The 72,089-nt window shown below is 35.4% G+C and overlaps 1 pseudogene; it reads left to right on the forward strand.

Annotated features, from left to right (window-relative positions):
* The first annotated feature begins 42,527 nt into the window (after positions 1-42,527).
* LOC134385699 (L-lactate dehydrogenase B chain-like) lies at positions 42,528-43,541 on the forward strand (annotated as a pseudogene).
* Positions 43,542-72,089: the final 28,548 nt, after the last annotated feature.

The raw sequence follows: 72,089 nt of genomic DNA on the forward strand, positions 1-72,089 counted from the left end.
ATTAGATACTATTCTGTGTACTAGGAATAGAATTGTGAACAAAAGAGTTAAATTTTACATTCTCAAAATCTTTCTGAGGGGGAACATACAATAAATATACATAAGAGCAAATAAATGTAAGAGGATTTAGGTATGGGTAAATGCTATACAAAGAAAATAAATTTGGGTAATATGGGCAGAGTGACCTGCACAGGCAATAGGCCATATTAGACAGATTGAGTAGGAAAAGCCTCACTGATGAGAGGAAATCGCGATGTTTGTGAGTAAGCTAAGCATGGTAAGATCAGGGGCAGGGAAGGCTAGACACAAGACACAGCAAGTGTAAAGGACTTGAAGCAGCAATGAGAATGTGTTTGAGAAATAGAAGAAACTGTGTGGATGGAGCACAGTGAGACAGGGAGAGGGTAACAGAAGATGAGGTCAAGATCAGAGAAAAAGGCAAGGGGTAGGTCATTTGGGGGCCAAAAGGCCAAGGTCATAATTTACTTCTGTCATTGTTGCCCCCTTGAGCTGTTTGGAACCTCAACCAGCAAGATCCCATTGTGTTGCTTTGAACATGTTTTTGCTCACTCTGCTTGGCCCCCACTTCTCAGTCTCTGGGACCCAACTTAGATGCTGGGTCATTTCCATCAGAGATCCATTCCTCACTTCTGAAAGGTGGCTAAGCTCCCTGATAATGCACTCTTGTGACACTCTGCGCACATTATCTCACAGCATCACAGCAATGAATTGCCATGTTGTTTGCTGATTTCTTCCTTCCTTCGTTTGTTTATTTTTAACTGTATTTTTGGATTTATCATGGAAATTAGATTGTGAACTTCTTAAAGGCAGGAATTGTATCTTAGTGACTGTGTATTTCCTAGCACCTAGTACAGCATCTGGCATATAGTGGACATTCAATAAATATTTGATGGAATATAAATAAGCAAAAGATCAAAAGTTTCAGTGCACATGCAAATGAATGAATTGCACTTCAGACTGATGAACATAATTGGTTTTAGCCTGGATTTGCATTCAGTGTTACCAGGAATAAAATATCTCTTGCTTTCCTCATTGCCACCAGTATAAATCCAAATTTCCTTCTTTGACATTCAAGGTTTATCAAAATCTGGTGCCACTGATTTCTGCCCTTTCACAGCATGCCCTTTCATGCCTCTGGTCTTTGTATATATAGTTCATTCTCTTTATAATTTATTTGTTACCTTTGCCTTTTGGGCATCTCCAATTTATATTTCATGACTTAGAGCCAATGTCACTCCTGTGAAATATCCCATGTGTTAGTCAAAAGACTCCCAAGAAGAGTTACTTCTTTTTTCCCCCACTCTGTCCATATCACTATTACAGCACTTGCCATATCACTTTGTACATATCATTATTGTGGTGTATTGTAATTGTTTCTATATATGTCCTTCCACTAAGACTGGCATCATTAGGTGGCTGACCATTTTCCCTTTAGTGCTTAGGCTAGCATGTGCATAAATGTGATACTCAGTAAATGGTTGAATAAAAGAAATTTGAATAAAAACAAATAAGTAATTCTGAATAACTTTTTTATTTTTCAACTCTAAGGTTAGTACTTTCCCTGGCACATTAAGATTGCTCCAAGGGATTTCAATTTTTTTAAAAAAAATTAGTACGTATCTTTAAGCATATCCAGATATGTACCTTTCTCCTTTGGTTACCTCCGCATCTCATCACATGGATGATATTTTTTATGCCTAAGCTTGCTCTGAGGATTAGTCTGCTTTATAATTATAAGCCCTGGAGCAATAATATAAAATTTTCAGTGCAAAGCTAATTTACATATAATTGTGTTCAGCCATACAACACAAAATAATACATAAAGCATAATAATAATTACCTATGATCTGATTTTTCTCCTTTGAAAATCTGTCATAAAGTGTATAATTTTGACTGTCCTAATTTTTCAACTACCCTTTTTTTCTGTTTACTTTTCTGTACATAAGTGGAATAGAGGTTCTCTAAGTCTGGATTAATCTGGGTAACAATGTAATATTTATAGAGTTTTAGAACACAGTTCCAGATATGTGAAGATGTGAAGCTGTTAATAAATCATTAGGTATGGCTTGCTCAAGTTACCTTAAGTAATTTGCCTGAGAGCTGTCTAATTACATATGGATGTTCTGGGACAAAATTCTCCACAGATCTCCTGTGTTTCTGCACAATCCGCCTAGTGCTATTTGTTCCAAACCATCTTTTGAAAGATGTTTATATAGCAATCAAAAATGGAAGAAGGAGATAGCATGTCTCTCTAGATCAAAGATCAGGCATGCTTGCTTCCCATTATAAAGATTTAGGTTCCCTAAGTTCATACTTCCTCTTTGGAACACAACCCCCCATAGGCATCATTTGACCCTCTTTGCATTACCCTGTGGGCACTGGGGCTCCTGGATCTGGAAATAAATAAAATAAAATAGTAAAGTAAAGTAAAGTAAAGTAAAGTAAAGTAAAGTAAAGTAAAGTAAAAAGTAAAGTAAAGTAAAAAGTAAAGTAAAATAAAATAAAATAAAATAAAAAAGTAACTGATACTCTGGCTACTGCTATTGTTGTGTGTAACAAACTATTTTTCATTTGTGACCCAGGAATCTCATGTCTTCTATCGCATCCATGAAACTGTGGCATGCTAACTTGTTAGTTTGTAAATTGGTTAAAATTGCAATCTCAGATCCTTCATAGTTTTTGATGAGTGGCTAGTTGGGCTCCCTTGGGCATATAGCTAAACTGTATTTCACAGCTTGCCTTTCCATTTTGTGTGGCTATGTGACTGAGTTCTGGCCAACAGAACTTTGTATTCTGGCCAGATATAGAGAATCTGGTGGAGGAACTCCAAGGTCTAGATTTCATCAGTAGATGGAAGAGCCTGGATCCCTAAAAGACTACATAAATCAGAGCCCCCTGGTGACCCCCACTGGACTGTGATGAGAGTGTAGGAAAAAAAAATCTTCATTAGATAGCACTTTTCTGATTTTGGATAGTTTATTACAGCAATAAGACTTTCTTGATTAATATTTACACTATGGTAAATTCATCTTTAAAAAATTTTTGAACTATTAAAATAAACATAATAACTATTTAGAGACCTACTATACTAGTGTGATTTTAATTTTGACCTGTCTTTCACAGGGAGTTGGTAGTATTTCTCCAATTAAGACTAACTAGTTTCATGTCTTAATAAGTTTAATAACTTGCCATCTTAGTTTTTCCTCTTTTCTTCATTTCTTTTAACACTTTACACATTGCTTTAGGGGATTTCTCAGTCCTCTAAATCATTGTTTCCAATTATTACATGACTAAGCTCTTCCCATCAAATCTGCAGAGCCCTAAGAGTGTTTTCTCTCTTCCATCCACACATTTTTTTTTTTTAGAAGTTTCTCCCACGTATCTCTACTTTGTTGGAGTTACACACAGTGTTTATACAAATCAGTAATTTTTTTGTTGTTTGGTCGAGTTACTATTTTCTACTGAATCATTTCATGTACTCACTGTATTTGACTCCCTCTTTGCAGAGCATAATCACTTTGTAGCTTTCATTAAACTGATTTTACTTTTACTAAGCTTTCCCTTCATCATTTCTCTAGTTAGGTGTCATGATCTACAGCCCAATGTGTTTATCATTTATACTATGGGGTGCCTACATAGTTCTAAGCACTAGAGTACAAAGTAAATCAAACCAACAAAACATTCTGATGCCCTGGAGCTTACATTCTAGTGGAGGAGGATACAATAAACAAACAGGTAAAATGCATAGAAATTCGGAGGATGATATTTTTTATAGGAAAATAAAACACGAAAGAGATGAGGGAGTTCCGTGGTGATAGGTAAGAGTGATGGTGCTGCAATTATAAATAAGGTGGTCAGGAAAAGTATCACTGAGAAAGAGACATTTGAGTGGAGACCTGAAGGAAGTGAGGGAGTGAGCCATGCCGATATCCAGAAGAAGAGTGTTGTAGTCTCAGAGAACAACAAATGCAAAGACCCTGAACATGATTATCATGGCTGGGGGGCCAATGTGGCTAAAATAGGGAGGAATAATAGGAGATAAACTTCAAAATGTACTGGAGGACCAAACTGGTTAGGACTTTTACTGCCTACTATGATTCTGCCCTTTAATTTGAGACAGTTGGGAAGCCACTGAAAGGTTTTGAGCACAGTAGTGACATTATTTGATTTTTAACAGGACCAGTTTGACTGTTTTGGTAATAGACCATAGCAGGTAAAGGTAGAAGCAATGTGAAATATTGGGAGGTTTTTGCAATCATCTAGGTGTAGGTTGGCAGATAGAGTTAGGAATGAATGTGGTAAGAAGGTGTTGGAGTTGGGGTATATATTGAAGGTATAGCTTACTGGATTTGCTGATGGACTGGCTATAAAGTGTGACGAAAAGAAAAGAGGCAAGGATGACTTTAAATGTTGTACCTTGAGCAATGGGAAGGATGCTGCTGTCATCAACTGAGATTTAGAAGACTGCAAGATGGAGGAGACATAATAAGTTCATTTTTGGCAATGTGAAATTTGGAATGCTCAGCCGACATTTAGGTGGACATGTCAAGTAACGGGGTAGATATGATTCTGAAGTCCAGGGAAGAGATCTTGGCTGAGGAAATACATGTTTGGGAGCTGTCAGTACAAAAGAGTACTTAAAGCATGAGGCTAGAGCCTGACAAGGGAATAGGTACATACTGAGAAGAGAAGGGTACATCTGAGTCCCAGTGCACTCCCACATTAAGAGGACAGGGAGATGAGGGAGATCAAAAAGGTGGCTTAGAAATAGAAGCCAATGTGGTAGGAGAAGATGGTGTTTTCCTAGAAGTCAAATGAAAAAAGTATTTGAAAGAAAAGAAAGGGATCAACTATGTCAAATGCTGTTGATAAAACAAGTAAGATGAAGGCTAAGAATTGACCTTTGGATTAGCAATGTGGAGGTCACTGGTGACACTGACAAGAGCAATTTGAGTAGATTTGGAAAGGGTTTATGAGTATAACGAACAGGAGCAAGAGACTATGAGCATATGTAAGTCAAGGAATTTTGCTGCAAAAGAGGGTAGAAAAACAGGGCAACAGGTAGAGAAGTGTATGAAATTTTAAGAGACTTTTTTTTTTAACTAGGGAGTTTTTACAAAATGTTTGCATGCTTATAGGAATAATTCACTAAGGAGGAAGAAATAGATAATGGAAAAGAGAGGGGAGAGAATTGCTGAGCAATGCATTTACGTAGGTTAGAGGGGGTGAGATCAAACGACACCATTAGAATGTAGAATAATAGTAACACAAACCAAATTTAGAGGCAGCACCAAAGAGGAAGTGATGAAGTAGCTGGAGGTCAAGGAAGGCTTCTTGGGGCAGGATGGTTTAACTGAACTTTGAATGATGAGCAAGGTTTTCCCAGGGAGAAAATTCTAATTAATGATATTGTATGGAGAGAGGAGAACATAGCAGAGTGAAAATAGGAGAGAAATAAGTCTGAAGAGGTGGATAAAGCCAAATGTGATAAACCTTTTGTGCAATGTCAAGGAGTTTAAATTTTATCCTATATGTTATGGAAAGTCTTTGAAGGATCTTAAGCAGGAGAATAATACAGTTTTTTTGATTTTAGCAATATCACTCTAGTCATAGTGTGGAGGTTGGGTCCGAGGGGAATGAGCGCAGGTGGGAGGTGATGACTGAACTAGTAGTGAGGTGTGTAGATGAAGAGGAGGGGTTTGATTTCACTATTGCAGAAGAATGCATTTGATTAAATATAACAAAATAGCAAATTAAGTGGCAAATTAAATACAGAAAGTGATGGACTGAGGCAGGATCTAGGGTAGTTCTTAGATTTCTGGCATGTGTGACAAACAGATGTAGAGAATACAGGTAGAGGAGAGATTTAGGAGGAAGCACGTCTGGGTTAATTTTGTATATATAGTTAGAGGATCCTGTAAGATATGAAGGTGGGAAGGCCAAAAGACAGTCAGAAATGAGGTATAGTATGGAGATAAGGCCTTGGACATCACTGGTTCATTTGTAATGGTTGAGACTTGAAAATAAATAAGATAACAGAATGGAAATAGAAGAAAAAGAGAAGGGGACTAAAAGCTTGAGGTACCACCAAGAACATGCCAATAAAATAAAACTCAGTTATCTAGAAGCCAATTATTTAGCAATGGAGTTAACTAGAATCCCCTTTTTTTGTGTGAGAAAAAATAGTAGATTTTAAGGGAAATAACACTATAAATTAGCATTTATCAGTGATTTAAAAATAACAATCTGTATATCCTTAAATAAGTGCAAATGTGATTTTTTTTTTGTCCTTTACGTAGCACAATGAAAATAAATCCTTTCTAATGATGAATCCAAAGCATTTCAAGATTTCAGTCATCAAAGAATCAGGAAATTCATTCAGTATGTCCCACTTAAGAAAGCAGGATCCTGAGTAGAAAATTTTATAGATTATTACTTAGGGTCATAAAAATATTTTTTCAGTTAATCATAAACCAGTTAGTTAATCAACCAATCAATCTATCTATCAATCTATTGGTTCTTTATCTTTATGGATTTGAGTTAGTCCAGGTTTTAGAGTATATATATATTGAAATACAAATATCTTTTATATCATATCTGACAAAATTATATTTTTAAGGGTATTACATTAGTAAAGGCACTGTCTAATTCTTCTTCTGAGAAAATAACAAAAGAGTACAGTCATTTTCTACTTGTCCGACAGGAACACGGTGGTGGTAGCGCCTCTCAGCACTTTACTAGTCATCTAAAGGTTAAACAGACTTTAAGAAATAGCATTCATTTTGTGCTATTCAACTTTCTACTTTATCACAGTTCTTACCAATTTAATGTCATATCCCTAGATTCTTTAAAATGAAAGAAGTGACGCATTTTCACAGGCAACAAGAAAGCTGAGGTCTGGGAAACCTCTCTACTGCCTTCTTTCAGTTCTCTCCATGGTGACAGGTGCTGTTCTGACACTCTCAGCAGCCAGGATAGGGGATGCTGAAGAAATGCAAAGAGCCTCAAGATTAGTCCTGACATTTAGAACATGAAAACACCGTGCCAGTTTCTCTCTTTTCAGAAAATCCACTTCTTATGGAATGGCCCTAGTTTTGGCCCACTTTGTACAAATAGGATTTTGCTAGACTTTTGTCAGCTGATCCTTGAAAATTGTGGGTTTATATGATGCTAATACAAATAGAGGCTTTGGGTATTTATTCCTGTAAGTGACAAGGAAACAAATGTAGGGCTTAATCTGTCTCTGTATTTTCTGCCTTTGTTGACTCTTCTTCCATCTTTACTCTCTTGCTGTATGCTATGGTTTGAATATGGTTTGTCCCCACCACAACTCATGTTAAGGCTTGATCCCCAATGTGGTGGGGTTGGGAGATGGAACCTTTAAAGGCGCGGCCTAATAGTTCATGGAAGCTCTGCCCTCATAGGTGACTTGGTACAGTTTTCCTAGCAGTAGGACTGGATTAATTCTCCCGGTAATGGATTAGTTCCACAGAGAAATCTATCACAAAGTGAGAGCATCCTTCGTGTTTTGCCCCTTTGTATCTGTTCCCTTCCCCTTTGATCTTCTCCACTGTTAGGACCCAGCAGGAAAGTCCTCACCAGAAGCCAAGCACATGCCAGCACTGTGCTTCTTAAACTCTCCTGCCTCCAGAATCGTGAGCCAATTAACACTTTTTTTCTTTATAAATTACCCAGTCTCAGGTATTTTGTAATAGCAACACAAAATGAACCAAGTCACCAGAGTACGAGCAAGCTGGGAATGTCTTGGGTTGTCATCCAGGAGACTTCAAATCCATGCACAGAGGCCTTTCTGCATTTAGAGTGTACGGCACGTCTCCATCCCGCTGTGGGGAATTCACCCTTTTGGGCTTCTTCTCTTTTTCCTGCTTGCCTTCCCTCTCCCTGTAAATCATTTCTAATATTCTCCAGGTCCTGGCTTCCTTTTGTTCATAGATGTGATTCAGTGTGTAAAACAGGAGCACGGCCTTTTAGAGCTGGCAGGAACGTTAGAGATCATGTGGTCGAGATGCTTCATTTTTAGGTGAAGGAACTGAGGCCCAGAAAATAAGGTTGTTCCTTGAATCACACAGCCTGTTTAGCTGCAGAGTTTGGACCGAAATCCACAACTCCTGATTTTCAGTCTGGTGATCTATATGCAACACCACCTAAACAAAGCCATAATTTTACTTGCTGCATGTTCACTGGTATAAGTTTTCTTTAAATGGCTCTTAGTGACCATTCTTTTCTATCTTCTGACCATCCACCTTTCTGACAAAGGTGAGTGTTAGGCCCCTGAACTGAGAACCTGACATTTAAAAAGTCCCCCACCCCTTCAGTTTCATTTCTGTAAGTTTCCTTTTTCAAGGTCTCTGCTTTCAAGGCTGAGCAGGCTACACCCAGAGTATAATGTTGTAGCGGCTTCCCCAGGCTAACTCAAGGTTTCTGTCTCCCCGAGTCTCAGTTCCCATGAGCAGGCTGTGTCGGGAGTAACAGTCTTCCTAGGCTAGGCCAGATGCCAATCTTATCCCTATAAAAAAGACACCCTGCTTCCTCTTGGGGCTGACACCATTTTTCAGCATAACCCGGCAGGTCTGCTTGCCGCTTGCTAATAAAATCTTCTTTGCTTCCTTTACCTAGCTAGCGTCTCCTTCCTCAATGACCTTACAGTGAGGTGCACTGCATTTCACTTCTTTCCACCCAGGCCTTTCAGGGTGTGTCACTCTGCTCATGAGCAAGCCTTCTCCAAACTAGACATACAGTGGTGGGGAGGAAGGCAGTGGAGGGGAAAGTTAGAGGAATCCTCTGTAAGGCTAGATTTAGGAATAAGAATACATCTCATCTCCCTTCTCAAGAGATAGCAAAATGTGATTTTTTTTTTTTTGTAGAAAATCTTTGAAAAGCAAATAAACAACAAAAAACCTCTTTTAAATATTTCTCTCAACATGAAAAGCACAGTTTGAGTGACCAGATCCCAGTAAATAAAGGAGCACATGATTTTTTTTTGAGCACATGGAGAGACCTGTATACCAACAGGAGCAGACTGCTTTTCTGAAGTAGCAGAAGGCAGAAGCTAGTTCAGATATAAAATTGGTTATAAATTCAGTCATTTGGACATAAATTTATGCATTCAGAAATGTAATTTTGGAAGCATTTCTTTTGGAATTTCTTTCCTAAAAAGCTTACAGCCATCATGTGAGGGACTGTAGACATGGAGTTGTTTACTAAGTTCAGGTGCTGGTTCTGCTTTGAAGTCTGTGAACTTGCACAGGTTGGACAACCCTAATAGCTTATATTCTCATCTAAAAGTTGGCACTGATGCCTGTGCTGCCCGTATTTCAGATCTCTGGTGAGAAAATTGGAGTAATACATGTAAAGACACTGAATTTCAAGAAAGAAAACAACCTACAGCATCATTACTAGTACAAAAGAGATATATTTAAAAGCATCCAGAATAAATTAAAATATCCCAAAACAGAGAATTCATTTCTCTGTACATCAAAGGACCTATTTCCCATTTCCCTGCCTTTCCTCCCCCAAAATCCAATAGTAATATTTTAAAAATCTAACCTGATATCCTGGAAGCAAAGGTGGGTCCAGGTTTTGTGAAGGATGAAACATATTCAATTCAGGGGAATCTCTTTAAAGAAAAAATGCAAAACTTAGTAAAAAAGTAAATACGCATTTAGAATGAGAAAAGTAATTACAGTTTTTTGGCTGCATGCTTTTTGATCACATCCATACAACAACAGTTTTGGGATGTCAATTTCTGTAAAGATAACACTCTCTAGATAGAGGTTTTGCATTAGCATGGTTGATGGCAATTTCTTTTTTATTATTGAAAGTTGGGTTGCAGAAGACATGTGACTTTATACACAGGTGTTCTTGCTGTTTGCAGGACTGCCATGTCTTAATGCCCTGCAAACACAGGAAAGTTGATACATTCTATTTCTTGTGATTTCCATCAAAATAATGTAGCGAGTATGTGTAATCATATATACCGCACTATTGGGTATATTCCTGACAGAAGACAAATTTCATTTTAACTAGCCATCAAAGAAAATTGATGCCTGTAATTATTTTAAGACCAGCTTCAGGCTTTGTACATTTCAAGCCTTTTTCTTCGTTATCTACTAATGTACATCTGATGTCAGAAGTCTCAGGATATGGCCCTATCATAATATTATGTCTGGACCTGCATTTTGAGGTTAACTCAGCAATTCAGTTAGCAAAACTGTCAGTAGAGGATGTTCCTGGAAACCATTCCTACAGCAGAACAGTTAACAATAACTTCAACTTGCAAATAAATAAGAGCCATGTAAATATAACCAAATAAACTCAAATGAAATGTATTCTTACCTCAACTTCCCATCAGTTGAATTCCTAAATTATCTGGGAACCTGCAATACCCTTACAATGAGAAACGGTGTGGAAGAGGAGTTGGAGTAGAAAGAGAAAGCAAACTTAACCACCTGTGATTAAAATATCTTATGTAACTTGTACAAAAACATGTGATTGTATTAACACATTGTTGGTGCCCCTTCCTTGGAGAGGGTTTATATAAGCAAGGATCCTGAAGCTTAAGTGTTTTTAGCTTCTTGATGACTTTTCATCTCTCCAACAGAATCCCTTCCTACAGAGTACCTGCTTGCCTTTCGGGTGTTACATTTCATTACAAACTGCCTGTATTAGTTTCCTAGGGCTGCTGTAGCAAATTTTCACAAACTTGGTGGCTTAAAACAGTAGGTACTTATTCTCCAACAGTTGTGGAGGCCAGAAGTCTAAAATCAAAGTGTAGGCAGGCTCTTGCTCCCTCTGAAGGCTCTAGGTGAGAATCCTTTCTTGTTTCTTTCAGTGTCTGGTGGCTCCAGGCACTCTTCGGCTTGTGGCTTTATAATTCTAATCTCTGCTTCCTTTTTCACAACGTCCTCTTCTTTCTGTGTCTGTCATCTCTTTTGTCTCTTATAAAGACACTTGTCATTGAATTTAGGTCTCACTAGATAATCCAAGATGATATCATTTTACATTCCTTAATTATGTCTGCAAAAACCTTCTTTCCAAATAAGATTATATTCATAGGTTCTGAGGGTTAGGACATGGGCATACCTTTTCAGGGGCCACCATTTAACCCACTGCACTGTAATTAATACATATCATTTGGGAATGGTCTTAACTAACTTACTTGGGACAGAAATTCTATTATTTACACATCATTATATTATCCTCTAGTTTTCTAAAATTTCAAATTCATCTATTTTTTCAGATTTTAAGCCAGAGAGCCTTCCAAAAACAATTACCAAATATTTTTGTGCCCAACTCTCCTAAGCCATTCAAAGTATAAGGAAACTTTGCTTTTATGGCCAAATACGTTGTGTTCTATAGATCAAGGGGATAAAAGGACAACCTAGAAAACCTAGTGTGTATTAGGAATGGCTAATCCAATTACAAAGGCAGTAGGCACGTGGCCAGCCTGTGGCTTTGCAATGTTGTATGTTTTGATTCGACAGGATGTGGTTCCCCTGTGGAAACATTTATTAGTAGGAGATGTAAGTGCAGATGTGTTCTCTAATAGATGCTATGGGGTAGTACCATCTGTCTGGTTCCACAGAATCTGTGACTTAAGGCTACACTAAAATAAGTTTATGAGACCTGCAGGCGAGCTCAGTGGCAAGATTACAGTCAAATCTAGGGATATATGACCAGGATGTGGACACCCATGAAAAATAACAATTGCAGAATAGTGTTAGGATATGCACTGAAACATTCTCTTCTGACACCCTCTGAGCAATTCATCTGCAGCGTGTTTTTCTGGACCAATCTCCACAGCCAGGTAGAAAGGATTATGTGTGGGTAGGAGCAATAAAGTAGCAATAAGTTCCTCACTGCTTGGCTTTCATTAACACTTTACTAATTAGCAACTGTGAATATCTCATTTTCATATAGCAATTATTCACAAACCTCTCCTAGGTTTTCAATTTTTTTTTAAAAGATACTTTGTTAATCTTGGGCAGACTATTTTCTCCATAATGGCCAAGCTTTAAAATGTAAGCATGCTGTGCAATTATTCGTAGATTGTTTGCACAATGAACATAATTTGAATGAAAGATATAGGACTCTTAGAAAAAGTGAAATGGTAAAGTCAATTTCTGTATTTTTTCACCCAGGTTTTGCACCTGTGCTTTATTGTTTAAAAAGATCATCAGGAACATATCAATTTTATTTTGCAATAAGATTTTACTCATATCCTTACTCCTGTTCTTAAGGTTGTATAGAGCTTGAGAGTAAAAACAGTTCTTGGGGAGTTTATATTTCATTTATTTATTCATTCATTTCTTATACAAGTACTAATGGAGCTCATAATACATGCAAGGCATTGTGCAGAATTTCAGTGGAGGAAATACAAGTTTAAAAAAATTTGCATGCCTTGAGTAATGAACTTTTCTGATGTGGAGAAAAAGAAAATAGCAAGATTCATTTGCCATTATTCATTAAATATTTATTAATTGCCCACTGTATACTAGGCACTGTGCTAAAACTACAACCTTACATAAGACAAAATACCTGCCCTTCATTGCTTACTTTCTGTTTGGAGAGAAAGCAAGACAATCAACTTTTATGGTACAGTTTGGTCAGTCTTACCACAGAAGTATGCACAGGGCAATATAAGAGTACAGAAAAGGGCATCAAAATCAGCCTGTGAATCAAAGACGTCTTCTTGGAGGAGGCAGCACTTATGGTGAATTTAGAAGAATTAGTTTGTGTTAGGCCCATGAAAGGGTGGAGACAGGCTGTAGAAGCCACCCAAGTAAAGACATAGAAGGTTGAAAATTTATTACCATGTTGAAAACAGCTAATGCAGAGAATTTCATAATTAACATCTATAGCACTTTTCTATATAAATCTCACAAACTTGGCTTGGTGAGGTCCAGACATGAGATTTTCTGCCAATAGAAATAAAGAGTTGAAGACAGAAAAATAAATAGGAACAACCTGCTACATGATACACTGGGGGTATGGATGAGAATTAGCTCCGAAAGCTATGCACTTTATAAACCTCACAATTTCTCCTTTCGCTCTGTAGCCAGACAGTGATGTTGGAGTCACCGTACAATGAACTTTCAAAAAGATGCACACATCAATGTACATAGCTCAGTAAAATTGACTGCTAAATGGGCAATGTTAGCTGAAAAACAAATAGAATGAATTTTCTTAATGGTGTTTTTTGGAGAAGCAAGTTTTTCTTAGCACCATTTCTGGAAATACATTAGGTAGAGGAGAGAGGAGGATCAAATTGTGTTATGAACCTGAGATTGGAATGTATAAAAAATAATTCTAACATTGGATGTGAGATGCGCAAATATGAGAAAACATAATTATAGGAAGATCATAACAACATTTTTCTGTAATACCTGCCACAGTAGAAAGGAGGAAATGGAAAAATGACAAAACAGAGCTCAGATGAATATAATTATCAGTGTACATTTACATCCAAGTGCTCAACTGGCCAGCATCTGAGAAGATTGTCTAATGACTGCAACAGAGAAGTTCGGAGTATGAGTTCTGCAGCTGTCATTTATGACCACTTACTTCACAGGGATATAGGGAGGTGCAATAAATACAGGAGAAATTTCACCCTGCTATATTAGCCTGGAAAAATTAGGTGCTTTAATAGGTTAAGTGAGTCAGTGCTAAATCAATACAAAGATAGATGATTTGGGTTCATAGGCTGGTCAGCCAAGTTTATTTCCAAGGCATAGATCTCCCTACAAAGAAAGCAATTAATATGCTCACCAAATCAGGAGGGTACTTTCATAGGAAGGAGTGAGCATGAAAATAGATTTCCTGAGCTACAGATTTCATCTGATAGGTACCATTACCTGCACTTAAGGCCAAATGCAATTCACATGATGTTTTGTTCAACACCAAGTAGTTATCTCTGAAACGTGGGAATCATACTGTGCTATATTAAGGCCATTGCAAAATTTCCAGGGAATCATAAAGAAATGCCAGCCCCAATTCTTCAGCCAATAATAGTATTATCTTGGGCTATTAGGACACATCCAATTTTGTAGGTCACAGGTTTTAAAGGATTCTTCTCTACCTTAATTCTCTACCTATATTTTATAATCATCTTCAGACCAATCAAATTGGACCTGACCTAAAAGCCTCAGTACACAGAGAAATGAATGTCTTGTACCTGGAAAATAATGATCAAATAGCTCAGGGTCATATCCCACCTATGCCTCGAACAAAGAAAGTGACACAGAGCTGCTAACCTTTCAGCACAATTATGGAACAAAAGGGGAGAGGGCATTTTAAGAAGAAGGAACAGCATCTGGGAAGACCCTGAGTATGGATGAACTTTAGAGTATGTATGGAGGAGGGGTGGAAGTGAAGGTGGGAAAATGTGCAGCAGCCAGATGCTGAGTGGGTTGCATGCCATGCTAAAGTTTATATTTTATCCTGCAGGTGATGGATTCTTGAAGGACTTTTAGCAGGAGAATGATTATGGAGAATGATTATTTAGATCTATCAGTGTTTGCTACCTCTGGAAAAAACCTAGATCAAGTCTTAATGAAAAAACTCACCCCTGCAAAACATGGACAACCATATACATCAGGGGTTGCATGAAGATCCTAATTGAAATCGCACAGAATTGTATTGAATTAGTTACTGATAAACACGCTCACATATCTTATTTATTCTTCTCAATAAGCCTAAGGAGGTTAGTATAATTGTGATTCCCTTTTTACCAAAGAGGAAATTGAGAATCAAAGTGGTTAACTTTCCTGTGTGACGTGACAGAAGCAGTCAAAGTAACATTGCAGAGACTGGAATTCTGATCCTGCAGAACTAGTTTATGGATTTAATTTACTAATGATAGCTTTGTCCTGATTCTCTGCAGAAGTTCACCAAGCCCTCCAACTAGATACTCCAGGATGTGGAGTGCTCAGGTGTAACCTTATAAGCTGCCTCTTATTATCAGCAGAGGAAAATAGAGTTGCATTAAACATTTTATTTATATTCTGCTTTATGAAGTACCAATGTAGAAAACAAGTATATTAGAAGTTGGACTGATTTTGATAACAGTCCTGTAATAAACTTTTCCTATAAGACAGTGTAGGAGATCATTTCCTAAAGAATTCATATTTAAATGTTTGTATGGAAAAGCAAACTGCAAAGAGCTGAGAAAAGTTTTAAAAAGAATAAGGTTGTGTTCCTAGAAAACTTCAAGCACTTGTAAAGTATATAGAAAATGCTTGGAAATAACAAATGTGAAATTCAGAATTCTTGCACTGCATTTTCCCCTGGGAATTGCTCTTTTTCTGGATATCTGAATAACTCACTCCCTGCCTTTTTCAGGTATCTGCTCAAGTAGGGGGCTTCTCTTATTTAAAATGCTAGCAATTCTACCCCCTGGCACTTCTTATCTTCCTCCCATGATCTTTTTGTTTTGTTTTGTTTTGTTTTAGGTACTACACATCAATTTCTATCTTACTATATAATTGATATTATCTATAATTTGTTATTGTCTGTCTCACCTACTAGAAGCTTAATGAGGGCAGACAGATTTTCTCCTTTTGATTTCTGATGAATTCACAGCTTCTAGGAAGATTCCTGACACATAGCATGTGCAAAATCAATATTTCTTGATCATATGATTGAATGATACTAGGAACCAGGATACCAAGAGAGCAGGACTTATTATCAAGCTACAGAAGTTAAGGCAGTATGTACTTATCCTGAGGATAAAAGCCAGGTACAGGAAACAGAATAGAGAGCTCATAAACAGACCACCTTGGCTTGTGAGCTTATGATGATATGAAGTTACTGTAAAATCAAAGCATTCTGAATGCTGAGCCTGTCACTGGAGGATAGCTACCCTGGAATGACACTGGAACAGCAAACTTTGTGTGAGCAAGTCCTCAACTGTTGTTTGTTAAGCTATTGCAATTTTAGAATAATCAGTTGCTGCAGCATAAGTAGTGTATCTAACTGATCACCTCTATAATCCAGAAATTCTAAGTCTACTTATGTATTCTATGAAAACTCTTTTACATGTGCATAAGGAGAGATGCATAATGAAGTCTTAAATAGTAAATAATTTTAATAGCAAAAATTTAGAAACAACCTAAAAGTCCATCAAAGAAGAAGGGGTGTATTGTGGCATAGGCATACCATGCAATAAAACAGTAAAAATAAATAAATTGGAGTCACATATATTAATAAGGACTAATTTAAAAAGCATAATATGAATCAAAATAAGCAGATTGAGAAGAACATGTATAATATTATCTGTACTATATGTGTTTACACATACATTAAGATTGTGTAAACACATACAAAATAATGCTTCCTATTACTTAGGTACCCATATTTATATTTAAATGGTAAAATATATAGAGGCATTCAAAAGCAAATTTTAAGAAAGTGGCTCTGTTTGGAAAGAACAAAAAGAAATGTGACTGAAGAAGGATTCAGCAAATACTTTATAAATGAGAACATTTTATTTCTAAAGCTGCGTAGAAGATGTATGGGAAGTTGTATTATCTTTAACTTCTGCATATCTTAATACCCTTAATAATAAGAATGCTAACAATTTTTATAAACACAAAATATGCAAGTGATTATAGACTATCTTGCAGAGTCAGCTTTGTACTATGAACTGACAAGAAAAAAGGATGAAACTTCAGGAAATAAATGTATTTCAAGTAAGAAAGGCCCAAATATAGTCAAAGGTGTCCATTGGAAATTTTGTATGAAAAGCATTCCCAAATTCGGTTAATTGGCAGTTTGTGGGAAATGGATATATAAATCAAGAAAGTTTGCAAGACTTTTAGGAGAGTAAGAGGCACCAATTTGCATTCAAATATGTACATCATGCATGTGTATTAATCATGGTAGGCTAGCTGCTATAGAAAATAATTCCCAAAATATTAGTGGTTCAATTCAATAGAAATGTATTTCTTGCTAAAATAGCAATTCAATGTGGTGCATGGCAAATAGACTTCCACCAAGTAATTCAGAGATCAAAGGCTCTTCAATTTTGTGGCTCTAGTCTTGTCTAGGTCCTCCTCAGAGAACTTTTCTTTCAGCCAGGGAATGGTGAAAGCTTGAAGGATAACACAGGGGGATTTTAGAGATCAGCCCTGAAGGTGGCATACATCACTTTCACATTTCAGGGACCTAATATTAGAAATACAGTCACACCTGGCTTTAGAGGGGAGTGAAGTGAATTTGATGAATGCTCAGTCAGCCTTTGCCATACCATATTTAATATCAATGGTGAAACTGGAAATTGGATCATAAACAAAGGGCTGGATTCCGATTATCAGTAATTGATCATCCAACAAGTGGAAGTAATATGTGCTACAATAGTAGTCAATCAGAGCCAATAAAGACATTCTTTCTAAGAATTTGATATTTGATATTGCAAATAAGCCACCAAATAACTCATGATGAGGGAAAAAAAAAAAAACTCTTTGGAAATTTCTTATGCATGTTTTACATATTAGGATAGTTTTAGTTTTAATTATCTTGGAGATACAATCTCAATTTTTTTTTTTTTTTTTTACTGCTTAGGGCCTCTGAAGAAATGCACCCTTACCTTAAACCTCTCTGAGCTGGGTATGTATGAGAAGGGAATGCTAATCAGCTGTGGAATGGAGGGCTGCAGGGGGCATCCAGCATACTAGACAAAGAGAGAGGCAGCAGAGTGAGGGGACAGATAGCAGGGGATATGGGATTTGGCTTTATGAACGTTAGGTTGCATCTTAGTGCTGACATTATAGTCATGGAGTTGTGAGCAACTAATTTCATCTGTCTATATAAAATTTCCTTCACAATACGATGAGGGACATGATTAAATACTTTCTAAGGCTGTTCCCAGCATTAGTAAGGAGTGTGTCTGTCTAAGTTAGACACTCTAACTCTGATCCTTCCCACATTAGAAACAGAAATTTGACAAAAGTGACTGTTTTTGAGCAAAGCCAGTGGACAGCTAGCAGGCCCAAGAGGCTTTGTGGATGGTTGACTCATTTACTTTCCTTTAGGGTATGCAATAAAGAAAGGATAGTAATTTTTCAGTTGCTACTATCTATAGTAGCACATTTCAAAATTTCAGAGATCTTTTTTTCTATTTTACACTCCCTAAACATTTTTTGTGATTTGTTTTTCTCCAACAGCAAAGTATCATCAAGATATTTATTTGGTTTATTTTATGATTGCTCCCAGTAGAGTGTAAGCTCAATGAGGGCAGAGATTTTTGTCTATTTTATCAATGTGGCATTCCAAATGTATAGAACAGTACTTGGCACATAGGAAAATGTTTACGTAAATATTTATTGAACGAATAAATACATTATAAATTTGTGGAAACTTCAAAATCACCAGGAGAGTTTCCAGGAGACAGAGATGACATTTTTGCAGTTTAGATATGAAAATCTATTTGAGAGTAGTAATCTGAGTTTTAAATTGCTTTTCTAACTAACGAGAAGTAAATCAGGACTGGAAAAGAACATATCCTTTTGGGGACAGTTTTTTCTAAGTATGAAAGTTTTATAAACCTCATTTAGCATTTCTTAAGGTTGTCATAAAAGATGGATAACATCTCATGAAATTATTACAATAGGGACTATTCTAACAATATTTAAATAGGAGATTAAGAGAGTTTTGCTCGTAAGTTTAAGGAAGAATTTTCATGAAGATTATCATAAAATTCAAAAGTAGCAAACACAAACAATTCTTAATCTGCTTAGTATAAAATAAGGCAACAGGACCACACACTTCTCCACACCCCCTACTTCACATCAACATCTAATTACCAGTGTTTATATATTATTCTAAGTTCTCATTCATCTAAGTCTAGATCACTATTTAATCATGATGGATTGTGATAGCACCACCATTGTGGTGCAGGCTATGATCTGCTGTGATTCTTCTGCAAAATTATTATGATGAATCACACTTGTCAGTGAGTTTTGAATGAGACAAATCCAAAACTAATTTTCTATCTGCAATCCAGATGTAATTGGCTATGTATCATAAATCTTCCATGAAAATATTCTTTAGTTTTATTTCTGTCAACAAACAAAAGTATTCTTCATAGTTCACTCCTCAAGAAAAACAATAGAGTATAATTAGAAGGAAAGGGAGAAAATGCATAGTTGACTTGCATATTAAAAACAAAATGCCTGGATCGAATTGACTGCACAAATGAAGCTCTATTATCAAAATCATTGTAAATTGCTTCTCTCCATTTTTGGTCCAGGGACTGAATACTTTACGATAGCCATAAAATATTTTACCTTCACGCTAAATTATGGAAATTAAACAATGCTTTTGGAGTGTTCTAGAATTTGAAAATGACTTACATCTTATTTATTTTGGAGTAGATGGAAGGTGAGTTACAAAATATTGAAAGGGAAAAGGTGAAATTTATTATTGCAGTGTGATGAATGCAAAGAAAAATTTTATTCTCTAGAGGGAACCTTGGTCATTAATTAACTATGATACAAATAAAACATAGAATATGGTTTCAAACCACATATAGGTCAGAAAGCATACTAACTACAGCACTGACTCTGGGGAGTGTGTTTGTGTGTGCATGCATGTAATCTGTAAAAGGGGTACACTTGTTTGAAAAGAGAAGAGGGTGAGAAATTCTGCATGAATATAAATTTGTCATCTCTATTTTTAAAGAATGATTTAAAATGCCTTTTTTTTTAGTGGTGGGCCATTTACTTCTTCCTCGTATGTATGAATCACAGCACTCTTCATTATGTAAATTTCTAGTATCGGTATAACACATTCTGAGAATATGAACGAAGGCATTTTAACCAATTGAGTCTCAGAAATATACCCTTTCTCAGAAGAAAACAAAATATTTTCTGAGATAAAGGGTGTCTAATCACAAATCTCATTTCTTTCCCCCATAGTACAGTCCCTTGTGCTGTTCTTCAACTAATCCACACTTCCAAAGTAACTTTTCATAATAACACCATTGATAATACTTAGCACTTATATAGTGCATTACATCTTCAAGATACTGAACAGACATTAAATAATTAATGCACATTGAAAAAAGTCACTGAAAGTATAGAACTTTCAAGTTTTTATGAGAGGTACAAAATATTTATTATTAATTTTTTGATGATGTGGTTTGTATAATGTTTTTTAAAAATATTTTTTACCTTGTCATATAAAAGGAAAAATGCTCATGGTGGGGAAGTCTATGAGCCTATGACTGGCTTTAACAGATGATTAAATGCTTGGGTTGAAGCTGAGGCTTTTGATAACTGCTAGAGCCTTTTTATGACCTCATATACTACTCCGCTTTGGAATATTAGGCCTTAAATAACATCAACCATGTGCTTTTTTTTTTTAGAGGAGAAAGAAAAGTAGAATGACCTTTCAGATGAGGGAACAAAAATGCATGCAGGGAACCCTATGAAGGTATCATAAATACACATGAGTAAAATTATATTTAGTGAAAGTTCTAATAGATTTGGGAGCCAGGGTATCATTTGACACCTGTCTGAGTAGCCTTTGGATAGAAAACTTATGAAGGAATAGCTCTTTTATCTAAGAGCATAAAAAGTGAGTTGGGTTTATAATAGGTCCTGGCATCAGCCACTACGATACAGAGGACTCTACCACTCACACAAAGTGACTTGGAGCTTTCAGTGTTAATTTGCTTGTACCGAACATAGTGTTTCTAAGCGGGCAATTTGCCAAAACCACATCTAAAAATACCATTGGATGGACAATATCATGCAAAGGTTTACATAGTGGGAGGCATCTACTGTGAAAATGTGGCTAGAGAGGTGACAGGGAGCCAAAAAAACAAAACAAAACAAAAAACCACAACATATATCACTTTAAAATATGTCTAGCAGAATGCAAATATTATTGCCTCTCAGGTCGCCACTTAAGATATGTTCATCAGAATCTTAATCTTTGCAATATTTTTCCTGAGCTTTAAGTATCTACTACTGAATGATATTTCTCTGATTAAAAAAAAAAAAAATGCCCAGGAAGAAGAAAATCTACATAAGAATAAGAATGAGCTCACAATAAGTAACATAAATAGCTATGGAATAGAAGCATATTTGTAATAATAACAGTACTAAATTCTCTACGCACATTAGCTTATTTACTCATCCTAACAACCCTACCAAGAAAATTCCTTTATTATTCTTATTTTACAGATGAAGAATCTGAGATGTAAAGACTTTGTAAGCTCCTAAGTGGAAGAACCAAGATCTAAACCATCACCATGGTGACTCAGCCATACGTGTTCCAGTGCCCACATGTGCCTCTCAATGGCAGGCACTTTACATGTATCAATCATTACAAGCTTCTGTTTGCATCATTTCTGCTAACAACTCATTGGCCAAGGTATGACACATGGCTAAGCCCAAGTGAGGGGGATTTATTCATCTCCCTACATCTACCATAAGAAAAAATTGAAAAATTAAATGACAGATTATGTGAATACAAGAAGAAGTAAATTATTAAGTTCATTTGTGTAAGCTAACATAGTCTTCATTATAGCCCAAATCATTCAAGGATCTCTAATACATAAAATTTTCTCACTTCTATTCCACTAACTCCCCTCATTCCAGATATCATCCAGTTACAACAGTCTCACAAATTCCAAAATTTTATAATCTTAAACAGGTTTTGATGTGGGCTCTCTTAATCTAGAGAACTATGAAATAAAATGAAAAATTTTCTGCCCCCAAACACTCTACATGGCAGATTATGTTTTTTAAAATGGCCTCTGTAATATTTCTGGTGGAACCCAGCCACCATGTTGTGAGAAAGCCAAGTCCATAAGGTCACGTGAAGATATCACACCCAATAGATCCTGCTAAGGTCTCCACCAGTATCTGTCATCAGATATCGTAGATATCTGATAATTATAGTCCCTAGACTTCAAGTTCTCTTGCTAAAGTGCTATAGATCTTGGAGTAGAGAGAAGCTATCTCCACTGTTTCCAGTTCAAATTAATGACCCACAAAATTCATGAACATAATAAATGTTTCTTTTATGCCACACATCCAGGGAGAGAATAATTATAATAAATACTTTTTTTTGAGTAAGAAAAAACAGGGGGAATGATGGCAGTCACTAGTCTATCTCAATCCTGAAATCCCTCCAGGAAAAATTTTGCCAAGTTCCCCTACCCTTAAATGGAGTACAGTCCTTGATTGAGCCTTGGTCTTATAAACTGGAAATGGCCCGCCCCCTTTAGACCAAGCTGGTGTTGCTTTTCCAAGTGTGACTTCCTTTTTGTTTGGTTTCTGTTTTTGTTTTTGTTTTCAGTAGATATTTGAAATTTTTTTTTTTTAATTTGGTAAGTGGGACTATCTTAAAAGCTCTGTGGGTTTTCTATGTATCAGATGCAACTCCATTACATGCACCAAGAGCTACACTCCAAGACATGCCTATGTTTCTAAATTTAATTACTGGTATTTTTGACATGTCAGTTTGTTGTGAGAAAACACCATTAAGATTCTAGAAGTCCATTTGTCCAGATGAGAAGGCCTACCAGGAACCTATTTAATTCTTTCATAGGTTTTAACAAGCCATTTTGTCTTAACCTGAGGCAATGCATTACTATAAAAATCTTTTACTTGTTTGAGAGACTGGGGATGAGAATAGTTTTATTTTCCAAGTTAACAATTTATAGAGTATCTGAGCTCTTCATATGCCTGCTAAAAGCTGCTTAGACACTGTCCTGTTCTTTATTCTGCATTTTTCTTCTAAAAACTTAACATGAAGAGCTAAAAGGAATCAATGGATGTTTTTAGTATTATTCTTGGAGATCTCATAAGTCAAGCCCCAAATTTTATTAGGTACATTTTCCAACTTTTGGATCACATGTGAAAGTTTTACTAAATGTGACACAGCTTTATATGGCAGTTTTCTTCTAATTTTCTTAATCTTCTGTAATGGTATCCTTACTACCTGTCTCCTGATCCTGAAATCAATGAATCATATTTTTGTTACAGCAGCATTCAACTTTCAGTACAAACTATTTTATTATCTACCTATAGCCTTAATAGTGATGTGGAACCACAAACAAGACCAAATAGACACTGTTAGTTACTTTAGATTTTGTTTGAGATATCTAAATTATTTCACTTTAGATTTTGCAGTGCTTATAATTTATTTTGTACCTAAAATGCTAATTTAAGAATACTGATTAAAGCGAAAATTTTTTTTGTGAGGAAAGTACACTTTATTGTCTTAGTTAACAGATGAGGAAACCTCAGCAGAGGGTTTAAGATACTTGCTAAATTTCCTTTCCTTCAGAGACAAACAATTAATGGTGTTCAGATTGGTTCTATTTGTCAATTGCAACATTTATTTCTGCAATTAAGCCATACTAAATAGTTGCAAAACTTTATTTTAGTTGGGGAAACTTCCCCCTCTATTTTTTATTTTCTTATGCATTAAGTATTTGAATGAAACTTTCTTAATCAGGACAAAGCCAGACTATATATTTCCAACACCACAAAAACGGTTAGGTATATTTTCATATGTACAATGCATAATTGTATATACGTTGATCAATCAGGATTTTCCTAAAAAATAAACAAACTTGTTGTTAATAACCATTAGGAATAATATAGATGGCCAGAATTATGTTCACTAGTCATCACCAAAGCTGTCATATAATAGACCACAACCCTGACATAAAAGTTCATTTTATTTTCTTTAAACACATAGTAGTTCAATTATACAGGAACCATTTAGCCCTCTGTGGTCCTTTATTTCCCAAAGTGGTTACTAAAGGAAAATTAATTAATATTCAAGGACAAGAATATAATATTTTGGTGACTTTCAACCCCAAGAGCAAAACCCATTAGTAGCTATAGATTTTTCTCTGCAGCAATGAGTTACTGTATAATCAATTTGTGTTAGTCTAACACTGTATGTCATGATGGTAAATTTTGCTGGATCTGTGCTTCTGTTTCCTATCAGAGCTTGTACCAGGCTGTACATTAAATCTGAGAGATGAGGCACAAACTGGAGTATCAATGGTTATAAAAATCCTTTGTGTCTGACCTCAGTCACCTTTTTAACAATCCCTCAGCCATAAACATTTATTTTAATCAATAGCTTCCCTCTAGGTGAAACAACTTAATCATTAAAACTTTTGATACTTTAAATGAATTAATACTATATCTGCTTAATGTTTTGAGTTCTTTCTGCCTGTTTATTACTTTCTTTCTCTTTCTTGATTTCTCTTTCTCTGTTGCTTTTTCTTATTTTTCTCTTCGTTGTATTGTCAAGAATTAGTTTTCCTCGAACTATGGAGAGTTTTTGTTATTGAAAAATGTGGTCTTAAGGCAAAGAAATTAGGCTTCTAGGGTATTTAAACAATGTGGAAATACACAATCTGGAAATACACAATTACAAATCTGTAATTTCAAGTCTGAGAAATTACAAGTCTGTAATTTCACTGATTGAAATGTTTTTTTCTCAAAACAAATTTTTATTGTGTCGTTTTATTTTTTCTGGTTACTAATCCATGAATTTTTTGATATTATGCAAGAAGACAATGTAGTGTGCTGGAAAGTTTTTGCTGCCTTGATGCCAGAACTTCTTGCTCTGTAACCTTGCCCATATCACTTAAGCCTTAGGTTCTTCATTTTTCAAAATTAAATAACAATAACAATTCTCCTTTCTCTACCACAACAATGGTTCATGAGGATAAAATGAGTCAATCATGTGTGAATGTATTCTGTGTACTATTAATCTTTCCACAAATGCAGACATAAGCTATGGAAACCAGAGAAATTTTTCTTATGATTTTCTAAGAAAATCCTATAACAGGATTTTGAAAATTACTCTCTACCCCTCTGTTGAGATTGAATGCACCATACATATCCACTTTCCTTTCTGAGGCCATGGGTTATACCAAACTAGAATTTAAAAATAATGTTTTTTCAGTCCTAGTAATGTGGCATAAACCCTTTCAGCAATAGTATGTGCCAGAATTTTTCTAGAGATGAGAAATACTACAAAAAAAAAAAAAGTTTGTCTGTCTTCTAAGTACATTGAGTCACCCCTCAGGCTAGGCAGAGGTGTGCTTCTCTGTCTCATTTCAGCCTAAGGCTGTAAGAAGCCTCCAACTCCACCAAGCCCACATCTTGTTTCTCACCACCATAAAGGAAGGAAGAATCCAATACACTAGAATAACTTTTTATCTGGGTGTGGGGCTTAGAGAAGAAAAAATGGGACTCCATGAATAAATAGAAGATTAAAAGACTAAGAAAACCAAGATGAGGTGAGAAGAAAAAAAAAAGTTGGAGAGAGTCCTTATGCTTAACACAGGTTGACTCAATATAAACTGAACTGCCACTGGAGGGGAAAACTGAACTCTTTTTTCCTATACTCTGAACTCATATATGTGTTTAATAGTACAATAATAAGACTTTTCAGAAATGGACTCTTCTTTCTTTGCACATACAAAGGCATAACCAGGAGGTTACAATAATTGCACTGAAATAATGCATGTACAAGCCTCTACACCTTTCCTCTTTTTCAGCAGTGTGTCCAATGTAGTACATAGTATGTATTCTAGTCATCCAATTTATTGATATATAGTAAAGCAAACTTATCCTTATCATAATGAAAGTGTTGCTTACCATTTATTGAATGCCAGGTGCCAGGCGATGAACTGGGGAAATAAATTGCAGTTGATATTTTACAGTGTCTTTGGTTAAAGAAACAGTGGAATACAATTTATACACAGTAATTAAAAACAACAAAACAATATATGCTATAATAAGGAACATTTCTATTCTTTTACCCTGACCACCCCCACTGTATGGCATATTTAACCAAACAATTAAGTAGCCTACCTAACAGTAGTTACATACATAACTACTTAGTCAAGTAGTTAAATTTGGGGGAAGTCAAAAGTTATATGCAGATTTTCAACTTTCGAGGAGTCTGTACTCCTAACCCCTATGTTGTTCAAGGATCAACTGTAATAATGAAAGATGATTTGAAAATGCTTCATACTGTGTGATTTCAAATACATAACATTCTGGGAAGGGAAAAACTACAGAGAGTAAACAAGAGCAATGATTGTCAAGAGTTGGGGGAAGGGAGGGATGAATAGGTGGAGCAGAGCATTTTTAGGACAGTGAAACCATTCTACATGATACGATAATGGTGGGCATATGTTATTATATTTTTGTCAAAACCCACAAAATGTACTATGAATAGGTGGAGCAGAGCATTTTTAGGACAGTGAAACCATTCTACATGATACGATAATGGTGGGCATATGTTATTATATTTTTGTCAAAACCCACAAAATGTACAACATTAAGAGTGAACCCTAATTTAAACTATAGACTTTAGGTGATAATGCTGTGTCAGTGTAGATTCATCATTTGTAACAAATGTATCATTCTGGTGGGGAATGCTGATCGTGGGGGAAGCTGTGTTAGTGGGGGAGGAGTGGGGATTTGGGGGTGTAAGAGAAATCTCTGTGCTTTCCATTCTATTTTTTTTTTTTTGTAAACCTAAAACTGCTCTAAAAAATAAAATCTATTTTAAAAAATAGTGACAATGCCGAATGCTGACAAGCATGCAGAGAAACTGGATCTCCCATACATCAGCAGTGAGAATGTATAGTGCTATAGTTACTCTGGGAAATGAGTTGGTAGTTTCTTAAAAAACTAAATATGCACTAACTATACAACTCAATAATCACAGTCCTGGGTATTTATCACAGAGAAATAAAAACTTTTTTTTGGTACAAAAACCTATACAAGAATATTCATGGTAGCTTCATTTGTGGTAGCTGAAAACTGGGAACAACCCAAATTTCCTACAATAAGTGAATGGATAAACAAACTGTGGTACATCCATACCATGGAATACTACTCATCGGTAAAAAGAACAAATGGTTAATACACATAACATCTTGAATGGATCTCAAGGGTATGATGCTGAGTGGAAAAGCCAATCTTAAAGGTCATAAAGTACATGATGTTATTTGTAAAATATTCTTGAAATGGCTATATATATGTATATATACTTGTTTCAAGAATGTGTATGTGTATGATAAATTAGCGTTTGCCAAGATTAGGGATAAGGGGGATAAGTGTGACTATAGAAGGGTAATATGGGGAAGATCTTTGTAGTCATAAAATAGTTCTATATCTTGATTGATGTAGTAGTTACAGAATATCCATTCAAATAAATGGCATGAAACTATACACACACATTGTACTAGAATGTGAATTTCCTGGTTTTGATATTGTATTACAGTCAGGTAAAATGTAACCTTTGGAGGGAACATGGGACCACTCAATATCAACTTTTTGTGAATCTATCATGATTTCAAAATCAAAAGTTAAAAGAATGCATTTTTGCAGACATATCAGTATCCAATTGAGACTTTATTCCTAAAATTATCATCATTGTGAGAATCTTTGAAAAATCCCTGGAAAGTGATCGGAAAATGCTTTAAAGTATTCCATGCAGGGAAACAAATGATACTTATTGTTTATATAAAATGCTACTACTTTCTAGGGTCTATCCCTATGTACAGGGGTTGCAATCATGAAAATTAGTGAGGTTTTTTTTTTTTTTTAATAAGTAAAATGGCAGTGTTGTAATGATAGATTAGTACTAAACAAAAGCACATTAAAGTACAATAAAACCCCAGATGAAAATGTATATTTGTAACATTTTGATTATTTATTGAAATTAAAATTATTTCTTTTCACTGAGATTTTTAAAAAATACTGTTTATTTCCTTGTTCATTTTTTGCTTATAGAAAAGACATGTTGGACCATTAGTTCAGAGAAAAATAGAAAAATGTCTTTACTCAAAGTATGTTTCCATACTGGGTTCTTCCTATTTTAAATTCTCAACAATTCTAATGTTCCAGCAACATGACATTTATATATTAGACATGTGATGATTGTTCTGACAGTCATTGTGTGCCCCGATTTCTTAAACTCAGAGAAGTGAAAAAGACTGTAGATGTTACCTTTCCTTGGGCTTTTGTGTTAAACATCTTGTTTCTTTCGCACATTTGCTGAACAGTTTATGTATTTTCAGAAGGCAGATTCTTCAAAATGATTGAAGGTTAAATTATGATATTAGAGAATCATCACTTTTAATCTTCCTGGGATCTGAGATCCTCATTGAATGCTTGGATTTCTCAGTGGTTCCATTTATATTTCTAGGAGGAAGGACTTTGCATTTGCATTAGTCACGGTTCTTCAGATAAATAGAACCAATAGAACGTGTGTGTGTGTGTGCGTGTGCGTGTGCGTGTGCGTGCGTGTGTATGTGTGTATGTATGTAAGTATGTATATATGCATTTATTTATTTATTGTAAGGAATTGGCTCTGAAGTCCAGACCCAGGACAGCTGATGGTATAGTTCCAGTTTGAGTCTAAGTCCAAAGGCTGGAAAAGACAGATGTTCCAACTTAAGGACAGTCAGGCAGAGAGAAAGAAAGAAATGATTTTTCCTTGCTTAGTCTGTTATTCTATTCAGAACTTCAGAGGATTGGTAAGGCCCACCCACATGGGGGAGGACAATTTGCTTTACTGAGTCTCCTACTTCAAATGTTAATTTCATCCAGAAACACCTTCGCAGACACCCCTAGACATAATATTTAATCAAATATCTGGGCATTCATGGCCTGGTCAAGTTGGCACAAAATTAACTAGTCCAGACTTACTCTGCAATGGTCACAGGGTGTACTTTTTTTCCCACTGGAAATAAAATATGAAGAACATAAAAAATAATCAGAGAGAATCAAAACTACAATGTTGTCTTCTTATTAAAGCACTCCAGACATTTGTCTTTTCTTCTTCTTCTTTTTTTTAAACCAGTCTTATGCACCAAAGTCTTATGTACTTTCTTGAGAAAGTAACTCAGAGAGAAATCACTGTGCTGTCTACAATGTAGTATTTACTGCTTTTTACCCAATTTTATTTTCCTGACAACACTGAGTCAGATATCCATTTCTCCACTTAGCCTCCATAAAGTACAGATCACCATGGTATCTGGTAATTCTAGACAATCCACAGGTAAGTACAGATACGTTAGAAGGTAATGAAAGCTGTTTCTATATTATATAATTAGAGTCATTAGTGGTTAATTTTCTTACTAACCAGTGTAAAATTAGTATCAGAAAAGAGATAATGGCAGGAGTTCTATCTCCAATAAGCAGTAATGTGGAACTTCTCCCTTCAAATAGCAAACTGCATTCATTTAAACATATATTTGTGTCATTTATTCAGCAAGCATTAATAAAACACTGGCTAAATTCAAGGTACTGCAGAGACCTGCAGGGAAATATAAAAATGGATAAAATATTCTGCCTTAGGATTTACCAGGATAGAAATGCAGGAAAACGAATAGCAATAGGGTTTAAACTTAAATACCCCGGTGTCCCATCCAATGTGAAGAATGAGGTGATGGACAGCAGGCTTGAGAAATTGTTGGAAGTCTAGGCAGGCAATGCTAAAAAGATCTGAAAATGGCAATAGAGCTTGGGCCATAGTTATTTGAACCAGGAAAATATGTCCAGTCTCTGACTGGGACTGACAAAAGCAAAGAGAACAATGAAGAAATAGGTCAATTTCTAGAAGTGGAATTTCAGAACAGAACTCTATTGAGAAGAATTGGAGCACATGATGTGAGAAACTAGACATCTGAAATAAGGTCAGAGCCCATTTATCAGACACACATTACTTTATCGGGGTCAGATTAATAACAAGGGCAACCTGATGCTTAGCCAAAAATACTGTCAAGTTTGAAGGATCTTAGATATTACCCGTTTCAGTTCAGATTTGTTCTTAGGTCCTGAATGCCCTTCTGAACCTTCAGGTAGAGGAATAGTGCAGAATAAAGTTAAGCATAAGTCTTATAGAATCAGGGTGCTCAGCTCTGAGAAGCTGAAGTTCTCTGTTTTTCAATCAGAGGTCTTCTTCAGTGGTAGAAGAGAAAAAGTACAGTTTTTATATTTAAATGAGCTAGAATCAACACTTTTTGTTACTAAATGGGTGATATTGTGAGTCCTTTAAGTTTCTAATCATTAGTTTGTTTGTTTTAATCTTTAAATAATTACAGGGTAGACTGAGTGCATTGATGGTCTTAATTTTTTACTCTTCCCACTGGAGGGGAGGCATTTTTCCCCTTTAATTGACTCTGGAAATAGACATGTGATATGACTTGATCAATGGAATATTACCAAACACAATGCACTGTAGTGCTTCAGTTATCTATTACTGTATAAGAACCAGCTCCCCACAAGATTAGTGACTTAAAACAAATATCATTGTATTTTTTTTTATAGTCCAGTGGGTCAGAAATTTGTATTTGGCTCAGATGGGCGGTTCTGTGCTGGTCTTGCCTATGGTGGCTTATGCAGATGCATTCCTCTGGTGGCTTGATTTAGGGACTGGTTTGTCCAGGAGTTCTCAGCTCCCTTGGCTCGTCTTTGGCTGGTGTCCATGTGGTCTTATCCTTCGTAGGCTGTACAGGGGCTTTTCTTGTGTGGTAACATGATGTTCCAAGAGGGTGAAAGCAGAAGCTACAAAGCCTTTTGAGGGCTAGACTCAGAAGTTTAACAGTGTCATTTTGCCACATTCTATAGGATAAAGCAAGTCACAAGGCCACCCCAGATTCAAGAGTTGTGTGAAAAGACATATTGCAAAGAAACACATGTAAAGAGATGGGAGGAATCACTGTGGCCTTCTTTATAAACAATCAGACACACGAAGGTATGAAAAGCACTTACCTATTGGGTCTGGCTCTTTTTTTACTTTGGCTTACCTGCTATCACATGCCCCAGCTATGCTGTTGGAGGGTGAGACACATGGAACAGAGCTACATCACCCATCATTCCTATGCTAGACTAGTCAGCAATCAGCTGACCTCCAGACATGAGGGAGCCCAATCAAGACCAACTAGTTGACACAGAGATGACTGCAGATGCATAAGTAAAACTAATCAAGATCCCCAAATCACCCAACTGACCCCAAAACTCATGGGTGGTAATGAATATTTATTGTTTTAAGCCACTGAGTTTTAGGGTATTTTGATAACTTATACAGGGTATGATAAAGGTAGATTCTCAGAGGAGTTTTTGTGTAGGTGCAGGGGTGTGCGTATGTGTGTAATAGATGCAATAGATGTTATAGAGGATTAGTATAGTCCCCACCATATAGGACAGTTAATAGACAGTCACTGAACGGACAGATACACATGCCAATGAATGTCAGCAGAGAGATCTCAACATTTTATCGAAGAATCTATGGAAGTAGGATATCTTGTAAGTTCTGACTCTGGCTAATTATAGATGCTTTTCTTTCTCTTAAAAGTGAATTTGTTTTGTGAATTACCTATTATTTGAGCTAAGACTGATTGCTCAAATTACTTTACAACATATGTCAGTGGGTTTCTCTGGGGCAGCCAGAAAAGCAGTGCCCTTTATGAAGCTACTCTAACCTAGAGCAATCTACTCAATGTTGTCAAAGTTCTATTTTAAAAGATCAGAAAATAATGGATCAAAAATTATCTGCTTAGTTTGATCACTTTAATAATTAATGCATAAATCTCTGTTCAGTTGAGCAGCCATAGTTACTACCACGTTTTAGACAAGATTTTTTTCAGCTGGAAAATTTGTGTTAAGGCAGCCAAGATTCTACAATACAAGGAGAATATATCAAACACCCTCTTTTGTGAGAAACTACTCTCAAATGGAACATAAAGGACAGAATTTGCTTTTGGTGGATTGAATTCTAGCTAGTGTGTTTGCACATAGAAATTGTCTATATGGCAGCATTCAAGCCCAAGTGAGCATAATTTTACCATGTTAATGCATTATATGTTTAGAGCATTGCTTTTCAAATCTTTTATGCTTTCCACATAGTTTGCAAAAATAAAAATAAAATAAAGAAAACCTTTCTAAGTTTAAAAAAATCTAAATATAAAATAATTAAAGGTCTCATTTTTAAGGCTTTTTGTTCTGAATCTGTTTTTATAATGGCTGGTGTTTGTTTACAATGCTGTAATGTTTGCAAAGAAGCCAAAGAAAGAGAGAGAAAATGGATGAAGTGGGAAGGAGGAAATAGGGGAGCGGAGGGAAGGAGAGAGATAAAAAGGAGAAAAAGACAAAGGAGAAACAGAAAAGGAAAACACTCTCTCTGTTCTCCCCCAGGGCATTTAATCACTTCTGAATGGTACTTCAAGTATTTTTTTCTCTTTTCACAGCAGGCTGCAACTATCAGCCTTGTATTGTGCTGTACAGTTAAGGTTTTGGGCAAAAGAGAAGTCAAGTAGTGGCCCAAAAGCAATAGAGAGTGACTAAATCCAGTCACTACCTGACTGATCTACTGGATGACAGGAGTTTCATCTCTCTTGTGAGGGTAACAAATAGAATGGTGGATCAGCAATTATTGATATTACAGAGCTCTATCTAGGATATTCCATATTCCAAAACAGCACGAAATTTATTTCTGGAAAGTCTTGCATAATAAATAGAAAGTGTTGCTATTATCATTATTGCTAATAAATGTCAAAAATAGAAAAACATGCTTTCAAATAGTGTATCCTAAACAGAATAGCATTTCTATAAGCAAAATATCAGTTTTGCAGATTTGTTGTTCCTGGTTGATGAAAGAAGAATTGAGGCAAGGAGTTGGATGGATTTCCTTCTCAACCTGTTGCCTTTACTACCTAGTCAGTATTTAACCTTGGGCAAGTCCCCAACCTCTCTGAATTGTAGATTTTCCAATCTAACTTACTTGCCCTAACAGGTTGTAAACAGCAATAAACGAGATGACATTTGTATTAAAATAGCTCTACAGAAAGCAGTTATACAGGATGAGGTTTTATTTTTGACACTATTCTTGCAATAATAATTTGGATTTTTGAAACAAGAAGTTAAGAATATACCTCATGAAGTCCTATATAAAAACATATGTTTTCAGTTGATGTACTTCAGATTCTTTAAGTTAAATTGTGTTTTTAATATAAACAATATTGAGAAGTTGAGAGCACATCTGAGGACCAAGGCAGGAGATGCAGGCAGCCCTCACACCCAACAGAAGGCAGGAGCATGCCACAAATACAGCTTCTGTGCAGGTTCTTCTACCACAGCCACTGTCATGGGTACTCCTACTGCAAGGGCAGCTCACTGCCACCTTAGCAGCCACAGTCACCATATAAGCATCCTGCCACCCCCTCAAATACATTGACACAAGGAGAGTCACCAGCAGAGTCCTGAAAAACAGGAGGAAATCTTTCTCCTCAAAGCCCACTCCAGAGTAATAGAAGAAGAAATTGCTCTACTAGATGACCAGACATTAACACAGAGATACTAGAAATAATAATAAAAAAAACCCAACCAAACAAACAAACAGTAAATGAGAAAATATGACACCACCAAAGCATTACAGTAATTCTCAAGTACCAGAACCTATAAAGCAGGAAACAGTTAAGTCATTTGAGATGACTGAAAAGGAATTCCAAGCAATGATCTCCAGGAAACTCAATGAGATACAAGAAGACTCAGTTAGGCAACATAATGAAATGAGAAAAAAAATATTCAGGATACGAAGGAGGAACTTTACTAAGAGATTAATACCTTAAAAAAGAATGGAGCAAAACTCCTGGAACTGAAGTATTCATTCAACAAAATGAAAAACATAATCGAGAACTTAAGCAACAGTTTAAAGCAAGAAGAAGAAAACATTTTTTATCTTGAAGATAGTCTTTTTGAAATAACGTAGGCAAACAAAGAAAAGGAAAAAACTAATAAAAAAAAAAAAAGAAAATCTAAGAGAGCTAAAAGACAACCTTCAGTACACAAACATCCAAATCATGGGTAATTCAGAAGGGGAGGAAAAAGAAAAAGGCATTGAAAACTTATTCAACAAAATAATAATGAAAAACTTCCAAGGTAGAGGGAGAGAAATGGACCTTCATATCCAGGAGGTTCAAAGATCCCCAAACAGATGTAATCCAAAAAGATCCTCTCCAAGACACATGATAGTCAAAATGGCAAAGCTCAAAGACAAATAGAAAATCATAAAAGCAACAGGAGAAAAGCATCAAGTCACCTAAAAGGGACCCCCCATGAGAATAAAGCAGACTGCTTAACAGAAACTGTACAAGCCAGAAGAAAATGGGATAATATATTCAAAATACTAAAAGAAAAAAAATCACCAGCCAAGAATACTATATCCAGCAAGGCTATCCTTCAGAAATGAGGGAGAAATAGTGTATTTCCCAGAAAAACAAAAACTGTGGGTGCTCACCAGCACACGGCCAGCCCTTCAAGAAATGATCAAGGGAGTCTTGCATCTGGAATCCGAAAAATGATTACTATCACAAATATACAAGTGTAGAGCTCTTTTACCTGCCCATAATCCTGCACTGACTATGTCAATTGCAGAGCTAGGGCTGGGCCTGGAGCTCACAGACTCCTCAAGCCTGTTGTCCAGACTGGGTCACAAACTCTTCACATGTGGGTCTATGAGCTAGGTAACCAGAAGAAAGGTCCTTGGAGCCTTGGTTGAAGAAAGAGTAGTCTTTATCTCTGCACAAACATGTCTAGGAGCTAGGCAGTCCAAAGAGAAACTGAGAAACTCAACTGCTATTGGCAAAGTCCAAAGAAGAACTGAGCAGCTGCCAGCAAAGTAAAAATGCTTTTTTTAAGACACAAGCTCTCTGCTGGCCAGTAGTTCAGGGCTGCTGCTCCACACATTCTCTTGCCCACAATAGCAACAAAACTAAAAAGATACATTGGCATGCATGCCTCTAACTCCACCCCCATGCACAACTTATTTACAAAGAATGTGCTGCACCACATCCAACCAGGCCTAAGGCGAGGGGGCCTGATTAAACTATTCTATTTTCCCAACAACAAGAAAGATCAAAACCTGCTGGTGGAACAAAACTGCAAACAAGAAAGAAAAGAAACTAAAACACACCACTTCAAAAAGACAAAGTCCATGATCTTAGAGATCAGGAAAGCCTAGTGATTCTGAACCAAACCTATAATATGAGGTTGTTTAAGCCATACAGTTCCCCCCATATACCCAGGAACTACCATGAAAATGTACTGAAAAGGAGAGTGGAAGACTGAGGCATCTGAGAGACCAAACAGTTTTACTTAAGAGTCTGAATTCAGTCAAAGGAAGTCTTTAATGATTTATTATTTTCCATGTTCTAGTAGGTTCAGGTTTAGAAAAAAAGCCTAGATTAGTAGACAAAAAAAAAAAAAAAAAAAAAAAAATGAAGTATTTTCTATGCATTTGAGTTGTATGGGTTACATTCACAATACTGCTAGACTAAAATGTGAAGAAGATATTACTCCTATTTTCCAGTAAGGGAAAAAAGATTCAGAGTAGTTCAACAACTTGGCCAAGGTAACAGAACAGAAAGAGGATGAGGCAGAACTTGAGCTGGATATTCTGATCTGTAGACCATGCTTTCCCCATAATTACATACAGTAATAGGAAACAGCAAATACCTTGTTTGAATTGATTACAGAAGCATAATTAAGAAATAAATGTGTAGTGTTCTTTCTTGGCCAAACTATGAGGTACCTTTGTTAGAAGTTATGAGAACCAAGAAGCAAACTTGAAGCCCAATCCCAATTTAGGACTGGGTAAAAAGTATAGGAACAGGACATGGTTTTATACACTATTATACAGTATTATGCACCCATTATATCATGATACTCTTTCCATATATAATACATAGTAAAAACAATGTTAAACTGTGAAATAAATATAGTAATGCCCAACTTAGTACTATTTCCTGTGATAACTACTTGAGTATTTAAATACATCAAACCTGTCAAAATATTCTTTCTAGTTTCCATCTTTACTGTTGCTGTAAGCATTTACCATAATATTACACATTCTAAGATATTAAGGTATGAGACTGTCAGTTTCTACACTAAGAATGAAGTTTGGATGCAGATAGGGTAAGATAGAATACATTTTCTAAATCCATTCTTAATATTTAAAGTTTATATAAGTGTGTGTGTGTGTGCATATATATATATATATTTTTTACATTTTCTTAAAGACTACAGGAGATCAGACCTAAAAATGTCACAATATTATTGATTTTATTCATAACATAAAGAAATTAAAACTAAGGAATTCTTTATTTGGAATTCAAATTAATGTTTGTGACATTTGGGTTAAATTTTATAACTAGAGTAATTTTTCAGACATAAAAAATGGGAAATAAACCTATTGAATTCCAAAATAATGTTATTTGTCTATAAAAGAGGTCAGTTTTGGAGTTTTACCACAGCTTCTCTAACAATATATTCTTCATCCTCAATTTACATATGTAAAATTGTGAATTGCAATACTGAGAAATATATTTCCAATATATCTTTTTAAGTTAAATGCAGGTACCAATTGATGAAATGTGGTCATTGTAAAATCTATTGCATATAAGAAGAAATCAAAAGTTGCAAAGTCTTAGTTAATTGATTTTGGGATATTTTCAAATGAATAGAAGTTTTTGATTTAAGGGAAATATTAAAGTATAGGAGAGTGGAGTACTTAAACTTGGAATAGCACATAAAAGGAAAAGAGAACATCCCAGAAGACTTGGGCTCTGAAGGAAATATTAAAGTATAGGAGAGTGGAGTACTTAAACTTGGAATAGCACATAAAAGGAAAAGAGAACATCCCAGAAGACTTGGGCTCTGATGGAGAAATAAAAGGCTCAGTATGTCATTAATGATAGTTAACATGTTTATAAGTTTAAGGACAACCTATTTAACCTTTATTCTCTTTTTCCATCCATATCTGTAATTTCATAGAAGACATGGGTGAAAAAATATTCATAGTAGATGTTTGACATTTACTAGGACTACACTGACAAATTCTTAATTACAATAATTTTGGATCTGTTATACATGCAGCATAAATTCTTTGGGACCTAAAACTGTGACTGGAAAATAGAAGAGTTACAGTAAATATTTATTTAATTACTGAGTATTTCAAAAGAACTATAGTATTTAAAATCATAGGTAGAGACTGGCAATGTAGCTTTAAGAACCAAATGTTGAGTCAGTTAGGCTTAATCCCTAGATAAGTGACTAAAAATTCAAATTTATGTCTCAGTAAAGTTTACAAATTACCACATGTCATAGTTCTTAGTGGCCTCTCAAGTATACTCAATCTACAAAAGTGTCAGCAAGATGGTAGAATAGGAGTTTCTGTGCTTGTTCCCTCAAGAAAACATCAATTTGAACAACCGTTAACTAACAAAAGTACTTTCACAAGAGCTAAGCAATCCAGAAGAGTGACTATAGCAGCTGAGTGGAATACAGAACTAAGAAAAGACACATTGATGAGGGTAGAAAGGAAAGTTTTAAATTACTTGTGTAATCCCTCCCTCAAGCATTCACAGTGTAGCTTTTAGAGATATATCCTCTTCATGGGGAGAGGAGAGTGAAGTGAGAGCCCAACATTGGTATGAAACCCATAGCCATGCTTTCCCCAGTGACAAGCCAGTCTCCATAACCCTGGGCTCCAGGGATGTCCCCATAATGCCAGTCTGCAGTCTGACCCTTGCATACTCAGACTCTGGGCACACTCATGTGTATTCAGGTTCTAGGCAGGCCCCAGTTCCAGACGGATACCAGTGGATCCAGGATTCAGAACTGCCACTGAGTACTCAGGCTCCAGGCCCACCCTACCACCAGGCTGGCCCTCATGGACCCAGAATCTAGGCCCACTTCTGCAGACCCAACCTCCAGGTCCACTGCCATTGTTCTGGTGACATCTGGCCTGTATAGGTCCAGAGTTCATGCCCATCCCTGTACGTCCTGGCACCCAATAAAGTTAAGCTCCAAACCCACTCACATGGACCTAGGATCCCAGACCACCCATGCATGCAAAAGCTCCAGGCCTGCCACAATATATTCGGGGTCCTTGTTCATCTGCTCACTGACCAAGGCACCAGCCCAGCCCACTTCAAGACTCTAGCAGCAAGCCCAGCTATAGGCCCTTCCAGATTGCCCAACTAGGATTTCTGGACAAGCTGAAAGTAAAGTGCTTTTTCTACCAAAGCCATCTGTAAAGACTGGAACAGGTGACTATTTCATCAAAAGTGTAGACACCAATGCAAGGCCACAGGATCACAAGTAACCACAATGATCATCAAAGGAAGAAAAGAACACAGAGATAACATACCCTAGAGAAATGAAAATCTACAAATGCCTAACAAAGAATTTATAATAATTGTAGTAAAGAAACTCAGTGAGTTATGAAAAAATACAGATAGACAACTAAATGAAATCAGGAAAAACAAGAAATGAACAAAATCAGAATTTAAATAAAGAGATAAAAACCACACAAAAGAACCAAACAGACATTCTGAAGCTGAGAACATAATGACTGACTGAAAAATTTTCTAGAGAACTTTAACAATAGACTTGATCAAGCAGAAGAAAGAATCAGTGAGCTCAATGATAGGTCATTTGAAATTATGCAGTCAGATGGCCAAAAGGAAAATCAATGAAAAAGAATGAAAAAATCCTTTGGGGCTTATAGGACACCATCAAGGAAACCAAAATATGTATTGTGGGGTTCCAGAAAGACCAGAGAAAAAGAAAGAGGAACAAAGCTTGTTTAAATAAATAACAACAGAAAACATTTCAAATCTGTAAATAAAAATAAACATCCAGATCTATAAAGTCCAAAGAACCTCAAATAGATTACACATAAATAGACCTACACTAAGACACATTATTACCAAATTCTCAAAAGTTAAAGGCAAAGACCAAATTTTGAAAGCAGCAAGAAAAATGACATTTTTTTTACATACAAGGAAATCTTCCTAATTCCATTAGTGAATTTCTTTGCAGAAAATTTGCAAGACAAAAGGGAGCAGGATAAAATGTACAGAGTGGTCAGAGGAAAACAAACAAACAAACAAAAAAGCCAACAACCCCACCCTCCGACAACCAAGAATAGTATACCTGCCAAACCTGTCCCACAGAAATGGAAAGAGAAATATTTTTCCAGCTAAACAAAGGCTGAGAAAGTTTATCACCACTAAACCTGCCTTATAAGAAATTCTAAAGAAGTTTCTTCAAATTAAAATGAAAGGACATTACCTAACAACATGAAAATATATAACTCACTGTGAAAGTAAGAATATAGTCAAATTTAGAGGACTCCAGTACTATAGTAGTGGTGGGTAAATCTTTTAACTCTGGAATGAAACTTAAAAGACAAAAATACTAAAAGTGACTGTATCTATAATATTTGTAAATGGATACAAAATATAAATAGACATAAATCATGGCATCTATAATGTAAAATTTGGGGAGAGATGTTGAAATGTAGAGTTTTTGTATAGGTCAAAGTTAAGTTGTTATCAGCATAAAATAAACTATTACAACTATAAGATGTTTTAGGTAAGCCTCATGGTAACAACAACAACAAAAACCATAAAAAAAAGTTAAATAGAAAGGAATAATGACATACTACCACTACTTCTACAAAATTATCAAATCACAAAGGAAGACAGTGAGAATCAAATAAAAGAACAAAGGGACTACAAAGCAGTCAGAAAATAATTCAACAAAATGGCAATAGTAAAAACTTACTTCTCCATAATTACTTTGAAAATAAATGGATTAAATTTTCCAATCAAAAGGCAGAGTGGCTAAATGGATAAAACAAAAAATGAAACCCAACTACATGCTGGTTATAGGAGACTTACTTCAGATTTAAGGACACATATATGCTGAAAATGGATGGAGAAAGATATTCCATGTGAGTGGAAAGCAAAACAAAGCAGGGGTAGATATATTAATCAAAATAGACTTAACTCAAAACTGTTATAAGGGACAAATAAGGTGATTATATAATGATAAATGTGCAATTTTTTCAAGAGAATATAACAAATGTAAATATATATGCTCTCAACATTGAAGCACCTAAATATATAAAACAAATTTTAATACAACTGAAGAGAGAAATAGACAGCAAGGCAATAATAGTAGGGGACTTCAATACCCCAGTTTTGACAGTGGATAGATCATTCAGACAGAAAATCAATAAGGGAGCAGTAGATTTTCACAACACTGTATACCAAATGGATCTAATAGACATATATGGAACATTCCATCCAGAAAAAGCTGTATACACATTCCTTTTAAGTGCACATGAATTGTTCTCCAGTTTAGTTAAGCCATAAACAAGTTTTTAAAAATTCAGGAAAATTGAAATTATATTGTCTTTTGCCTACAGCAATGACATAAGAAAAATTGGAGATGCACAAATATATGAAAATCACACAATACACTTCTGAACAATCAATGGGTCAAAGAAGGAATCAAATTCAAAATAAAATAATATCCTGAGATAAGTAAAAATGAAAGCATAATATACCAAAATGTATGGGATGCAGGTAAAACAATTTATTGGCATAAGAAAAAAGAAAAATATCAGATGAACAACCTAACTTTACACCTCAAGGACCTAGAAAAAGAAGAAACAAGACTAAGCCCACAGTTAGTAAAAGAGAGAGAGTGACAAAAATTAGAGTGGAAATTATAGAAACAGACTAGAAAAATAGAAAAGTTCAACAAGAGAGCTTTTTTAAGTGATAGACAAAATTGACAAAACTTTAGCTAGTCTAACCAACAAAGATAAAGAGAAGACTCAAGTAAATAAAATTACAAATGAAAGAGGAAAAATTATAAGTGATATCACAGATACAAGAGGTAATAAGAAATCATTACGAACAATTGCAAATCAAATTGGATAACCTAGTAGAAATGAAAAAAAATTTATATACATGCAACCTACCAAGTGAATTATGAAGAAATAGAAAATCTGAACAGACCAATAATTAGGAGAGATTGAATCCATAACAAAATATCTCCGATCAAAGAAAAGACCAGAATTTGACTTCGCTGATGAATTCTAACAGACATTTGAGAAGAAATAATACCAATTCTTTTCAAACTTATCAAAAAATTAAAGAGAAGGGAAAATATCTGAGCTTATTTTACAGGGCCAGTATTACCCTGATATTCAAGCCAGACAAAGACACTAAAGAAAAGAAAACTATAGGCCAATATTTAAAAAAATCCTCAACAAAACATTAGAAAACAGAATTCAACAGCACATTAAAATGATTATACACTATGATAAAGTATTATTTTTACTTGGAATTTAAGGGTAGTTCATAAGCAAATCAATAAAAGTGATATATCACATTAATAAAATGAAAGATAAAAGCCATAACATTATGGCAATAAATGCATAAACAGCATTTAATAAAATTCAATATCTATTTATGTTAAAAATTCTCAACATTATTAGATATAGGAGGAATGAACCTCAGCAAAATAAAGGCTATATATGACAAGTCTACAGTTAACAACACACTCAATAATGAAAAGTTATGTTTTTCCTCTAAGATCAGGGATAAAAAAAGAATGCCCACTCTGGCAAATTACTAGTTCTATTCAGCATAGTACTAGCAGTCCTAGCCAGAGCAATTAGGCCAAAAAACAAACAAACAAACAAACAAACAAAAAACCCCAGAAAAAAGCATATCCAAATAGAAAGGAAGAAGTAAAGTTATCTCTCTTTTCAGATAATATGATCTTTTATATAGAAAACTCTAAAGACTCTACCAAAAAGCTGTTAGAACTAATAAATGAATTGAGTAAAGTTTCAGGACACTAAATTAACATACAAAGTTAGTTGCATTTCTATACAGTAATAAACTGATGGAGTTTGGATGTATTGTCCTTCCAGAACTCATGGAAATCTGATCTCCAAAGTTGGAGTTTGGGTCATGGGGGTGGATCCCTCATGAATGGATTAATGATCTCCCTAACTGGGGGATTAATGAATGAGTTCTCGCTCTATTAGTTCCCACAAGAGCTGGTTGTTTAAAAGACCCTGGCACCTCCTCTCTCTTTCTTGCTTCCTCTTGCCATGTGGTCTGCTTGTACCTGCCGGCTGCCTGCTGCTTTCTGCTACGAGTAGAAGCAGCCTGAAGCCCATGCCAGATGCAGCTGTCCCAGAATCCTAAGCCAAATAAACCTCTGTTTGTTATAATTTACCCAGTCTCAGGTATTTCTGTTATAGGAACACAGAACAGACTAACACACAAACTATCCTATAAAGAAATTAAGAAAACAACTCCATTTAAAACTGCATCTAAGAATACTTAGGAAAGAACCTAACCAAAAAAGTGAAAGGCCTTTTTACATCAAAAACTATGACATTGATAAAAGAAATTGAAGATGACACAAATAAATGCAAGATATCTCACATTCATGGATAAGATAAATTAGTATTTTTAAAATGTTCATACTACTCAAAGTGATCTATAGCTTGATTATAATCTTTATCAAAATTCTATTGGCATGCAGTAGACATTGTTTCCTCAGGACTGTTATACAGCACTCTTCAGAGCCCTCTCTCTCCTGTGCACAATGGCAACTCTTAAGGAAAAACTCATTGCAGCAGTTGCAGAAGAAGAGGCAACCGTCCCAAACAATAAGATCACTGTAGTGGGTGTTGGACAAGCTGGCATGGCACATGCTATCAGCATTCTGGGAGAGTCTATGGCTGATGAATTTGCTCTCATGGATGTTTTGGAAGATAAGCTCAAAGGAGAAATTATGGATCTGCAGCATTGGAGCTTATTTCTTCAGGCATCTAAAATTGTGGCAGATAAAGATTACTCTGTGACTGCCTATTCTAAAATTGTGGTGGTAATTGCAAGAGTCCATCAGCAAGAGGGGACGAGTTGTCTCAATCTGTTGCAAAGAAATGTTAATGTCTTCAAATTCATTATTCCTCAGATTGTCAAATACAGTCCTGATTGCATTGTAATTGTGGTTTCCAGCCCAGTGGATATCCTTGCATACATTACCTGGAAACTAAGTGGATTACCCAAGTACTGAGTGATTGGAAGTGGGTATAAGCTGGATTCTGCTAGATTTTGCTATTTTATGGTTGAAAAACTTGGCATTCATCCCTGCAGCTGCCATAGATGGATTTTTTGAGAACATGGGAATTCAAGTGTCTCTGTGTGGAGTAGAGGGAACATGGCAGCTGTTTCTCTCCAGGAACTGAATCCAGTAATGGGAGCAGACAGTGATAGTGAGAATTGGAAGGAAGTACATAAAATGGTTGTTGAAAGTGCCTACAAAGTCATCAAACTAAAAGGATACACCAGCTGGACCACTGAATTAAGTGTGGCTGATCTCATTGAATCCGTATTGAAAAATCTACCCAGGATTCATCCAGTGTCAACAGTGGTGAAGGGGATGCATGGCATTGAGAATGAAGTCTTCCTGAGCCTTCCAAGTATCCTCATTGCTCAGGGATTAACCAGTGTTATCAGCCAGAAGCTGAAGAATGATGAGGTTGCTCTTCTCAAGAAAAGTGCAGATACTCTGTTGGACATCAAGAAGGAACTAAAAAAAACCTGTGACCACTGAATTCTAGGCTGGTAGAAATTTAAAAACTACTACGTGATTAAACGTGAGCCTTTAGCTTTCATTCATATACATGGATCAGTTTGGTTTTATCTTCATTAATATGTGAATTTGGTCTCACAGAATTAAAGTCCATGCTTGGTTTAATGCTTGCAAAATGAGCCCTTAAATAAAATTAAGTATTGTAGTGTAAAAAAAAAAAAAAAAAATTCTATTGGCATTTCTCACGGAAGTAGAAACAATAATCCTAAAATTCATATGGAATAAGAAAAGACCCAAATAGCCAAATCAGTCTTGAGGAAAGCTGGAGGCATAAAGCAACCTACTTCCAAAATCTACTACAAAGCTATAGAAATCTAATAAGATGCTATAGTAATCAAAACAGTATTGTACTGGCATAAATATAGACATGAGTATAGACAAATGGAAGAGAATAGAAAACCTGGAAATAAATCCATGCAGTTACAGTAATTGAAATTCAACAATGGAGCAGAAATATAAAATGGAGAAAGGATAGTCTCTTCTATAAATGGTATTGGGAAAACTGGATATCAATATGCAGAAGAATAATATTAGACCTTCATTTCACATCATATACAAAAATCAACTGAAAATGGATTGAAGACTTAAACAAAAGACCTGACACTATAAAACTACTAGAAGAAAACAAGGGGCAAAATCTCCACAACATAGGCTTGGGCAACAGTTTTTTAAGTATGATCCCAAATGAAAAGGCAACCAAAGCAAAAAACAACAAATGGGATTATGTCAAACTAAAAAGCTTCTGCACTGCAAAGGAAACAACAGAGAAAAGAGACAATTTATGGAGTGAGAGAAAATATTTGAGAACCATACATCTCATAAAGGGTTAATATCCAAAATATGTAAGGAATTCAACTCAACAAGAAAATGAATTACCCAATTAAAAAAAAGGAGCAAAAGACCTAAGTAGACATTTCTTAAAAGAAGACATAAAATAGCTAACAGGTATATAAAAAAGTGCTCAATGTCACTAGTCATCAGGAAAATGCAAATCAAAAGCACACTGTGATATCCCTGCAGACCTGTTAGAATGACTATTATCAAAAAGAGAAAAGATAACAAGTGTTGTTGAGGATGTGGAGAAAAGGGACTTAACACTGTTGGTGAGAATGTAAATTGGCACAGCCATATAGAAAATTGTGTGGAGGTTCCTCAAAAAGTTAAAAATAAAGCTACAATGTGGTCCAATAATCACATTTCTGGATATATATTGAAAGGAAATGAAATCAGTATGTGGAAAAGATATCTGCACTCCCATATTTCTTGCATCTTTATTCACAATTGCCAAAATATGGAATCAACCTAAGTATCTAAATGTCCATTGATGAACAAATGGGTAAAGTAAATTGACACACACATGCATACATACACACGGGAATACTATTCAGCCTTATAAAAGAAGGAGTCCTGTCATTTACAACAATATGGATGAACCTGGAGAACATTAAGCTAAGTGAAATAAGCCAGGCACAGAAGGACAAATACTCCATGTTCTCTCTTGCATGTGGAATCTAAGAAACTCACACTCAAAGAAGAGAGTAGAACAGTGGTTGCCGGGGGTGGGGGCTGGTGCAATGAGAAGAATTTGGTTAAAGGTTACAAAGTTTCACTTATGCAAGATAAATAAATTCTGGACACATAATGTATAGCACCATGACTATCGTCAATAACACTTAATTGTATACTTCACATTTGCTACAAGAGTAGATCATAAATGTTCTCACCACAAAATATGAAGTGGTATACTATGTGAGGTAATGGATATGTTAATTAGCCTGATTGTGTTAATCATTTTATCATGTATACTTATACATGGGTACTTCAAAAAAGTGGAAAGATTCATGTTATTTTTTAATTCTACTTTCCACAAACTTTTTGAAGTAGCATTGGATTAAAACATCACATTGTACACCTTAAATATATACATTTTTTTTGTCAATTGTCCTTCAGTATAGCTTAGAAAGAAAGTCAATTCATTCACAAAGAAAATCAGAAAACAAAGTCCCAAAGAAGGTCAAAATAATTTTGTACTAAAAAAAAATTAAGGTAAATGAAGCCCATATTAACCGAAATAAAATTTCAACCTAGAATGTAACTTGTTTTAAATGATAATATTTCTTGGTGTGCCCATAGAAATAAAATATTTTGGAAATGTATAAACTATAAGTGAAGTGATACAACTTATATGGATTTGTTATTTGTAAACAATTAAAAACTGGAGAATTCCTGCTAAAAATATGATCATTTCAGTTCTAGAGTAGTTGACATGTAGCACACTTTTAGGCAGTAATTAGCCAGCAGATTCATTTGACTGTATAAACTGCTTCTAGTTAGAGAAAACAAAATGTATCATACAAAAGTATCATATACTTTCTAAAATAAAAAATAGAATACTTAGAACTATGAAGATAAGGCTGGTTAGAAACCATCATTGTGCTATACTTTAAAAAGATATGTGGATAAGTCAGAATAGTTTTTTGATTTTTGTTTTGTTTTGTTTTTAAGGCTATGAATCTTGAAATCCCAGGTATCTGAATTTGAATTCTAGCTCCACTACTTTCTAGTTGTGTGACTTAGCTGCATTATTTAACCTCTTTAAATATCAAATTGATCATCTGTAAATGAGATACAATAACATATTTTTCAAAAATTGGTTGTGAGAGTTAACACATATGCCCGAATATAGTCAGAGCTCAGTAAATGTCAACTTTGCTCCATTGTCTGCTAATCAAATCTGTTATATCATAAAGTTGTGAATATTTGCATTTATGTACAAGTATAAACTAGTAAACCACCACTCAGATCAAAGTACAGTAGTTGAATATTTCCAACACCCAAAATGCTCTTTCATGCTTCCTCTTGATTGATATACACTTAAGGATAACCGCTATTTTGTTTTATTGATTTATTTATTTTTATATATTTAAAGTATGATATATATTAAACTGACAGATTTTATATATAACGTCAATTGACCTACAGGACGCAATATTTGTTGTTTCTATAAATGAAATCATTTCGATGTGTTTAAACTGGTTATCCACATGATGATAAGTGCCATTTTAATCTCTATCATCATAGATTGATTTTGCCTACTTTGGACTTCATATTATTATAGTGTTTTTTCCTGTTTCTGGCTTCCTTAACTCAGTCTCATGTATCTGAGATGTATCCATGTTTTTGTCCTGTATCAATAGTTTTTATTTTTTTTATTGTTGACGATTTGCATTTGTACATTCTACTACTATTGAATATTTGGGGTTTTTTCAGCTTTTGATTTTTTGTAAATGACACTGCCACGAATATTCTTAGCAGTCTGGTACACACTTTTTGATGTTCAAAAGCACTCATTTCTTAAATACGTACACATTTACAGTCATAGGATGTGTGTGTGTGTGTGTGTGTGTGTGCATGTGATTGTAATAGATACTGTCAAGCTGTTTTCCAAAATGTATGTAACAGTTTACAATCCCATCAGAAATGTAGAGCTCCACTTTCTCTATATCCTCATCAATAATTGATATCAATCAGTGTTGGTACTGTGAATAAAATAAAGATATGTCTATGTATAATTTAGCCATTCTAGTGGGAATGTAGTGTCTCATAATTTTAATTTGCATTTCTGTGCTAACTAATAATAATTAGTATATGTTCACTTGTTTATTAGCCATTTGCTTATCATTTTTGATGATGTTCCTTTTCAAATATTTTGCTCATTTTGAAAACTAGGGTTTTAGTTTTTCATTGATTTATAGAATTCTGAGCTGTCTTTTGTTGTACATTTAAATTGGGAATGTCTTCTCCCAATCTGTATTGTTCCTGTCATCCATTTATAGATGTATTTTTCATGGCAGAACTTTTCACTTTATCATTTTTTTTGGTTAATAGTGAATGTGCTTGTGTCTTGTTTCAGAAATTTTGCCTATTCAAGATCAAGAAGATACTGTTCTCATGTTTCCTTCTGGAAGTTTTTGTTTTGGTTTTGCATTTAGGACTATGATCTATCTCAAATTACTTTTGTGCATGGTGTGAGGTAAAGGTCAATTTCATGATTTTTTTCTTATGGGTATCTAATAGACCAGCACCGTCTGTTGAAAGATTGCCCTTTCAGTCTGAATTTCAGTGGTACTTTGTCATGAATTGTGTTACCTTATATGTGTGAGTATATTTCTGGATGCTACATTTATGTTCTATTAATCTCTTTGTGCACAAATTTTTATTATAATTTTGTTCAATTTGGTGTCAATTGTGTTTGTGATCTTAAGATTTTTTCAATAAAATAAGTACAGATATAATTTTGGAACTACTGGGTGATAAAATTGTTCTTTTTCTGAAGAACACAATGGTCGCTTATTGTCAAAGTCTGCTTAATTTCCTAAAGAATCACAAATTCAGAATCAAAAGGGATTTTTCTGCAGTGGTTTCATGTATTGATCTGTCAGTATCTATTTTAGTAGACTTCAATTTCAAGCCAGTCTCTATTTTTATTTGTTTATTTATGCATTCATTCACTGTTTGAGAACTACTGTGAGTGTCTTCCATATATTAATCCAGATACTGAAACATGACATGTACATGCATATACTATTGATTTGGACCAAACTGAAGCAGAACCCAAGGGACAAGGACCATACAAATAGAAGTAGGAATGGGTTAGGTTGAGGAGCAAGGAATGGATTCTGGGGGTGGGATCTATGGCCCACAAGAGAGACTAAAATTTGCATCATAAGTCATTCTTGGCTATGGAAATACTGATAAATAATGGATACAGGTTTCTGATTCTGGGGATTTTTTTTCTTCTGAGAAAGACCCCTTAATATAGACTGACTGACTTAATGAGCCATGTTATCCCATTTAAATTCAATTATTAAATAATATTATTTAGACAGAAGATTGTTGTTTTAGAACATGTCTGACATTACAGTATTCCCACAGGGGGGAAAAAATAGTCAAATCTACTCAAAATACTATTAAAAATGAACTATAAGTAAGAGTTGTTTTTCATTTTTTAAAAAGAAAATGCAGGTTATTTAATAATGGATTCTGTCAGCTTTGGGTAGTCTTTTATCACAGGATTCAAAGGAAGATTTTTTTTGAAACACAGCTTTGTTGGGACATAAAAACACAAGTTGGCTAAAGCCAACAAGTTTGCTACAGTGGCTTAGTTCAGAATATAGAAAGAAATAGGAGGCTTTCTCCATTGCAATGAACAGCTACCAAAGCCTGCCTCCTCCTTTTTAGTGTAGTGTGTGTTGAGCATTACATTTCTTTCCGCCAAGATAGCGTTAACTGTATTTTTTTTTTTATTAAATTCAAAGACTTTGTTTTCTACAGTGTCATGTTTAGTCCTTGTATTAGTCTGTTTATGTTGTTTGTAACAAAATACCTGGAACTGAGTAATTTCTAAGAAAATGAAATTTATTGCTTACAGTTTCAGAGGCCAGGAAGTCCAAAGTCCAGGGAACACATCTGGTGAAGATTTTCTTTGGCGGTGACCTCAATGATGGCAAGTTATCACATTGTGGAAATGGCGGAGCAGAGAGAGCAAGAGACTAAGATCTTCATTCTCTCTCTTTTTAAAGCCCTCCCGGCCATACCCATAGCCACCATTTTTAATCCATTCACTACAGCAGGTTTCTACAGTTTAATCACCTCTTCAAGGCTCTACCTTTCAATTACGGTAGTAGGATTTCCCGCCCTCTTTACACTGTCACAGTGGGTACTAAGTTTGAGGGAGAGAGTAAACTGGGAGGTTAAATGTGAATAATAAAACTATTTCTCAGTAAAAGGATTGGATATGTGGCAAAGGCAATGGCCAATAAGAATGGTGGTCATGAACTCTGTATAATATTCTGAAGGTTTCTTTTTCACATTTTCCTTTCCCCAAATCAATCAAACAAATAGACAAATGAACAAACAGGATTTTAGTATTTTGAATCAGTTGTTTAAGTTCTTAAGAAACAATACTCAACAGAATAGTTCAGCCTTCATAAAATAGATCGTTAGCATTGTCCTAAAGCAGCATAGGAATGAAAGAACCAAAAATATATCAGTTGGCCAATTAACTGATGGCTGTTTTCTTGGTATAAAATAATCTAACAGGTTTTTAAAGATATAAATTAGACTATTTCCTGTTATCATTCCAAGTGGATTGGAATGATACTGAATTTTGACACCTTTGTAATTATGTTATTTCTACCAATTTATTCTATTTCAGCATATTGCAGATAGAATCTTGATGCAACTAGTTTGCTATAAAAATAGCAACTTCCCAAATATTTAGCACCTTTGCTATTAAACATAATGCCCAGAATACCACTACCCATAATGCGTCTGTTCTCAGGAAATATATCTTCTTCTTCAAAACTTTTTTGCTCCGTAATTAACACTGCTGGTCAAAGAAACATATTTTACAGCAGCATCTGGTGGAGTCTTGACTTTAAAAAATTTTTTTTCTATTGCCCCACAAGTCAGTTTTAATATGCATTAGGGAGTCACAAAAGACATTTATACACCATACACTTAGTCAGTCAGGTTGCTGGCAGAAAACAGAAGGCACACTTGGGGTTAACTGAAAATTCAAGGGTTAACTGATAACAGTTAAAAAGAAGGGACTGGTTAAATAGAAGTAGTCGGAGTTTTTTATTTTTAGGCAATTATTCTTTTTTAAAAAGCAATTTTTAAAAACAGTTTAAAAAATTTTCATTGAAACATAATTGATTGTACATATATGTGGGGTATGGCATTGAATATCAATACCTGTGTACAATATGTGATGCTCAAGTCAGAATAATTAGTATATTCTACATTATACATTGTAATCTTTTTTTGTGGCCCTTTACCAATTTCTTGCTTCTCTTAACTCTGCCTACAATTAGTGAGAAATTTTAGGCAGAGTTAAGAGAAGCAAGAAGGGATGGTGAAGCATTCAGAGCCCCCCAACAATGGAAAGTCATTACTGTTCCAAAATTGGGTAAGAGTAGAAAGTGGTAGGATCAGAACCCAGTGGTAGCTGTAGCAGTGGAAAATGGGTTGCCCAATAGTAACTGTGGAGATACAGAGAGGAACAGCTACTGTCAAAACCATGGCTTGGGACAGTTGAAGATGAGGTGTGGTGGCAGTCAGTACCTGATAACTTTGTCTCTTAACCCTGCTTTCCTGGTAGTACTTTCTTTTGGTGGAAACCAACAAGATGCCAGAGGGCAAGAGATTCCAAGTGATATAGTTCTGGGGCAAAGATCAGGGCACAAAATTTATTCAGAGTGATAAAAGTAAATTGTGAACAAACAGTATAGTCCACTGTTTTTTTTTTTTTTTTCAATTAGCCTTCTTTCCTGTTCTTTATTTAAATGGAAAAATCTGAAACACAAGGGAAAAAAAAATGCCCAAACACAGGGGGAACACAGAGTCTTATTACCCACCTCGTTACCTTGGGGAGATGTCAATAAAGCTAGAATTTCACTAGGAACCTTAATTATAACATTATTGAGCATCAGTGACTTTCATGTAAAGGACCAAGTATTGGGATGGATGGAAAGGAGAAAAATAACAATTAATATAAAACATAGTGGATCATAGCGCCCACTTCTGCAGTGGATTCTAAGGCTTGAGTTATAAGGCTTGTTAAAAATTCTAGCTTTATTCTTTGATCACCAGTTTTACTTTCTGCTGACTTCAGTTGGTGAGTATTTTTTCTTGATGGGGGGACACAAGTCTTCACTCCTATAGAAGCAAGTCCCTAGGTGTCCTGTCTTGATTATGTTTCTTGTATATCTAGTAATAGAATGGCTATACTAACCTGACAGAGTGAGTTACCTGGATTTCAAAGTTCTCAAAGCATACATCATCCTGATACCAAAACCAGGTAAAGATACAACCAAAAAAGAAAACTACAGGTCGATTTCCTTGATGAATATAGATGCAAAAATCCTCACTAAAATACTAGCAAACAGAATACAGCAACACATACGTAAAATTATTCACCACGATCAAGTGGGATTCATCCCAGGAATGTAAGGTTGGTTCAACATATGCAAATCAATAAATATGATACACCATATTAATAAAATCAAACACAAGGACCATATGGACATCTCTATAGATGCTGAAAAAGCATTTGATAAAGTTCAACATTCATTCATGACAAAACCCTCTATAAGTTAGGTATAGGTGGAAAGTATCTCAACATAATTAAGGCCATATATGATAAACCCACTACCAATATCATCCTGAATGGGGAAAAGCTGAAAGCGTTTCCTCTAAGAACAGGAACTAGACAAGGATGCCCACTCTCACCACTCTTATTCAACATAGTGTTGGAAGTACTAGCCAGAGCAGTCAGAGAAGAGAAGGAAATAAAGGGCATCCAGATTGGAAAAGATGAAGTCAAACTGTCCCTGTTTGCAGATGACATGATCCTATATATTCAACAGCCTAAAGCCTCTACAAAAAAACTCTTGGAGTTGATAAATGATTTCAGCAAAGTAGCAGGTTACAAAATCAACACACAAAAATCAGTAGCATTTCTTTTCTCCAATAGTGAACATGCAGAAAGAGAAATCAAGAAAGCTTGCCTATTTACAATAGCCACCAAAAAATAAAATACTTAGGAATTGAGTTAACCAAGGATGTGAAAAATCTCTATAATGAGAACTACAAACCACTGCTGAGAGAAATTAGAGAGGATATAAGAAGATGGAAAGATATCCCATGCCCTTGGATTGGAAAAATTAACATAGTGAAAATATCCATACTACCCAAAGTGATATACAAATTCAATGCAATCCCCATCAAAATTCCAATGACATTTTTCTCAGAAATGGAAAGAACTATGAAGACATTTATCTGGAATAACAAAAGATGATGCATAGCCAAAGCAACACTGAGCAATAAAAATAAAGCTGGAGGCATAACACTACCTGACTTTAAACTATACTACAAAGCTATAATAACCAAAACAGTATGATACTGGCATAAAAACAGACACACTGATCAATGGGATAGAATAGAGTATGCAGAAATCAACCCACACACCTACAGCTATCTGATCTTTAACAAAGGCACCAAGCCTATACACTGGGGAAGAGACTGCCTCTTCAGCAATTGTGCTGGGAGAACTGGATATCAATATGCAGGAGAATGAAACTAGATCCATACCTCTCACCATACACTAAAGTCAACTCAGAATGGATTAAAGAATTAAATATACACCCTGAAACAATAAAACTTCTTAAAGAAAACATAGGAGAAACACTTCAGGAAGCAGGACTGGACACAGACTTCATGAATATGACCCCAAAAGCATGTGCAACCAAAGGAAAAATAAACAAATGGGATTATATCAAACTAAAAAGCTTCTGGAGAGCAAAAGAAACAATTAACAGAGTTAAAAGACAATCAACAGAGTGGGAGAAAATATTTGCAAAATATACATCTGACAACGGATTAATATCCAGAATATATAAGGAACTCAAACAACTTTACAAGAAGAAAACAAGCAACCCAATTAAAAAATGGGCAAAAGAGCTAAATAGGCATTTCTCTAAGGAAGATATACAAATGGCCAACAGACATATGAAAAAATGCTCAACATCACTCAGCATTCGGGAAATGCAAATCAAAACCACACTGAGATACCATCCAACCCCAGTTAGGATGGCTAAAATCCAAAAGACTCTGAACGATAAATGCTGGCCAGGTTGCGGAGAAAAAGGAACTCTCATACATTGTTGGTGGGACTGCAAAATGGTGCAGCCTCTATGGAAAATGGTATGGAGGTTCCTCAAACAATTGCAGATAGATCTACCATATGACCCAGCTATCCCACTGTTGGGAATATACCCAGAGGAATGGAAATCATCAAGTCGAAGGTATACCTGTTCCCCAATGTTCATCGCAGCACTCTTTACAATAGCCAAGAGTTGGAACCAGCCCAAATGTCCATCATCAGATGAGTGGATACGGAAAATGTGGTACATCTACACAATGGAATACTACTCAGCTATAAAAAAGAATGAAATACTGCCATTTGCAGCAACATGGATGGACCTAGAGAGAATTATATTAAGTGAAACACGTCAAGCAGAGAAAGAGAAATACCACATGTTCTCACTTATTGGTGGGAGCTAAAAATAAATAAATAAATTCACACACACACACACACACACACACACACACACACACACAAAACTGGGGGGTGGGGGGAAGAGACATAGCAATTGCTATTCCTTGAAGTTGCTACAACAAGCAAACAGAAAGGACATTGCTGGGAGGGAGGAGGGAGGGAGGTTTCTGTAATGAGCCACAATAATCAACCACATTGTATATCGACAAAATAAAATAAAATATAAAAAATAAAAACCCCAAAGAAAAGTCTCTTTCCCCACCTGTCAGAAGAAACCAAATGATTCTTGGTAATTGAATTAATTAGTCAAACCAGTACACTGACTCCTTTCTTTGCCTTTTGGTTTATCAAAGTGAGAAACCCAAGTTAGCCCAAGGTCAGTCTCAACTTGTACTTCTTTGGAATCATGATTGTGTTTCCTGGCGGAAGCATTCATTCCTTTGTGTACTCACTTTCCAAACACACTGAGGCTACTTCTAGTTGCTGTTAGTGTAATAATAAGAGGAGTTATTCCTGCATACCCTCCTTGTTTCCTAGACCCATGCATTCTATCTACAGGGGATATGACATTATTTATTGTCTACTGACTTCAGTCATATTCTGTATTCTGTAGAATAGCACCACAAATTCACAAGATGTCTTCACTTATTTAGTGGCATTACTGAGCCTTTGGCAGCCAATTCACCACTTTGTCACTGCTGTCTAGGGAATATGGTAAGACCAAGGAACACGTTGAGTGAAGCCAATTGCTACTTTTCCTTTGTCGTAAAATGTGTCCCCTCAGCAAAGGTGATTTCTTAATTTTTTTCTTTTTCTTTCTTTCTTTCTTTTTTTTAAGGATACTAAGATGATTAATAAGGTATTTTGTTAGTCTCTGTATAGCAATACTGATAGAGTTTGAAGACGTAAAGGCAAATCTGTGTCTGGAAAATGAGTCTTTTCTCGTAAGAACAATCTTTGTGATAAAAGGGGCCTAAAATAATCATCTTTCACCTGGTGGATGACTGGCTCCCCAGGAAATCATCTGTTTCATGGAGAGCCAGTCATTCACCATACTGGGGGCTTAGGGTTCATTTCTGCTGTTGGCATTTTGGACACAGAAATCATTGTGACCAGATCAGTCTTTATTAAGGAAAATCTACCTTATTAAGCCCATGCATGCCCTCCATCCCTGTCATTATGGACACTTGTCAGTGGGCCACTAAGCAAGCAATTGACTGGCTGAGAATAAAAGCCAATTTATGTCCCTGTAAGAGATAATTTTGTTCACTTCATTGGTGAGAGCCTTTACTTTACTGGAGAACATTTATGTGGTCCATGAATATTTTTACACTCTGCCCATTCTGAGATGTTTATTCACACTCTTCTGTCCTAGACTTCCTTGCCACTCATATTCCAATCTTGTTACTTCCAATATCATGGCTAGCCTGTTATCTACTGACTATGAATGTGGCTTTTACATCAGGTTATTCACCTCTCCTTCTGGGTGTCCACCAAAAGCGGGAAAACAGATGTACTGACCAAGACTCCCCAACCCAATTTTTAAGATTCTACTTCTTTGTAATTAATGGTCTTAAATTCAGCATGAGATTTGAAGAAACTGTACTTTTAATTGGCATTGCTTCTCTATCACATGTACAATCAGGTTTTGTACCTGACCCACAGTCATGTATGCACACCCACTACATGAGAAAAGCAGCACAGAAGCTTTCTGCACCTTGAAAATGAATTGCAGAAATTGGGTTTATTTGTATATGTGTTTGAGTGTCAGTCAGATGCAACAAACTATTTCAGTTTTTTAAATCAACAATGTCAACATAGTGACTAAGTACCATGGCAAATTGATCTCCCAAAGCCTCTTTCCACTGCACTCTATCCCATGCCAGCTATGATAATTTTAGTAACTGTTGTGCCACTACCAGTGTCCCATTGCCTCCTATCAAAGAGGTTATCTGTGTGTTTGTCAAATATGTGAGACATTGATCCTGAAATCCAAATTTGAGGGTCTGGTTTTCCAGCAACATTCTTGGAAAAATTTTTGTATCAGCTGTGGTTCTGGCTAGAAATCATTGACATATTTAAAAAGATCATTAAAGAGAGTATAAAAAGGGGATTATTTACAAAGTGAGGGCAGGGTTAAAGGCAACAACAAGAAAGTATAAAGCTTCCATGAGCTAGCAACAGTTACTATGGAATGGTTAGCAGCTACCAGGAACTATGTGTTACCATGTCTAGTCTTAAACAGGTTGGAAAAAAGAGAGAGCAATGTTATTGGACCACATTCAACCCATAATAGATCTTAGTGCCTCATGCAATGTATGTCTCAGAGTAGGCACTCAATAAATGTCTTTGAATAAATGTATGAGTAGAAGAAGAGTGGATCAGAACCCAGAACCCTTTTATTTATTTATTTTTTCATTTTTAGGGTGCACAGTAATATCCTTTGCATTAATCTACTTCCAATTCTCCTGAAAACTATCAATTTAAGTTAAGAAACTTGAACTAGTATCAGACAAAACCTTCTATTTGCCACTAATGGTTAATAAGTGATATAAGAACTATGTTCCACATTGGGTGATAAATTCTTCTAGTCAAGTTGTATCTCTGGTGGTGCCCATTCAGGCAGTTTCAAGACAGATAGAAATCTCTCAAGCCTATAAATGTCATTCTGACCCCTGAACAACAAGTTTACTTCCTGCATTATGAGGTTTGATTAAAAAATTATTGACTGAGCTGGTTTCTTGCAAGTGCTTTTGAAGCTCATAAAATAATCCAATCACTTTAAAATCTAATTTTGATGTTTATCCCAATGATAACCTGTGAATAAGAGTAATTAAGATAATTTTTGCCAACACCCTTTGAGTTACTTATCCAAATTAATTTCATTTGCCATCCTGCTTTCTGTCCTGCTACCTCCTGCATTTAAATCCAACTTTTTTCCTAAAATCCACAGGCAGCTTTTTCTTTCCCAGTAAATACTGTCCAACATTTTTGAAAACAGCGATTCTGGTATTTTCAGTTTCTCCATCTAATTTTCTCCTGCCAAATCTTGAATAGCAATAATATGTTTATAAGCTTTTCTGCAGGAGCCTACAGTACCTTATAATGCGATTCTGTGGACAGAGCCCTGGTTGGAACCCAATTCTTGAGTTAGGAACTGAGTTAGGAATTTATGTATTAAATAAGATAAGGCTGTATATCACTATATGTAAGAAAGTATTTAGTGTTATTTTTTGTAATTGGTTGGCTATTATATGATCCTTTCATCTTCTCTACAATCTTATTATCAAGTCCATTTAACAGATAAAGACATTTTTGGAAAAAATAATTAATCTACTCGAAGATATGGCTAGGCAGTTGTGGCAGAGTTAGATTGAGAATTACAGCTGTCTGCCTTCAGAGCCTGCTAAAATTTACAACATCACCTGCTGCTTAAGAGCAATTCAATAGAGTAGGCAGTTTGGACCCTCCTCAAACCACATGCTGCTTTCTCTGCCTTGAACTCTCTCTGCTCAGATAACTAGATAACTCTTACTCACCCTTTGGGATTCTGCTTTGACATCAATTATGCAGAGATCCCTTCCTTGCTGCACTGTCATTTCTCCTTGGTGCAATTTATTTCACTCATAATTTCTAGTTTAATATCTGTCTTCCTCATGAGATGATAAACTCTGTTAGAGCACGGGTGTATTTGACATGTTTACCACCCAGTCTCCAGCACAAAGTACAGTTCCTGACTGTACTTTGTACATGTTTCTTGATACATAGATGAGAAAGAACACACATATCACTGTGTTTGTCTTACAAAGGGCCTAGAAGACAGAGAAACAGCCCTACAAGCCTTAAACTCAGTAAATCCCAAGAACAATTCAGATATAAGAGTTTGTAAAGGAAGTGCCCCTCTCCTTTCTCTTCAAATATTCTGAAAATTTATGCAAGAGATAATAACACAATGCCTGTTTTAGAGGCTATTAAGACTCCATGAAATGCTACAAAAACACATACACATACATAACACACAATACCCTTCTACTATGCTATAAAAAATAGATGCATTTGATTAAAATAAGAATTATTACTCCAAAAGTCAATAGTGTAGGTAATATTTTCCATTTTAATTGGGATTCTTATTGTTCACAGCATATGTTTATACAAACATTGAACCTATGTTTTGCATCTCCCACTTTAGAGACCATAGTTTACTTATTAGCTCAAACCTGCTTAAAATTCACCTTAATAAGATTTTAATGCAAGTATAAATCTCAAATAAGAAATAAAATGGTTTTTATTTAAGCATATCAAATAATTTATTCACATTAGAATGATTAAACATCATATATTAATGCTGGATGCCTACTACTATGGAAAAACCCCTAGATACTGGCCCTGCAAAATTCAGTCCAATAACCTCCAGTCAATTAGTTCTTATACCTTGCCGAATATCAGAATTGTATGGGGGAGCAGTGAAGGATAGTCCCCAAACAGCATCTCATTCCTTGAGATTCTTAGTATGTTTAGGTTGGGGTCCTGAAATCTGGATTTTTGAAGAATTTTTCAGTGATTAAGATTTTCATATAGGTTTGATAATCAACAAACTCATATGTAATGAGAGAGCAAATCTGACTGCTCCATACATGTCACTTCTTAATGATATGTTAGTAACTTGGGGAGATGAATTAATTATTTCAGACAGTAGTTACTCAAACTTTCACCATTCTTTGCCCACCCAAATTACAGGGGCAGGGAAGTTTTATTCATTCTCTATTTAAATAAAATGGGATGTAAGAATAGGCAGTAATCTTGAGGCTGAAATAAATATAATGGCACTTAGGTGCAATTATTTTATGTACTTATTTCTGCACTAGAGACTATATTTCAAAGTATAGTAGGAGGCCACATAAAACTCAATTTGCCTCTTTTATACATCTCTCCTCAACATGTGCTTTTCTTTTAAAAGCAGAATAAAGATTCATGACCAGAAAATTGAGCTAAAAATGTATATTACGTGTATGCAATTTTCAAATCTTAATTTTACTACTTTTTAACTTAAATCCCAAATTATTTTCAAAAGCCTCCATTACGCCTGTATTATGTAATGTTTCATTTAACGGGCCAAGTTTTGGAAGAAAATGTAGGAGAACTTTACTTAGAGCTATTATGCAAAAATATCAGGACTACCTTAGCCAAACTTCACAGAATTGATGTACAAAGAGATGGAGGTGGGGTGGGAGTGAGCTTTTATTTCATATGAATGCCTTTTTTCTTTTGAAATGCTATATTTAACTATGAAACCATTTTCCAAGTCCCAACTGCATTTATGTAAGCTACAAACTCAATAAATGTTTTTCTACAGCAATCTTCTAAGTGTCTGGTAGAAGTGTTGACAGTGACAGTAAAGGCAGCTTAGAGTGGTGTTTCCACAATAGAGTGACATTACAATCATAGCCAACTTGAATGAAGCAACATGTAGATCCCATATTATATTTGACTTGAGGACAGAGGATTCTTTTCTGTTGAACAAGAATTACAAAATCTGATTGAGTGCCAAGATGGGTAATTGCTAAATATCTCCATGTATCAATTTTTCTCTCCTAAAAATCTACAATTGATAGGTTTGATCTAGTTTGGGAGATGGGGGAGGTGGCACTCAATCAGATTTTGTAATTCTTGTTCAGCAGAAAATGATCTTCTGTCTTCAAGCAGAATCTTCTGTCCTATAATATGTGATCTACGTGTTACTTCACCCAGATTGGCCATGACTGTTATGTCACTCTATTAAGGAAATACCACTCGAAGCAACCTTTTCCATCACTGTAATTTTTGGGCGGCACCATGAACCATGCTCATATAAGGTGGCAAACTTAATTGATAAATATTGTGTGTGTTCTGACTGCTCCACCTATCTAGTTGTTCCCAATCTCTCCCCCTCTCCTTGGGCTTCTCTGTACCCTGAGATGCAACACTATTGAAATTATTAACCCTACAATGGCCTGTAAGTGTTCAAGTGAAAGGAAGAATCACACATCTCTCACATTAAATCAAGGGCTAGAAATGATTAAGCTTAGTGAGGAGGGCATGTCAGAAGTTGAGATCGGCTGAAAGTTACCTCCTGCACCAAACATCCAAGTTGTGAATGCAAAGGAAAAGTTCTTGAAGGAAAAGTGTTACCCCACCAGTGAATACACAAATGATAAGAAAGCAAGACAGCCTTATTGTTAATATAGAGAAAGTTTTAGTGGTCTGGATAGAACATCAAACCAGCCACAACACTGCCTTAAGCCAATGCCTAATCCAGATCAAGGCCCTAACTCTCTTCAATTTTGTGAAATCTGAGAGAGGTGAGTAAGCTGCAGAAAAGAATTTTGAAGCTAGCAGAGGTTGGTTCATGAGATTTAAAAAAGAAGCTGTTTCCATAACATAAAAATACAAGGTAAAGCAGCAAGTGCTGAGGTATGATCTGTAGCAAGTTATCCAGAAGATCTAGCTGAAATAGTTGGTGAAGGTGACTACACTAAACTACAAATTTTTAAGTAGCTAAAGCAGCCTTATTCTGGAAGACGATATCGTCTAGAACTTCATATCAAGAGAGAGAAGCTAGTGCCTAGTTTCAAAGAACAGGCTGTCTGTCTTGTTAGGGGCTAATGTGTCTAGTAACTCTAAGTTGAAACCAATGCACATTTACTATTCTGAAAATCCGTGGGCCCTCAGGAATTATGCAAAATCTACTCTCTCTGTGTTCTATAAATAGAATGACAAAGCCTGGATGTTTATATCTGTTTATAGCATGGTTTACTGTATATTTTTAGTCCACGGTTGAGACCTACTTTTCAGGGAAAAAAAAGACTCTTTTTAAAATATTGCTGCTCATTGACAATGCACCTGGTAACCCAAGAGCTCTGATAGATATGTACAAGGAGATGAATGCTGTTTTCATGCTGCTAACACAACATCCATTCTGCAGCCCAGGGATCAAGGATTAATTTTGACTTTCAAATCTTATTATTTAAGAAATACATTTTGTAAGGCTACAGATGCAACAGATAATGACTACTCTGACAGATCTAGGCAAAGTAAATCGAAAACTTCCGGAAGTAAACCACCATTATAGATGCCATAAAGAATATTTGTGATTCATGGAAGGAAGTCAAAATAGAAACATTAGCAGGAGTTTGGAAGAACTTGATTTCAACCCTTATCAATGGCTTTGGGGGGGCGGGTTCAAGACCTCAGAGGTGAAAGTAATTGCAGATGTGGTGAAAATAGCAAGACAATTAGAAATGGAGACTGAAGCTATGACTAAATAGCTGTAATTTCATAATAAAACTAATGAATGAGGAGTTGCTTCTTATGGATGAGCAAAGAAAGTGGTTTCTTGAGATGGAATCTACTGCTGATAAAGATGCTGTGAATATTTATTGAAATGACAACAAACGATTTAGATTATTCCATAAACTTAGTTTGCTAAAGCAGTAGCAGCATTTGAGAGGACTGACTTCAATTTAGAAAAAGGTTCTGCTCTGGGTAAAATACCATCAAACAGCATCACATGCTACAGGGAAATCTTTCATGAAAGGAAGAATCAACCCATGTGGCAAACTTTATTGTTGTCTCTTTTTAAGAAATTGCCCCATCCATCCCAACCTTCAGCAACCACCACCCTGATCAGCCAGCAGCCATCAATACGGAGGCAAGATTCTCCAGTAGCAAAAAGATTATGATTCGCTGAAGGCTCAGATGATTGTTAGCATTTTTTAATAATAAAATATTCTTAAATTAAGGCATATACATTGTTTTTTAGAGGTAATGCTATTGCACAATTAATGGACTACAGTATAGTGTAAATATAACTTTTATATGCACTAGGAAACCCCCAAATTCACGTGGCTGGCTTTATTGCAATATTTGCTTTTTGTGGTGGTCTGGAGCTGAATCCACAATGTCTCTCTTGTATGCCTGTATTGAGAACACCTACTTTTGCTTGAAAATAGGGTTTGAGAAAAAGCTGGGAGACTGTATCATCTATTTCCACATTTGTGAAGGAATCAAGATTTATTATCTCTTGAATGTCAAGATTTATCTCTCAAATGTCAAATGTCTCAGGTAGAACTCTACTTTGGTAGAATGAAATTTATTATTCTTTTTTATGAAAGCTGTCACTGAATTTCAGAGTGCTTCCAGTTCAAGTTTAAAGTTGGGGGGAGTAACTTAACCCTTATTATCCTCAATTTCTCTGCATTGCAGAATGGTAAATGTTAATAATATTCTTCGTAGGGTCAAATTTCCTAGGCAACTCTTTCTCCCTTTGTCTCTCTCAGTGATTAAAAACTCAGCTGCAAAGAGGTTTTATTAGAAGTCATAGCTACTAAACACACACACAGACACACACAAGTTCTGAATTTTTACAGAATTTATGGGTTTTGTAAGGAAGACTTTGAAGGATGAGAGGCTATGTATTGAAATATGCATTTATGTTGTTCTAGCTGGAAGAAATAGAAGATGAGAATTTATGTTCATGTCAAAATCACAAAAAAGTAAAAAGTAAAGAAGTTGCTCTGAAGAGGAACAATCCAGAGGAGTATGTTACAATGGTGCAGCGGGGAAGAGGGCTGAGTTTTGAAGCCAGAATCTGGATAAGGTAGAGGAATAATATTTCTAAGAGTGAGTGATAAGCAAATATCATCGGTCTTAATGGAGACATCTAATTGAAAAGCATATGTATTTGGAAATAAGTTTGAAATAAAAAGTACATATAAGAGTCAGAAATAATTAATTCTAGTGAAAATCTTACAGAGCTATAACAAAACTTATGCAAATAAATAGCACATTAGCCTCTCAAACTTTTGGAAATGTTTCCCCTTTCCACCAATTTTCTAGACAACTAAAAACATAAATAAATGAAAATAAAATTCAAATGAATCAGCATAAAATTTTATCATCTTTGAAATAATTAGCCATTCATTTTTTTCTTCATTAAATTTTATATATAATTTTTAATGGCTGTAAAGATTTTCATCCTATGAATGTGCTATTAATTTAACAAATTCTGTCCGGCAGTATTAGGCTTCCTGGTGTTTTACATTTATAAACAATACAGTGATAAACATCCTTCATTATTTCCTCAGTTTGTATTCCTACAAAGGGTGATGCACTCATTTAAGACTTTTTATATTTGCTACCAGAAAATTTGTAAGGAGACACTTGTTCTGAAAATGCAGTTGACAAGGACAAACAAGTCTGAAAACAACTGATCTACTATGAGCCTATCAGTATGTACAAGATGTCCTGTTTTCAATGGTTAATTAGCCTTTCAAAACACCAATTTTGGAGAATTACTGACAGATTAGAAGAAAGAGAACTGAGAAAGAAGTGTAAAAAAATTCCTTTGCAAAGAGTGACAAAGTTAAAATAATAATAGTAATATAATAGTAGCAGTAATAACAGAAAATCTGTCAAAGAAAAAGATTAGGGCAGAACAAAATGACAGAAATTTAATACATGTGTGTGATTGTCTTAAACAGTTTTTTTTTTTGTATAATTTACAAAAGATATTCTTAAGTAGTCAAGAAAATTTGCCACATAATTTTTATTACTGATCTGAGAAGCTAAAAGGTGAATTTGCAGAATGAACAGAATAATTGAAAAGATTTAGAGGCAACTGAAGGAGACAGAAAGATGATAAACAATAACAATAAAGCAATTGGCTAAATAAAGTTGCAGATATTGAAAAGGGGATCATTGGAAAGTGGTAAGTGCCTTATCAAGTATAATTAAACAAAGTTACATTTCCCCTAGGACTATGCATCAGGATATTTATAGATTCAAAGCAAGTCCAAACAAAGCCAAGAGATACAGAAAAGCCTACAGAAATTATGAACAGGAAATGCAAGAAGGTTATACGAGTTTGTGCAAAGGAGGCTAATAGATAATAGCAATGATGCGCAAAGGAAAAAAGTAAGTTAGCACATTTTGGACATGAAACACAGAATGCTCCTGAATCTGGAACAATTCTGACCAGTGAAGCAAGTTGAGATGGAGAAAGTCAGTTGAATAACCTCATCGTTCTGGACTTCACCAAGAATATTCTGCAGAACAATTATCTAGTTGTTTTACAGTACTGACTAAACTGTTAAATGTCGAGCAACTTCTTTTGGACTTCTTGTGTTGCCTATGGCCCAACACTTGGTTTAGGAGAGTTTTAGGCAAGAATGATAAACAGACAGCAGGGTCTCTGAGCTACTCACTTCCCACCGTTCTCTTCAGTGGTGATCTGCCTCCTGGTATTTCTAGGGCTCTGCTAACTTAGTGTCAGCTGTTAGACACTAATGATATCTTTCTCATCTTCATCGCGGGAGAGGAATAGAGAACATGAAAGCAGAAAAAAAAGAAAAAAGAAAAAAAAAGAAACATCCAAACTTTAACAAAGACTGTTTTTAGGGTTTTGATCAAATATATCCTTGTACCTACGTCTTGAGGCTTTTGTTGGGTAATTAACTTACATGAATCAAATTCTTTCCTTTCTATCCTCTATCATACCTACATTTTAATAAATTACAATCCCTGAAAATATAACATCGAGGGATATGGAAATATAAGAAGCTATATAACTATAGTCGTGGCATAACAGCTAATTTAAATTAATTTCATCCTTGTCCTTATGTGTAAGTATATGCAGTTTTAACTTGAGCGTAATCATAATGTAGATCACTAACGCTGTTTCTTTCACATGCTTTGTAGTAATCACGGTAAAATTCTGTAAAATGTGAAAATGATTGCTCTTTAATGGTTGCTCAATATTTTATTGAGTATTATGAAATACTCAAAATAATTAATTTGGGGGAAGTAAAGTTAAAAGTACATGGAGATACCTCTATATTCCAACTAGAATAACATTAAGGACATTGACAATACTAAGCTTTATATACTGAGGAATAATTGTAATGTTTACACGTTGCTAAAGGGAATGCAAAATGCCAGAGGCATGTTAAAAAAAACCCCCCAAAACAAGTAGATTATAGAATTTATAGTATACTTTACTAGAAGACCCAGGAATCCTACCTCCAGGTATTTGCCCATGAAAAATAATCACATGTCTATACAAAATCTTTTATATTTGTAAACGTATAACAAAGACTGAAAACATCCCAAATGCCCATCAATAGAAAAGTGGGTGAACAAATTTTGATGTAGCTGTACAACAGAAGGCTACTCAGCAATAAAAAGGAACAAACTACTGATAAATGCAACGACATGGATGAATCTCTAAAGCATTATGGCAAGCAAAAATAGTCGAACAGAAAACTATGTAATATCCCATTTATATGGAATTTATAATTTGCATTGCTATTTTATTTCAAATCTCAACTGTTAGATGCTAAAAAATATAAATGCAGTTATTTTAGTGTATTGACCGTATGTCCTACCATGTTGGTATGCACATTTATAACTTTAATGTTGCTTTGGGTTGCTTTGTTCCCCACAGATTTGTCACCCCACTTCCCCTGGGTGATGGAGATGAAAAGATTACTCAAAACCCATCTCTTCTGAGCAGTGAGAGGCCCCGAAGTGGTAAATCTCCTGGAACCCTCAAGAGAGAGGGATCCCTTCCTTGGGAAATTAACACTAAATTGGGGTTCTCTTCCTGCATTTATTTTTTAGACAAGGAAGTTACAGGAAGAGACAAAGGTGGGGTTATAGTTTAACAGTATAGGCTGGTAACTTTCAGTGAAACAAGCCAGATGACATTCCACTAAGGCAATTAAGTGGTCCTATCAACAACAGTTTGATTTTAACAAACATTCCTTTTTAACTGCAATTTCTCAGTATCTTTACATAACAATCAGTGACTAGTCTGTCTTTGAGCCAGCAACCTGCTATGCCACAATCCTTATCCTGCAACAGAGACTTATTCCCTGAGGGAAATTTCCAGTCCTCCGAAGGTCAATATTTGAAACTGCAAGGCTTTGGAAAACCAGGCCCCGTGAAGTACATATCTTTTTTAGTATATTCCACACTTTAAGTGTTGTTTTGTACATTCCTTTGGATGTCTAACACAGTCATGCTTATGTCATCTGAGAATAAGGAAAGCTTGACTTTGTTTCTCATCTGGAGGAACCTGGAATTTTTTTTGGGGGGAGGGGTGTTTTAAAATTACAAATTTAATTTCTGTGATACATATAGATCATATGCCATATAAAGTTCTGTTTAATACATATAGGTTGAGCATTGACAATTTTTATCTTTAAAGGGTTTTTTTCATTACATTGAAATGATCAACTTCATTGACATACAGTTGTTTGTAATACTCCCTCATATTCTTTTTACTGTCTATGGTATCTGCAGTGATGTCCCCCCTTTCATTCTGAATATTGATAACTTGCATGTTTTGTTTGTTTGTTTGTTTTCTTGTGTTAACCTAAGGTAAGTGATTATCCCTTATTATTTTCCAATTTTAAAGAGCCATTGTTCGGCTTCATTAATTGTCTCTATTGTTCGTATATTTTTTATTTTGGGGGTTCTGATTTATCTTTCTTATATATTTTTTATACTTTAGATTTAATTTTTTCTAGTTTCTTAAGAAGGAAGATAAAATTTTTCTATGAGAACTTTCTTCCTTTTTAATATACATATTATGTGCTATTAATTTTCCTCTAAACAATGGTATACCTGCATCCTCACATTTTTATATGTTATATTTTCATATTTCTTCAGTGCAAAATGTTTGTATTTTCTCTTGTGATTTTTTATTATATTTATGGATTATTTATATGTATGCTTCCCCTTTTCAAATATTTGGAGATTTTCCAGGTATCTTTTTCGTTGATGATTTCTTGTTTAAGTTATCAATTAAAAAACAAAATGTGTATAATTTTATTCCTTTTAAATTTATAGGGACTTTTTTTCGTGGAATAGATGATCAATCTTGGGGAATGTTTCATGCATACTTGGAAAAAAATTGTATTCAGCTGTTGTTGGGTGGAATGTTCTACAAATGCCAAATGTCAAATTAGGCCAATTTAAAAAGTTTTATTCTTAAAGTCTTCTATGTCCTTAATGAATTTTTGAGAGATGGGGGCCACTTGTTTTATTAATTACAGAGAGAGGAATGTGGAAGTCCTCAGCTTTAATTGTGTATTTGTTTAATTCTCTTTTAACTTCTCTCAGTATTTGTTGTATGCATTTTGAATTTCTGTTACTAAATGTATAGACATTTAGGATTGTTATGACTTTTTCATAAATTGTGTCTTTTTATCCCTATATATCCCAGTGCACTCAGAAGGCTCAGACCCAGCTCTTCTTTCTTTCTCCACTCAATTCACCTGGATACAAATTGACTGTGTTCATCCCCCTTCAGTGTTAAAAAGAAGAGAAATTCTTTTGATGGAAAAATTCAGGTAAAGAGGCCAGGCTCCCCCACCACAGGTGATCACACTTGGGCTGGGCATGGAAAAGAGGGAACTTACCTGGGGCTGGCCCTCTGCCTAGGGACTCCAGGAAGTGGCAGTCACAGTTTCTTGTGGTGTTTTCTCATCCCCTTGTTGCCAGTTCCTATATATGTATACACATATATACAGAGAGAGAGAGAGAGAGAGAGAGAGAGAGAGAGAGAGAGAGAGAGAGAGAGAGAGAGAGAGAGAGAGACAGAGACAGAGAGAGAGAGAGAGACAGAGAGAGAGAGACAGAGAGACTGTTTCTTTGGTATTAATACAGCTACTTCAGCTTTCTTTTAATTAGTGTTTGGACATCATGTATATTTTCCATCTTTTAGCTTTTAACCAATTTGAGTGTTTATATTTAACGTGAACTTCATTAATGTATTTAGCTAATTTAAATTCAATGTAGTTTGAGATAAATCTACAATTTTCTAGTTTTCCATTTTGTTTGTTTTCCTATTTCTCTTTTCTCGTATTATTTGGGATTAAATACTTTTTATGATTCTAGTTTTTTTCTTTTTTTGATTATCTCTACTTTGGTTTGTTGGCTATATATATTTATTTAGTAACTTCTCTCAGGTTTATAATATGTCTTTAACTTGTCACAATGTATGTTTTAGTGATACCAAACCAGTTCACATGTAGTGTAAGAAACTTTCGTTTATTCTCTCCTGGCTTTTGTACTAATGTCATATACTTTATTTCTACCCGCAATATAATTTTGACAAACTTTTTTCTTTTCTTTCCTTTTTCTTTCTTTCTTTCTTTCTTTCTTTCTTTCTTTCTTTCTTTCTTTCTTTCTTTCTTTCTTTCTTTCTTTCTTTCTTTCTTTCTTTCTTTCTTTCTTTCTTTCTTTCTTTCTTTCTTTCTTTCTTTCTTTCTTTTTCTCTCTCTCTCTCTCCCCTTCCTTCCTTCCTTCCTTCCTTCCTTCCTTCCTTCCTTCCTTCCTTCCTTCCTTCCTTCCTTCCTTCCTTCTTTCTTTCTAATTTAGACACATATATGTGATGACACCCTTGAGAAGACTTGATAATTGCCTTGTAAATTTGATGTCTCTTCACTCTAGATGGCAGCAATGTGAACTATTAAAATCCCTATGTGATTCTCAGGAATTATTTGACCTACTTACTATCTTCCAGCATTTTGCTCCTTGGTCCAGTGGAATTTAAATCCATATTTATCTAGATCAGTACTCAACAAAGACTTCAGATCCCTGAGCTCTGTCTCTAAATAACTCCCTTCTTTCTATTACTCTGCCTTACAACTTCTAGCTGTCCTGACCTCCCCAAACCCTTTTCACTATCCCCTCCCTCCTTAACAGTGTGAGGCCTCTGGGCTTCATTTGTGCCCCCTTCATGATCTGCAGCCTGTAGACAGCCTCCAGGAAGTAAAATTGGGCAATCATAGGGTGCACCTCAGCAGTTGTCCTGTCAGAGAATCCCAGTCACAAAGTCTCAGATAGCCTGGATGTCCTGTGTGGCTCGTTCATGTGGCTTGCAGTTGATGCTGGCTGTCCACTGCCTCTAGCATGGTACTCTTGCTATAGTTAGTCTTCTCACATGGTGTCTGGCCTCTCTCATAGTGAATGTCCCAAGTGAAATGGGCAAAAGCTTTATGGGTTTTTATGATCTAGATTTGGAAGTCATATAGGGTCACTTGGAACATACTCTATTGTTGAAGGAGATACAAGCCTACCCAGGTTCATGGAGAGGGAACACTGATCCTACATCTCAACGGGAGGAGTGTCAAAGAAATTATGGTAATTTAAAAAAATTGCCCCATCTCTATTAAAGTTCTTCCTGCTTGAAATAACTAGAGGGGTTTATTTTCCTGACTAAACCCTGACTAATTCAGAAATTGATGCCATTATTTGGATGTTTCTATAACAATGGAAGTAAAATAGGTGAAGCTGGTTCATCACATCGGTGGCAAGCAGCAATGAAAAAGATATAGTAGAGCACATAACTGCAGAGCCCTGTTATGCTATGGCAAGACATTTGGTAAATTGTTACTTGTTGATAGCTTGGAAGGTGGAATCCTTCTAGGGGAAAACTTAAAAAAGAGTGACAGTGTGTGCTGGCTGCTATTGGTAACATTTAGCCAGGTGTTACAAAGAAGAGATTAGCTTAAACAACAATTGACTGGTTTTCAAACAGAGGTAGTATAAAAAGTCCAGAGCTTAAGTGCCTTAAAAGATTGGAAAAGCTGACAGTTTTTCCAATCTTTCCAACCTAACACTAAGAAGAAGTTGTAAAAGGCTGTAAGAAAACAAGATCTAGTAAAATTCTGGGTTTAAAAAAAGTATGTGCTAATAATCAGTTTAAGAATTTTTTTCCTACCCAACCCTAGTATTTTAGATAACCTCAATAATATCACCATTACTTTTAGAAACAAGCAGTGGTGTGAGAAAGCAATGACATGGGCAAACTTGAAGGCTCAGTCTAGGAAACAACTTTGCATGTAGTTTCTAGGGGAAAGGAACTAACTAGAAATAAATACAAAAGAACCTCAGCATAAAAGAACAGAATTTCTTAATAATCAGTGACCTTAAAAAAAAAAAAAAAGAATAAAGAGAGTCCTAGGACTAAAAGTGACTGCAAAATTTGCTCAGGTCCCAAGGAAGGCAGATATTTCTCATAGGTAACTAGATAATAATGGATATTGAACAAGAAAATACTTCCAAAAGGCAAAACTAAGCTTCTCAGAGAACAATTCCTCCCAGAAAGAAGATTTAGGATATAATTAAGACTATTTCCCCATCCCAGGATATGGAGCCCTTTCCAATGCCTCCCCAGCAGGATTTCATACTTTCTATGGACCAGTGGCTGCTTTGTGTCATTCATGCCCTTCTTTTCTAAACACATTTTATAGGAATCCTCTTTTCCTGTTCCACCAGTGGATGATTGGGGTTGGGGGAATCTTTTTGTTCCTAAGTTATTGTATCATGTGAAGATGCATCTAAACTCAATGTCAAGGGTTATGTGTCAACTGCGGTTTCTGGACATTGAGCTGAATGCAGTGAATGGATGGGACTGTGGGGAGAAGATAAATGAGTTCCATGCATGAGAATTAGTATAACATTTATAAAAGAATACTTATTTGATATTTATATGAAAGTAAGAGGCAGCATTGTCTTATATGAGGATAAGAGAGTGGCAGTGAGTTTGTGTGTATTGAAATGAGTTCCTTCTGGACTCACAGCTGAAACTAATTTCTTTAGGGTTTTTTTTTGCAGTTAGGTGTGTCCATATGGCTAAATTTTGGTTCCTGGAATGGGACCCAAGAGGTGTAAGCTATTTCCCACCTTGACCCATGGAAACTTCTTGCATAACCCTTCTCACTTTTTCTTTCCCAAGCTGTCAGTTGAATTATTCGAATTATTACAGAATTCCATTAATACAGAAAAGGACAGAAATAAATAAGGGAGGTGCCTGAGTCAATTGAATGACCACATGGAAGACTATCTAACTAACCTTTTTAGGATTGTGTTGGGAAAAAAACATTTTTATCACTTTAAGCTGCTGAGAATTTGGTTTTTCTAGTCCAGAGTTATGTTAAGAAATACATAATCACTACAGTAACTGAGGAGAGATGGCATATTTTAATTGAACCAGAGAACCTACATAAACAAAAGGGAAATTTAAGACTTTAAAGATTTTAATCCGCAGCTCAAGGCACAGTTAGAAAAACAGAAATTCTTTCTAAATGCACCTGAAGAATTTCTTGCCTCTTGTAACCATGGAACCAACGTGCCCTATAATCTGACTCAAACTTTATTCTGTAGATTTGTAACATAACTGAATTCACTTGCTTAATTAAATTCACTTAAAAAATTTCATATACTTAAATTCATTTCAGGTCTCATATATAAAGAAATTGGCTGAGAAAGTGTGAGACTCTAAGAATTAGAGTAGGAACATACGTATTTATTCATAAAGCTCTGACCCTCAAATTTCATTGAACCATTCTTGCCATTAGAAGTAGCCTCTTCTGTCTCATCTGAGAATGCCAGCTTTCTCTTGTTTGAAGACTCTGTGATAACATCACATAAAGTAAGTAGCTTGCAAGAGGTAGTTAATACTCCTCAAAGCACCCACCAATTCTCTTGGCTTCTAGATCCATGACAAAGGATCCCAGCACACCTAGGGGAGATTAGTATATTGCATGACCTGGGGAAAGATAACTGTAAAACCTAAATGATTGCAAAATTTTGCTCATTTGTATCAACAGAATCCCAGAAAATATATGTGAGGAATGGATTATAAAAGTGCTTGACCAAAGAGGAAAGAGAAAATATTGGACTGGGATGAACTTACTTATATGGGTCCACTTTTCATAGATTTTAATTTGAGGTTTTAGTTAAAGAAACTACAAGTGAGTCATATTGCTTTGTTCATTGGTGGACTGAAACCAGGAATAAATGACACACTAAATCAAATAAAGTTGAGATTCCAGAATTTCCTTGATAAAATTTTTTAAAAAAGAATTCAAACACAGTGATATAGAAATGTTGGACTGGATTCAGCATATGCAACCCAATCACTCACTCCCAAATTATATCCTACAGGAGATCAGAGGATATTACCTTTACAAGAGCATTGAGAAATATATTTGTGAACACGCACCAGCATTCTTCAAAATCTCTGTAGTAGCTTTTTTTAGCAAGCTTGAAATGAACCATGGTGTTTTATGCCATCATTGAAATGGGCTGCCAGGGGCTTGATGGGGTCCTAGAGTGGCAGTACTCAACCATGCAAAAAAAAAAAAAAAAAAATGAGTGTAGTTACCAAATGGGTAGCAAAGTTGGAGAAACAGAGTGGCTTGACTCATTCTATCAAAGTGATATTACAGAATGGTCTAATTAATCGTGGTGTTCCTCTACTCCTGAGATAGATGGGAATGTACAAAAACTACTCAATCGATATAAGTGAAAAAATAAAAAGAAATTCAGGATGGATA

Source organism: Cynocephalus volans, chromosome 9, assembly GCF_027409185.1.
Source record: "Cynocephalus volans isolate mCynVol1 chromosome 9, mCynVol1.pri, whole genome shotgun sequence".
Taxonomy (NCBI): Eukaryota; Metazoa; Chordata; class Mammalia; order Dermoptera; family Cynocephalidae; genus Cynocephalus; species Cynocephalus volans.